Source organism: Equus przewalskii, chromosome 14, assembly GCF_037783145.1.
Source record: "Equus przewalskii isolate Varuska chromosome 14, EquPr2, whole genome shotgun sequence".
NCBI lineage: Eukaryota > Metazoa > Chordata > Mammalia > Perissodactyla > Equidae > Equus > Equus przewalskii.
This window is the reverse complement of record NC_091844.1, coordinates 15,361,271-15,432,912: the sequence shown is the minus strand read 5'-3', so window position 1 is coordinate 15,432,912 and position 71,642 is coordinate 15,361,271. Positions and strand designations below refer to the sequence as shown.

Genomic DNA, 71,642 nt, shown 5'->3' with positions numbered 1-71,642 from the left:
AAGGCAGAGCTCTTCTTATGGCGCTGGCCTCAGGGTTGCAGGGGGAGGTGTTCCTGCATCCTCTGGCGCAGTCTGGTTTCATCTGGTTTCAGTAGACAGTGCGTGTGGTTGTTGGGGAGAGTGGGAGCATCAGTGCCACCATGCCTCTCCCCATCATTGAGCACTCTCAGAGGGACCTGAGTAGTTCTTAGATTCCAACTCTTTTTAGGGTTCAACATCCTACCACTTGACCCATTGATCCCTTGGAGAAAAATCCCATGTTTCCAAGCCTTCTGCCAACCTCAGTCTTCTTCACTTGGAGTCACGAGAGCCTCTGGGATTATCTTCTACCCGCTACGTATCTCAGAATTCTGAGCCGGGGAGGGAATTTCCACCAACTGCTTCCCAAGAATGTTGCCCCACAGTCCCTTTAGGCTCTGCTGGCATGGAGAATGCTAGAGAATCCTCTGTCTTCATAAATCTCTAGAATACCCCACACTTTCCAAGCTTTGGGAACTGGGGAGAGGGCACTGGAAAAGCTGTGGGCCAGAGCTTCAGCCTTGGAGGACCTGCCTCTCTTCTGGACTCCCGACAGAGGGATTGAGTCCATCTTCAGGGACCAGGATCCCACAGTGCTGGCCTGCCCTGCGCTCAGAGGAGCTGGGGACTTGTCAGGTGGAGGTGCTTTTTACCAAAACTCCTTCATTCAGCCCTAGGAAGTGCTCTCCCTGACGCCAGGGAGTTCCCAGGTTCAGATAGACCAGGGTTCAGGCACCTGACTCAGGACAGTCCCACAAAATGTTTCTGCCATTTCATGTCTTTATTTTTGCTATTCTGGGCATTTCCCCTGCCTTCTTTCCTTGAGCATCTCTAAACGGTCTGACCTGTGCTGCCACTGTCATTTCCCCACCCAAAGCCTCACCAGGTAGCAACTTCCTAGAGAGAGGAGCCTCTGCCTGCTCCTCTGGCTAAAGGCCCAGAAGCCTGGCCTGAGCCAGTCTGAGTATAGGGGGCTGTAAGGGAGAGCACTGTTTCCACGGAGCACGGAGCCCCTGACCCACACTGGTGTCTGCACCCCTGAGCCCGGCTCGTCCTGGGAAGCAGCTGGCCCCTGATTCCAAGCTCACTGCTGTGCCTTTGGCCTGGCCCTGGCCATGGATGAGGGCCTTAGTTTGTGCTAGGATCAAAGAGACAGTGAGTTGATGGGACCATGCTCCCCACAACAAGCCTAGGGCAGGGGCAGGACAGGACACAGTGTAGGAGAGCACTGAACAAATTTGGCCCTGAACTGGCCTTGGACCCTCAGGGAGCAGACAGGGCTAGACACACTGATCTCTAGGAGGGGTCAATGCTGTTTCCCCCTAGTTGTTCCTTGCTGTCCTGGGGTGGAACAGGGAGGGTGTGCTGATCCAGAGCCAGATCATGGTAAGTTCTCAACAGGTGGACCTGCTCACCTGTGATGCTCCCCTCCTGGCCCATGACAGAATAATCCCTCTGGCTTCTGTGGCTGGGGCTCACAGGCTGAGAGCATCCGCCCTGACTGCCGATGAGGCTAGTTTCCACGAGCTGTGGCTCTCTCAGGCCTCATAGGTTTTCCTAAGCTTCATCCTTCCATTCAGGAATGAAAAGAGGCCCTGCACAAGGAAGACAGTGTGCGTAGTGAGAAAGTAAAACTCTGCCTGGGCCTTCATCAGGCTGGAATAACAAGGCATAGATAAAGCCTTAATGGGAAACCTGTCTCCTGAGGACACGCCACAGCTGTAAAGTGTCATAACATCCCACTTCTCTGAGTGACTGCTACTTTCTTACTCAATGAGACTTTGTTCTTTCAAACCACGGACTATCAGAAATTTGGCTGTTTGAATTGCATCAGCAAGAATGAAACATCCTACTTTTGCCTGAAGGATGCAAATCACTTTGACAGCAAGGAGCAGCCCAGCCCAGACACAGAGCTTCAGATAAAGGCTTTCTGAACACAACATTCTACATCTATCTTAGCTTTGTACTTTCAAAGGGTGCAGACCCTAGATTCTTCTCACACTCCTGACCTGATGTTGATCCCTTTCCCCAAAGCCCTTTTGCTTTGGGCCCATCAAAACACTGCTTCACTTAAATTTTACCTGAATGTTACCCTTGTCCCAAATTTTAAAATAGCTGTCTGCCTTCCTTCGTCGGTGAGAGGCCCACAGGTGCTGGTGGATGGTCTGCTGAATTGCAGTGAGTCCATTAACCTGACAATGTCGGACTGTAGAGCTGTTCTGGATGGCTTTAGGCTGCTGGAGCGAGGACAATGTGACAATCAAGCATGGCTCCTTCACAGTTGCACCCTCATAGCAGATCCAAATATATACGTTGTGATATTCCAGATGAGTGTTTAAAATATGTTGCTGCCTCAGTTGGTGTTCCAGCCTCCTCCTTTGCCAGTGCTGCTGTGCCACGTGTGCTTAATTGTCACTTCAGCCTGAATCCAAATACTGGGTCCATCTGGAGTGAGACGCATCCATTGATATCAATGACGTTGACACTGGGGCGAGAATTGGGTTTTTGCCATGTTAATTGTTAGAATTTGAGGAAGGGGTAATACATAGCATCCTTCTTTCCCACTTGAGTTGTGGACTAATTGAGAATTAACACAAAGTCTCTCTCTTTTTTTTTTGCTTGTTGATAAGTTGATATTGGAGAGTGTGGATTCTTTTATGCAAACAAACGAAGCACAGAGTAAGACCATGAGAATGAGAGTTACAGCCAGTCACAGGCAGTCCTGGACTGCCACAGGCCTCCTCATGTGAGGATGGGCTTCATATAAATATAAATCACAAAGGAACAGGGCAGAGTGGACGCTTTCTTCGGTTCAGTTGGCTCCCAGTGGAAAGTAGGTAAATAGCAGCGTGGCCACACAATCCCAGTTTCTAATAAGTAAGGTGACCACATAATTTATCACTTAATGTGGCACTTTTGAGAGTGGAAGGAGGTGGTATCAGCAATTACACCAGGACAATAGGTGTGCCCCAGGATGCGTGGTCTTCCATTGACTTGCGTAGAATGAATGAGGGGGCAGAAGAAGGCCAGGTGTGTAACGGAAGGAAACATCAAGAGTGGGGAAGAACTGTCCTCCCTCTTTGGTGGATTATGTCAGGAGGAGGAAAGGAGATTAAAAAGGGCCGTGAGAGCTGCCTCCAGAAAGCTGAAGGGCTTGGGTGCACGTGGGAGCTCCCTTCTTTGTGACATCAAGACTAGCAACAGGAAGGTAAGTTTTATTGTGAAGGAGGCTAGTCTTGCTAAGGAGGGTGGGCTGCCTGGGGAAGAGGTCAGCTCCTCATTCATTCATTCGCTGACCAATTATTTATTTATTTATTCAACGCATATTTGCTAAACACAGACACTGTGCCAGGGGCTGGGGATATAACGCTGAATTAGACAAACACTATTTCTCTGCAATCATGGGCTTTATTAATGTAAGGAGGGAAGTAAAGAAAGACAAAGTCAGATAAATAGTCATTACAAACTGTATGAAGGAAACAATCACAAATGGGAGGTAGAAATTTCAGGAGGTAGAGGAAACAGCTTACTTCAGACAATGGGCAGGGAAGTCCTCTTGAGGAGGGGACATATAAGGAGGTGACTTGAAGGAGCCAAAAACACAAAGAATGAGAATAAATCAATACAAGTAACAGATGTACATGAGCATAGCGTATGCAAAGGTACTAGGGCTGTCAAGAACTTGGCGTATTCAAGGAACTGAAAGATTAGCATGACTAAAGATAGGAATGGAGAGAAAGAGTGACCTGGAAGAGTGTTTGGAGGCAGGGGCCAGACCATCCAGGCAAGCCTGTAAACCATGATAGGAAATTTGCGTTTCCACCTAAGTACAAATGGATGCATCAAAGGAGTCAAAACACTGGAACGACACAGCTGAATTTTCATTTATGGAGGTAATCTTGGATGGTTTACAGAGCATGGATTTAACGAACAGATGGAGGAATAAATTGAGGTCACCAGTCAGGAGGCTGATTTACGATACTGGTGAGTTATGGTGGTCACCCAGCAAGCAGTGGCGAGTGGCAGAGAAGTTGGAGAGAGATGAGTGGATTTGAGATGTATTTTGAACTAGACTTCTTTGAAGATGGACTTGATGGTTTGGGTGTAGGGCTTCAGGGAAAGGAGGAATCAAGGATGACTCCTAGGTTTCTGTCTTGAGCAACTGAGGTGAAAAATCCTGGGTGTGGGGATGGGCATGTTGGGCAAGGATCAAGGGACATAGTCACTTTGCAAGTTCTGAGACAATTAAATTCGTAGCCACAAATGCAAATCTAGAATTCCGACAAGAGCTCTGGGTCAGGTCAAATTGTCAATATCCATCTGGAATTTAAATTCATGAGAACAAGTAATAGCCAGTGAAACAGTAGAGAGGAGAAGAAGACTCAGGGATGAGTCCTGAGGAACTTCAACCTTTAAAAGTCACATGAGGAGGAACCAGGAAAGACAAGTGAGAGGGAAAAGGCAGTGAGGTTGGGGAAAAACCAGGAGCAAAGTGTTGCAGAACCCCTAGCATGCAAGTGCTAAGATGAGGGGACAGGAGGCTGGCCTGGTAGTGTAGCGGTTAAGTCTACATGCTCCACTTTGGTGGCCCAGGGTTCGCAGGTTCGGACCCAGGGTGCAGACCTATGCATGGCTCATTGAGCCATGCTGTGGTGGCATCCCACATACAAAATAGAGGAAGATTGGCAACAGATGTTAGCTCAGGGCCAATCTTCCTGCCAAAGAAAAAAAAAGATAAGGGGACAGCAGCAGGCTGTGTCCAACACTGATTAAGATGAGGATAGCAGAGTGTCCATTGGATTTGGCAACAGAGATTTCATTGGTGCTGCTCGAAAGAAAGGTTTTGGCAGAGAAATCAGAGGGCAGACTAGAATGTGCTGAATGTACAAATTAAGATAACAATGAGATATCATTCTTTATACACCAGATAAGCAAAACTATTTTTTTGTGTGAGGAAGATTGGCCCTGAGCTAACATCTGTTACCAATCTTCCTCTTTTTGCTTGAGGCAGATTGGCCCTGAGCTAACATCTGTGCCAATCTTCCTCTATTTCGTATATGGGACACTGTCACAGCATGGCCCAGTGAGCAGTGTGTAGTCCACACCTGGGATCCCAACCTGCAAACCCCAGGCTGCCAAAGCGGAGCACGCGAACTTAACTACTACACCACTGGGCCGGCCCCAAAAGGTTTTTTTAATTTAAAAGTAAGTTTTGGACAGGGAGGAATGAACACATCATTGGGAGTTTCAATCAGAAAAGCCACACTGAAGGCCAGATTGTCAGCTGAAAATAAAGAATGCGCTCACTCTGTAGTCAAGCAGTTCACATGTCTATTCTAAAGAGTGTCTCAAACATGTGCACAGGAGATATATACTAGAATGTTTACTGACATGTTGTTTGTTAAAAAAAAAAACAAACAAGAAAAAATGGAAACAACCTAACTGTCCATCAATGAGGGAATGGCTAAACAACCTTCTGTTGAAAACTCTGCGCAATTGTAAAGAATGCAGTAGATCCATCCACACCAGCACAGAGAGCTGTTTGAACACATTGTTGAGTGAAAAAATGAGTTGGAGAAAAACATGTATTGTATCATACCACTTGGGGAAATACACACACACACAGGGGCACACACAAAACCACGCTATATGTTTCCAATAGGTACATATGAGTATGTAAATGTATAAGAAATGGATCAGAATGATGCCAACACGTAACAGTGGTTACCACTGGGATGAGGAAAGGGGGAATGAGGATTTGGGGAGAGGAATTTGGAGGTATCTGTTATGTTTTTACTTTTTTCTTTACAAAGAGAATGCATCGCTGTATTAATAACAGTTGAAAATTAATATTTTTTAAAGTGGAAAGAGTGAATGGCTTGGGAGGAAAGTAGCTTAAGCAGAGGCTGTGAGTTTCGCGTAGTCTCCCCTCATGGGAGGAGAAGTAAATCCTCTGATTAACAAGAGCCTGATATTCCCTGGACCAGCAATGGAGCAGCGGTTAAGAGGACCCAGTCGACACTGAAGCTGCCTGGAGCAGCCTGGAGTTTACCACTCTGCCTTGTTCTCCTGGTTCTGCTGGCAAATGACAGCTCATCACAGTGACTTGAGAATATGAAATCAGAGTTGATGGGCACAGCCCAGACCCCAAAGGTTAAGGGGGGACTAGACATTGTCTCTTATTTCTCTAATCCACCTGAAACAATAATAAAGGCACTGCTTTGATTTTTATTTTGCCATCAGTATATTCTCTACGTGTTTGAATGTGGATGGGGACCAAGGGTGAGGGACTGTTATCCTCAAACCTTCAAAATTTAATGACAGTTCCAGGAAGATTGATATATTTTCTTCCTGTTTGGTTTACTACGGTATCCCCAGCATTTAGAATAGTGTAGGTGCTCAAAAAATATTTGTTTAATGATTGAAATTATTGGTCTTGTTGCTCCCCTTGGGAATAAAAACAAGTTCTGGTATTTGGAATTTGAACTCGATGGTGAGTGTCGGGAAGCCATTGCTGCTGGCTTTGACCTTGGTCAGTTACAGCTTTTATGATGGCTATGCTGCTCTTATAGACATAGCTGAAGCTGCTCTTAGAGAATCAGAGCTTTAATCTGCGAAGAGCTTCTAAGTTGCACACAAGTAGGGAAGAGCAGCTTGTGAATTTTGGTCTTTTAATCATTGGTATTGGATATTGGAAGGTAGCAATCTATCAGGGGCACCATCTTTGCTAGTCTCTGTCTCATTTTTAATTGCATCCTTGGCCAAGTAGAGAACAAATTAGTAATGGCATTATGGGTTTTCATGAGGCTTGTCCACTTATTCCTGGAGTCATTACCCAACCAGATGAATTAGAGTTGACTCTGGAGTATTTTTTTCATAATCAGGACTCTTCTTGTAAGTGACTCAAGTAATATGACAGTTAATCGATCAGTTTATTTTCTGCATATTTCTCTTCCCTTCTTTTTTCTCGTTGACTACCCAAGTGGTGTTTCTTGCCTCAAGTTGACATTAGATTATAAACAAAATTAAACTTCTTGACCTAGTGGAGAGACAAAAATTCTCAGTTGCAAGCTTGCAGAGCCTTTTAAATGTTCTGTTCCAAAGAATAAAAGAACGTGGAGTTGTAGGGAGGGAAGAACAGATATGGATGCTGACATAAATTGGAAAGGAAGGATGGGTAGGAGGGAGTGGGAGGCTGAAACAGACTTGCATTTGGGGGTTCAGATTGCTGAATGGAAGGCATTCAGGGGAAAAGCTGTCTTTGAAGATCATGTGTAGAACCTCTTCTCTGCCGGTCTGTGGACAACCCACCATTTAACAGTCCTGGATCTGAGTAAGGCCTCCATGACTCTGGCTTATAGAAGCAACAACAGCACCCAAACCTTGAACATTAGAGTACCTCAAAGACTGGAGGAAAAAGTCATAGAAACCAGTGTTTCAGAGACTAGAACAGAGGAAATAACACTGTTAGGGCTCTTTCTCCATCTGTCTATGGTGTGTGTGTGTGTTGGCCTCATTCTCTCCATGCTACAGGTGGACAAGGAACTATCCTAGCCTGTCTGCTTGGTAGGCTTAGGGCACCCACACTGTTGAGAAGTGCTTTCTGATGTTGACTGAACAGAAATCTGTTTTCCTGTGCCTCCTTCTATGGTTCCTAGCTTTGATTCAAGCAAAGAACAACACATTCCTTGCTATGGTCTGAAAGTCTGTATCCTCCAAAATTCATACGTTGAAATCCAAGTGCCCAGTGTGATAGTATTAGGAGGAGGGGGCCTTTGGGAGATGATTAGGTCATGATGGGGGGGCCCTCATAAATGAGACTAATAGCCTTCTAAGAGAGGCCCAAGAGATCTCCCTTGCCCTTTCTACCATGTGAGGACACAGCAAGAAGTCTTCAGTCCCAGAGAGGGTCTGACCATGCTGGCACCCTTATATCAGACTTCCAGCTTCCAGAGCCATGGGAAATAAATAGTTGTCGTTATTAAGCCCCTAGTCTATGTTATTTTATTATAGCAGCCCATGCAGACTAAAACACCCCTCAAAACAGGAGAGCCAATAAAATAGCTGAGGACATCTCTTGGGGCTTTTTATGGTTTCTCCTCCTTCTCTCCTTCCTTCACCATCACCTCCTCTGTCAGAGGGAACAGGTGATGCAGTGTACAGTGGACTGGCCATCTATCTCCCGCTCATCTCCAGTGCTTTTGGGATTGCTAAGAAAGCTAATATTTATACATATAGCCTAGAATTACATTATGTTTTTTTTATCACCATCTATTGTTCTTTCTACACATTCTGCCATTTATAGAACTATCATTCTTTGTAGCCCTTCCCAGAAAACTTGCTTACTATATGTCCAGTTTTATTGTTAACATACATCTCTCATAGCCATCCTTGGGTCATCTTGAGCTTAATCCTGACCTTGTCAGAGAATAAAATTGCAACAGTGAATTCCCCTGGTATCTTTTTCTGCGCTCCTAAACAGTTGTGAATATGCATGAATGCATGTGGGTGAGGGTTTGGACAAAATACAAAGCTTTGGGCAGTACACAGAGTCCTCTGGGAGGGAGATGCCTTCGAGTCAGTGGACACTGGCTGCAGGCCCTCTGGAATGCTCTAAGTTGTGCTTTGTTTCTGCAGCCATCCCCTCCTAAATGGATGTCCTAGCATAGTCACGGTCCTCTAGGGTCAGATTGGCACGTGGGGAAGAGGAAGAAGAGTTGAGACAAGGAAGTTCCTAACCAGCCTTCCTGTGTTTTCCTTCTCTACCTTCTTTGAGGAGCTTTGCAGATCCTTGGACACTTCTTGCTGGTCTGGCCCCGACATCATAAAGCAAGTTCTACCCTGACACACTTCAGTATTAATGGAAAATGCTAATACCTGCAATAAGAACTCATTTATTTCAACAAAATTTTTTAAAGAAACCTTTACATAGGAGGCAAGATTTGGCTTCCAAAGGGAGTATATAGATGTAAAAGACGCAATCTCTGACCTCTATGTACCTAGAATTTGGTTGAGGAGAAGAGCGCAAAGAGGCCAAGACAAGGATTAAAAACTATAGCACAAACTCTAACAAAGGAAATGTCACACGAGAAAGCAAAAGTGCTGTAGCTCTCAATAAGATGCTGCATTTGGTTGGGAAATTGAGGAGAGGCCCCTGAGAACTTCGGACAGATGTAGGATGTTAGTAAAAGGCAGGTGAGATGCATAGTGATGAAAGTGTTTGAGATGTTTGCAAAAGCATTAGCGGAGGCATGGAGGGAAGAAATCCAATGTGTTTGGAGTAGTTAGTAAAGAACAGAAGCTCACTTTGGTTGACTCTTAGTCTGAGTTTACACCAGAAAACAGAGCCTGAGATAAGGATTTGAATGCAGGGTGATAAGAAGCATCCACAGAGAACAGGAGTAGGGACTGGGGAAATTGAAGGAGGGAAATGAGGAAAGCCAATGCAAGGGTGCATTCTTGACCTCAGCACTGTGGAGGGTGACTATGACTCAAGACTCTGAGGAACCATGTGGGTAGAATACATCTCAGAATTGTCCACCAGAATGATCAAAGAGAGTAGCCTTTCCCCACCCGCTCCCACCCCCCATCGGTCAAGGGTTCTTCATGGAGCAGCTCCCCCTTATTTCCAGGTTTGTGCATGTGTGAGTGCCAAGCAGGTTCCTGCAAGTGTCCTTCCCCGGGTGTCCTAGGAGCCCCAGAGCAGAGAGAGAGGATTGGTGTAGCAGAGATGACACACTGTCAGGTTAAAGCTTCCCAAAGCTAGTTGCACAGCAATGACTGGAGTAAAAGGAAGGCTCACAGGATATAAGGTGGGGTTCAAGGATTATCTCAAACAGAATCATGGACAGTGAAGCAACAGGAGGTAATGCCAGAAGGAGAGGTTTGGAACAGATTATGCCTGGCTGAGAAATTGGAACTTGGTTAGCAATGGGTACCCAATTGCAAAACCCAATAGCCTTGCTTGTCCTGTGCCAAGAAGAGCAAGGTCTCCTGAGAGAAGAGAGCCTGTCATGCCACATTCATGATCAGTATATTATAGTAAATTGCAATTTACATGTGATTGGCTAAGTGAAGTTGTAGATTATATTATAGGACTTAACTAAAGTAACCCTCACAAAATGGACAACTGGCTTAAAGGCATCCCAATAAACTGTTGCCTGAAGCTTCTACTAAAATTCCAAAAACATACATAACAACCAGAAAATATCGTAGCTGATGCTTCTACTTCCAGCCACTTTATAAAATAAAATAAGGACAGTACAATAAATTCTGAGAAGTTGCCTTAAAAAATTCAAACTGATACAAGTGGTTCTTTGAAATATGGATTGATTTACTTTCATTACAGTTAACAATTAATCTTAACCAAAGCATATACTGTGTGTCAAATTATTAACTAATGTTATTATGAATCCATCATGATTATCAAGACATAAAAATTTTTATTTCACATTCATCTTATCCTTTTGATTTATCTTTGAGAATATATATTACAATATTTATAATAAACATGCATAGAATTAATAAACAATGTTTTTTTATTAATAGGGTTGTATGAACAAAAATTTTTTAAATTCACATCTCTAGGCCGTAGGTTGTCAGAAGGAATGAGAAGAGACTGCTGTGTACAAGAAGCTTTTGGGATGTTGATTTAACTGGACTTGGCAACTAGGTGGACGGTGGGACAAGATCAGGAGAGAATAAAAAGTGACTCTTAGGTTTCATATTGGGATGGCGTTCAAATGGGGGACATGGGGCAGAAATGGATGTCCAGAGGAGGAGGTGGTTTTTGGGTGATGAGAATGAGGTGGGCCGTGTGTGGGCATCTGTGCATGGTGGTCTCTTAACATGACTGACTGTGTTTTCAAACAGAAGCTTCTCTGCCTGCTTGCTTCTCTGTCCTGGAATCAGCCCCCCACAGCCCAGGCTGGACTTAGTGCTCAGGCTCTAAATAGAAGTTAGTGTTTTCAGTTCCGCCCCTCTCCTTGGTGAGAGTGATGGGCTGTCTGGCCGTGGAGGAGGTGGCTATGAACCAGCCAGGGCAGGAGAATGACTGAAAGGCAGAGGTGGTGCCCTCTATAATGCGGAAAAAGAGAAAAGGTTTCTGCCCTTCGTTCATATGGTGCAGGTCCATGACATTTTTCTCCTAGGAGTAGAAAAGAGGCTTATTAAAAAAGATTACTGGAAGGAGGGAGCTAAACTGACTCAGCCCCAGAAGTGACTGCTTTCCCCAAAGGGAGGGACAGAGGCAGATGAAAGGAGGACACTAGGTGTCAACGCAGGCAACCTACTGGTTCCCAATAGCTTGGCTCCACCCCAAGATCCCATGACACAAAGTACTTCTGATTCTTTGAGACAGCACTATCTTCCCTGAGAACAGAGGGAAGTTCAACTCTCTTTCGTGGGTGCTCCTGGTATGCACCCATTTGCAGGTTCAGACCAGTCTTACATGATTCCCAACCTCCAAGTGCATTGATACATTACAGATTCCATCATAAGCAGAAGGATTAGCTTCATAACTACAAATTCTGCTTTCAGTACAAGGACCATAGGCATGTAATATGCAAGATCCAGATTAACAACCCCGGCCCCCCATCTCCTGTGCTGTGCAGTGGCCTTTGCTTAAATGGAAGCACCTCATCACCCCAGAGCATTTCTGGGAGGCAGCTAAGGAGCACTGAGGATGGAGAAACCACCATTCCTCAACCTTTCTGAAACATTCCCATGGGGGTGTTCTCTGGCTTTCAGAGAATGCTCTGACATTAAAATAAGTGTTACGCCCATTCCAAAGGTAGTATGGATTGATTCGGGGATCAGCCAGGTCAGATTTCCTTTCTTACACTGAATATAAAGCATCAAAAAAATGCTAATTTTATTCAGTAATATATTAAATGAAATAAAAAGTCCATCTCACAATACTTCTCTCATTAGCTGCACAACCACTCACCTTGATCTGCAAAGTAGGCTGGCCTTGAATTTTTGCACAAAAGAGAGAGTGATTTGTGCCCTTGATTCCCAGGTAAACCAGATTACCTTTTGCTTCATCATGCAATTTTTCGTCTGTACATGATATTATGTCAAGAGTGACTGGAAACACAAGGGAAGATAGAAACAGGTGTCAAGCTCCAAGTAGCAGAAAGGCCAGTCTTTCTGGCCTCTCAGTTATTCCTCCCAGCCAGCAGGATACCGAGCAGCCAGGACTCCGCCAGAAGTTGCCTCCAATTAGCCATGTTGCAAATAGCCTTCATCATTGTCTGAAACCCATTTCCTTTTTTCTTCTTTAACATCAGAACCCCAGTTGTCACCAGGGCACATTGCTTCCCCAAAATAAGAATAAAATTTCCCACCATATTTGCAGCTGATTTTGACCATATGCTTAAGTTGTAGCCCATGAGATATAAGTAGAAGTGTTGCGTGGGATTTCTAAGAATGTTCTATATAAGGAGTTGACTCAGCTGGGAGGAGCTCCTTTCTTATACCCTATGTCTTCTTACTGCCCCCTTTAAATACTTAGATGGTGGTTGAGGGGACATTAAGGTTGATAAAGCAGAAGGCTAGAATCCTTGGACTCTGGTGGCATCATGGAGCCACAAGATCGGCCTCAGCCTGACTGCTCAGCCTTCTTTTATATGAGAAAGAAATAACTTCCTATCTTATTTAAGTCCCAGTTATGTAGGTTTTCTGTCTCTATCAGCTGATTTAAATTTAAATTCAGCTAAATTAAATTCCCAACTAATTTAGCAGGTGATTCTCAGGAGCCTGGGCATTCTGTATCTGTCCTTCTGGGCAGGGGGCAGAGAATTCATCCACTCAACACTCCTTATTGAATGCCCACCCAGGACAAGGCACTGAAGATTTAGCTAAGAACAAGAGAGACACTGTCATTGCCCCCATGGAAAATGAGATGAAAAAATTAAGCAGAGAAATGACAAGAACTACAATAAATTGCCACACCCTCTTGAGGGAAGTGATCAAAGCCTGGGACAGTAGGAGAGAGACCAAATTGTGATAGAAATCATGACAGACCTCTCTGCAAAGGTGAAATTCAAACCAAGACCTTAAAGCTAAGAGGGAGCTAGTATCTGAAGAAATGGTAACAGGATGGTAGAAGGGGTCTGGACGGAAGGTATTAGAGGGAAAAGAAAAGAAAGACCCCTCCATGCAAAAGAGCTTGGTGAGTTCGAGGCCCTGAAATAAGACTGGTGTGCCTGAGATCTCCTCACTTCCCCCAACCCTGCACCTCCCCCCCGCAACACAAACACATGGGAATGATAGTACTCAATCAACATAGTAAGGTCACTCTTGATGCTTTGTGGAGGATGGATGGGAGGCTTCACAAATGAAGTGAGAGGGAGGGCAGTGAAGAAGTGACGGCAGTGGTCCAGGTGAATGATGATATTGTCTTAGAAATAAGGTGTATTTTGTACAGACTCATCAGCTTTTTCTGAGGGATTGGATGGAGATTGAGGAAAAGGAGGAATCAAGGATGTCTCCTGTATTTCTGGCTCCAGCTGGCAGGATGATGGTAGCTAACAGGCATGGGGAAGACTGGTTCTGTCAGCAGTTTTGAGACATCACATCCATAGACCTACTTGGGATAGATGAAGTCAGAGATGACTGAGAGGACAGCAAAAGGATGTGAGTAAACTATTCAAAGGAGACATCTGAATTGGAAGCATAAATGCCAGAGTGAAAAGGCAAATACATCAGTCCAAGAGACCAGTTTACAATCCCTTCAGAGGGGTTGTGTAATGATTGCAGACTGACATCTGAGGATCCCCAGCATTTGGAGATTTTATAGAGAAAGTAGAGTCAGAAAGGAGAATGCAAAAGCGGAGCCAGAGAACCACAGAGAATGTTCTCACAGAAGGAGAAGATGGAGAGTGTTCAGGAAAGAAAGAGTTCTCAATTATTCTGACTGCAGCTGAGGAACCAAATGTGAGGGCAGAGAAGTACATCTGTGGACGTTGGAAAGAGGAGCTTGAGGGGGTTGGTCAAATAGTTCAGAAGTCATATTGTTTGATGTAAGCATGAACAGGACGTGAAATGGAGGCGAGCTCTGCAGCCAACTCTTCCATGAAGTTTGGCTATGATTGACATATAGAACAGGATATAGATCAGTATATAGGAAAATAGAATGGTGGTAAGAACAAAACATGGGAATCACGAGAAGCTTTTTAGTATTAAGCCTGGAAATATTATATTAGAGCATGTCTGTCAGTGATAGAAAGGACCCGGTAGACAGACAAAGGTGGAATATGCAGGGAAGAGAGGAATTAAATTAATTAATTTAGTTTAATAATTAAACATTGAAGCCCTAGAGAAAGGGAAAGAAGCTGAGATGATTTGACTTTTGATGGGAGGAAGGAATATTCCCCCATTATTAGAAGAGAGGACACCAGGTTAAAAAATTGGGTAGGTTTGGTGGTGGAAAGATGATGGAGTTTGAATCTGAGGGCACAGGTAGCAATGGTTGGAATTTAAAGGAAAGAAACTCCAAGAGGAAGGTCAGCTGCTGCTTGAATGGACAGTCCCTTCTTGTCTGAAGACATTTTCTCCCAGTAAGAAAAGCTGCCAATCCCTCGCGTCTTCATTTCTAGGTATGGGATTTCCTTTGTGGGAGGGAACCATCTTGCCCTTCCTTGCCCTTCCTGTGGACATTGGGCTGGTGCTCAGAAGTAGGAGAGGCCAATGGCCAGGCTCATGCAAGCTCAGCCCCATCACTGGTGGAGCTGGTGTCCATTAAAGAGGAACCAGTGGCTTCAATTGTTACTCACCGGGTTTGACATTGTTGTTGAAAGGAACTGCCATCAAAGAATCTCCCTCCACAACCCACACCATTTGTAGAGGATCACGAACACGAAAGCAGTCAGGAATTTGCTTCGCTGCCAAGTGACAGAAAAGCACAAAAAACACATGAGGTTATTACAGACTTCAGGATTCCGCTTGCTTTCTGGTAATAATAGATTTGAACTCTGGGAGAGGCTTACTGCTCTGAGAAAGGGTGGCTACAAGGAGAAAGGGAGAGAAATTAGGCAGAAGCCAGTTTGTGGATCAAAGCACCTGAAAGGATCTACATGCATTCATGGCGCCAAGAGATTTTCAGGATTCACCTCATTTCTAGGGTTATCAGTGACTTGTCTTTTTCTGATTGATAGTCTCTGGCTAGTAACAAAACCAAAAATATTTAAATTGGTCATCAGTATGTTATTTGCTTTTTTCTTTACCCTCTTTATCAAAATAAATAAGCAATTCTAAGTACACATAATAAGAGTAAAGCTAAATGCTCTGAGATTTTCAAACGCAAGTTTCACTGTCTAAGCAATTTAGCAAGAGCAAAAACACTTGTAGCTAAGCAAATGATAGGGGCTCTTGTACCCTATTGTCTTTGGTGAGGCAAGATGGAGATATTTCCAAGCTGGTTTGCAATTCATCACTTACACTGTGGGGTGGCCATGTTGGCTTCAGGACTTCTGTGAAGAGGACAAGGTAAATCAGATGGTGGAGAGAAGGTCGTCAGGAGTTGGTCTTGTGTGGAAAGAAGAGAAGAAAAACATGTTATCTATTTCTCTTCCCTCCCCCCTGGAATTTTGTGTAAAAATCCTGCCCTGAGATCCCGTCGCAAATGCGTATTCGAGTCTAAGATAGGAAGAGCATGTTCCAAGGCCAGAAAACCCCAAAAGGAAGCTCCCATCTCTGTCATGGCTGGGTGGTCCTGGTACTCCAGGCTGCGATAGCCTTTGGATGACCTCCATCCATCACATTTGGAATTTTTAGGAGGTTCCAGACCATCACCCCAGGCACCTTCTAGAACAGAGAGTCTCTGGGTTTATGGGAAGGAAGGGAGAGTACGTATCTATGTCCATTTAGCCCTCCACATAACCATAAGTCATCAGATTATCCCAACTTGAAGCTTGAACATTAAATTACTGACAGCAAACTTCTCTCTCCGGCCCCCATCTTCCCCAAAGATTCCTCATCCAAAGAGGCATCTCTAAGGATCCTGCACATGGACATCCACAGGCCCCGTTAGCTGTTTTGACTGTCAGGGGACATCTGTCTCTGGGCTTCTGGTTAGGGCACCAGGACAGTTCCCCAAGAAGACCACAAACTTCCCATGATGAGAACCAGTTGTTCGCACCCCTCCCTGTCTCACAATCCTCAGTGCCTGATTCAATAGTTATTCCTAGAAAGAGGGTGAGCAAACCACCACCTGCACTCTTGGAAGCAGCCCCAGCTCCTCTGATACCCTGTGCCTTAGACCAAGACCCCCGGAGCCTCCTCAAGACTACACAGAGCCGTGAAAGGTTCCCCATACATGGGTTCTGAGCAGCAAAAGTTACCTTTGTCCAAAGAGATGTTCTTGTCTCTGGATCCAAAGTTGAGGCCCTACCTGCATCCAAGGGCTCTAGCGAGCTATCTAGGACTCCCAGCCCTTTTAATGAGCAAGGAAGGAGAGTCATTTCCTGGCTCTAGGTGTGCCCACTTCAACAAGAAAGCTGGATTGGCACAGAGGTCCCTTGAGGCTTCAATGGGTTACCGGGAGGCAACAGAGGTGTGGCCCATCTGGGGTCCCGGAGAAACAAGAACAGAGCAAATATCAAGAAACAACAATGAGGAAATACAGATGAGGCCAGATGCTGAGTTAAGGAAGAGAACTTCCTTCTGGATAGGCTTGGAGGCAGAGGTGTGGCTCTCTTGATTCACTAACTGCATGAACCATAGCCTCGTTCACATCTAATTTTGGACAATTCACAGTTCTTTCAGGAGTTTCACATAACCAATATTGAGAGCTTATTCTGTGTCTAATAAAGTTGTAAGAGATTTACTTGGTTAATCTTTTAATCCTCACAACAACCCTTTAGAAGCCATGAATTTTTATTTCCTGTGTAAGAAAACAGAGGCCCTAAGAGATGACAAAACTTACCCAAAGTCACATAGCTACTAAGAAATTTAGCCAAGTTAAAAGCCATATCTCTGTGTTCTTAACCACTATGTGCTTTTTCGGGGTCGTTGTCTCCTGCACTTTGTGCTGGCTGAGACACACGGGAGGCCTTGGGTTCAGTGGTAGATATTGAAACCTGCGCTGTGTCCAAGAGAGGAGACATGTCAGAGGAGGGACTTTGTAGGTCTTGTGGTCTCCTAACTCGGAATTAGGAATCAGACTCAGCCTCAACATTGGCAGTGAAAGGCAGTCACTGCCCTTGAAACCCAATATTGTTGGCCAGTCCTAAATGTTAAAAAATTCTACTCATTCTATGCCTAAATTCTATGCTTCCATTTAACTCACAACCACTGGCCATGATTCTGTTCTCTGAAATCCACCGTTAACTCTCTCCCCTGGAGTATTACACTAGTCCCTAACTGGTGTCCCTGCTTCTGTTCTTACCTCCCTTGAGTTACGTCCACCCAGCAGTAAGCAGGATCAAAGATGCAAAACATGGTCCTATCACTCCCCTGCTCAGAACTCTCTGATAGCTTCGTACCTTACCCAGAATAATAATCAAAGCTCTCACCACGGCTCACATAAGCCCACATGAGCCTTCCACATGTCTTCTATCCCTGTCCTCTGACTCTTCGTGCTCCAGCCGCACTAGGGCCCTGCTGATATTTCCACCCAGACAGCTCATCCTCACCAGGAGTCTTTCCTGTTTCTTTGCAAGAATGGGCTTCCCCAGAGCATCATGGAGTTCACTCCCTTACTTCTTCCTTGTATTTGCAAAAAGACAACCTCTAAATGAGATCTTCCCTGACCACGCTATCTACAAGAGCCCAGCCACTCATGCTCTAATCCCTCATTCTTCTCTACTATTTTTTTCATAAAATGTATGTCTCCATGGCCGTGGATATGTATGCATGTATGCAGGCATCCATGCGTGTGTTATCTTCACAACCAAAATGCCAGCTCCATGGAGCCAGGGAAATTGTCTGTCTTGTTAACTATGTCCTCAATGTCTGGAACAGCGTCTGGTCCATGATTGGAATTCATAAATATTTGTTGAATAAACAAAGGAATGAATGAAGTATTCTCATGAATAAGAGAAAGATTGGGGAGAGAGAAGGGAAATTGTCTGTCTTGTAAACTATGTCCTCAGTTCTGGAACAGTGTCTGGTCTGTGATTGGAATTCATAAATATTTGTTGAATAAACAGAGGAATGAATGAAGCATTCTCATGAATAAGAGAAGATTGGGGAGAAAGAGAGTGGGCTGCCTTGTAGGGAAGGCATGAGGTGTAGTGAGACATGGTGAGTTTCTGCCCTCCTCATGAAGAGGGTTGTGGGGAGGCTCTCCCATCCCATATGAGGGATGGAGTGCCCCAAGATAATCTCTCAGACAGGTAGGGGACACGGGGAGCTTCACCTCCAGCTGGATGATTGATGTACCTAGAGACCCACGGGCTCACCCTAGCTCCTCGGCTGGGCAGGTGTGTGGAGGAAGTTCTGAAGAGGGCCTGACATGGGTTCTAACCTTGCACCCAGGAGACTATACCTCCCGGTTGGTCCAAGAGTGTCCCGGTTTATGCCCATCACCCCAGTGTAATTATTAATAGAACCCTTTTCACTCTCCTATGTCCTGGTCACCCCACAGCTCTAGAGAAACTACCTACATATGGAAAGGCAGGAGAAGCATTTCTACCTTTTTGTAGGAACCATGAGAAATGAAAAGCTCGGGGAGCGCTGTGCTGTAGCCAGGAAGAAGTCTAATCTCTGACACGAATGTGATCACTCAAATGAGGAAAGGCAGAAGATATCGGGATGGGATGAGGAGTTTGGGGCTATGCTTGTAGGGCCTTCGAAGTTATCAATGTGTTTGGGAAAATAGTATCCCCACATATTTCTCCAAATCTTGTAGACAAGGAAAACTATGATGGAAAGTGAAAAATCACAAGACTACAGGGACTAAAGATCACCATATTACAGAGAAGTTCACTGATATTATGTGGGAAGAAACCTGATTTCATAAAAAGATAGAACAGGGGCTGGCCCCATGACCAAGTGATTAAAGTTCCCATGCTTTGCTTTGGTGGCCCAGATTTGCTTGGTGGCCCAGATTTGCTGGTTCGGATCCCAGGCATGGACCTACTGCACTCATCAGCCTTGCTGTGGAGGCAACCCACATACAAAATAGAGGAAGAATGGCACAGATGTTAGCTCAGGGACAATCTCCCTTAAGCAGAGAAAAAAGAAGAAGATGGGCAATGGATGTTAGCTCAGGGTGAATCTTCCTCACCAAAAAAAAAAAGAACAGATAAGCCTTTATAATAAATATGTTCTAGATGCATGGGAGCCATGTCAGGTTACATTTTGCGAGCATGGGAGAAATCCATGAAAGACTCAGAAACCCTTGCTGGGGTAGGATGGGTAAATATTTCAGTTAGCTGTGCACCAGCATTATGCATTGAAATATGGAGCATGATTTCTATTAATGACGCCTTATTTCTACTACCCACCCCAGTTGTGAGTCCTGGGGAAACCTGAGTTTAGGAAGAGACCATATTCCCCAACAATCCTACTGAGTTCTTCTTAGAAATGAGAGACTTCATGAGAATCTGCTTTACAAACTATAAAACTCCTTATAAATGCGAGGAATCAGTATTATAACCATGATATTTCATAAAGTCATTCCACTCATAACAGAGCAACTGAAAGGAAAAAACTTTTATTTCACAAATTTAACTCTTTCTGAGATCCAGTGGTAACCCTTTAGGTGAAAGTTTCATAAACAACACTAGTTCTTATTCAAACCAGCAGAATAAATAACTTCACGGAGACATAAACCAAGCCTAGGAGGGGCTCGGCTTTCTCTTTTGAGTCTCTTCTTTTTGATGGAACGTCTATGTCTGCCTCTTCCCGTGCAGATCCAGAAGGTCTTGATCCAACACCGCAGAACAACACATCTGAAAATCCGGAGACCTGGACTACAAATGGAAGAATCCCCCTCATTTCTTATTTGAAGTCGTATTAGCAAGTGTGTGAAGCAGAGTTTTCTTTATTATTTTTGTAATTGTGCCTTATTTTTGCTATGTGGCCTTGGCAAAGACCCTCAGTATCCCTGGACTATTTTCCACGTGGCCTCTGGGAGAGGGCATATAGCCTCGCCCAACGCTTAGGTGACTGCATGAATATTTTGGGGTACAGCAAGATACCCTTGTGTGAAAAGCCCAACCACAGATGCTTCCTTCTTAGTCTAGCCTATAATTTGACTGCTTACTCTCCATTTAACCTGATTTCTACTTCTGAAAATTGGACATAATTGTGACAATTCTGCTCCCCCTTGTTGAATGGGTCAGTATGATAACATTCATCTCAGAAGCACCTTAAAAGCTAAAATGGAGGAAACCAAGGCAAGATTCTCTGCATGGAGAGCCATCTGCAACCCCAAACTGACCTTAAGCCAGTGTAGTGAACTCAAAGTCAGTGATATAGGCTTTCCCCAGTTCTTGGGTAAGAATGAGAGGACAGTCTCCTGTGGCACAGGCGGCGATGAACCAGCCAGGGAAGGCCACGGACTCGAAGGTGGAGGTCCTGCCAGTCTGGTTGTGGTAGAAGAGGAAGGGCTTCACGGGCTCCGGTCGGTTGTACAGCTCCATTATGTTCTGCTTCTGAAGGGTGAGAAGGCGGCCCCAGGGCGAAACGTGACTGCTTGAATTGCTCCACATTCTCCACACCCTGACAGTTTCTATCCAAGACAGCCTTGCCCATTCATTAAAGCAGCCCCGGAGACCACTGCTTCATACCCTGGGACTGAAAACTGTAGGTGAATGCAATGCTGTCTACGCAGAAGTCAAAATAGAATGATGTACGCCTGAAATTTATATAATGGTGTAAACCAATGTGACCTCAACAAAAAAGAATCATAGGCCTCAAATACTTTATTTCTGTTGAGATTGTGGTTGAAACCTTAGGCCACAAATTTCAATGGTTTTTAATGTGAGGCTTTGAAAGAAGACAATGTTGACACAAAAGTTTTTGAGAATGCAAAGCACTGGTTTAGCCACTACCTCTTGCTTAGAAATGGAGAAATCCAAAGAATATTGACATCACAGTTGCCATGAATTTTGAATTAAAACATAACTGTTTTAGGTCAAGTCTCTCCAATCTCAGCACTACTGACCTTCTGGGTGGGATAATCCTTTGTCATCAGGGCTGTCCTGTGTATGATGGGAGGTTTAACAGAATCCTTGGCCTCCACTCACCAGATGCCAGTAACATATCCCCAGCACCCAGCTGTGACAACCAAAAGTATCTCCAGACATTGACAATGGCCCAGGGGGCCAAAATTGCCCCTGGTTGAAAGCCACTGTTTTATAACTTGTCATTAAATTGAGCGTCTGCCTGTGCTTGTTTGCTCAAAAGGGTCAAGAGATTTCCTTTAACACAGAGCCCTGATTTGTGATCTTCCTATGACTTAAGTATTCTTTTAATAATGGAGAATAGCAATTATTAAAATGTTTGCTCAGAGAATTATGTTCAGTAACTTAAAATTGCAAACTAGTTGTTATAAAAAAAGATGTTTTAATATGCTTATCCACCTTGTGATAATTAACTTCTAAAAATGTCCTTGCTGGTTTTACCTGCACATGACATATGTGTATATAAATGTGTATGTGTATGTATATATGTGTATGTATATATATGTGTATGTATATATATGTGTGTGTATATATACTATTACATGTGTATTATATATTACATGTAATATATAATACATACATAATACATATGTAATATATTACACATGTAATAGTATATACACACACATATATATATACTATTATATCTTCTCTATGTATATTCTATTGGAGTTAAGAATAACTCTAAAAACCTTTCTTCTTGCCAAATTATTTTTATAAATAAAATAATACGTGATTTTAGCAGATGAGTTTCAAAACATCCCTGTAATTTTTTCTTATTCTTTCATGACACATACAACCCAAAAAGAACCAAAAATAAATATACATAAGGATAATAAATTGGCCTTTAAAAGACTACCAAATCTAGGGGCCAGCCTGGTGGCATAGTGGTTAAGCTCCTGCACTCCATTTCAATAGCCCAGGGTTCACAGGTTTGGATCCTGGGTGCAAACCTAGCACCGCGAGTCAAGCCACACTGTGACGGCATCCCACACAAAATAGAGGAAGACTGGCACAGATGTTAGCTCAGCAACAATCTTCCTCAAGCAAAAAGAAAGATTGGTAACAGATGTTGGCTCAGGGCCAATCTTCCTCACCCAAAAAATGATTACAAAATCTAGAGTTTCCATCAAATGAGCACTTTGTAAAATAAATGGGCTCTCCTCTCCTAGTAACTCCTTGACAAGACCGTTGTTTGCCACACTCACCTTGAGCTCCAGTGTGGGCTGATCCCCGACCTTTGTGCAGAACAGGCAGAACTCGGGCTCCTTCACTCCCAGGTAGATGGGATTCCCTCTGTCTTTCTCAAGAGTCTCCAGACATTTGCATGGGACTATGGCGACAGTGGCTGTGAACACAACCCGAAGAGTGGCATTCAGGTGTCGTTTCCAAGGCGGCATCCCTGACCCAGGGCTATAAGGGCAATAGAGGCTGGAATCTGCTAACTGATACCCACCGAGTGGTCACCCTGTCGCCCACCACCTACCCCAGACATACCTCCATCTCCATCCCGAGGGAACTCCATCCATTAGAAAAGTCAGCCTTTCATGGATTCAAAACTGGTCTGCCCTTAGATCCCTCTCTTTTGTCCTAGTCCTACTCCTTGGAGTTTCACAGAGTCTTCTGCCATTTTCCACAGGCCAACCATTCAGTCTCCCTTGATTCTTCTCTCTCCTCTGACTTCCTGACCATAGTCACAGAATAACCCTCTGATCACCCTCTGGCTCATTACTGCCTGTGAGATGCTCTTCTCTCCGGATAGGCCCAGTCAACAAGCCTCTTTAATAGTGAAATGAAAAGCTGAGCACAAGACCCACCACAGTTCTAGCCCAAAGGGGCTGCCTTCGACAGACCGTGTCCACTTACCTGGAACCTTATCGTGCTTCCCTGGGACTGATAGGAGGGTCTGGCCTTGAAGGAACCACACCAGATGATTGTTATCCTGAATATTCCCCACAATAGGTACTGCTACAGAAAGCCCTGTATAGAAAGTCAAATGCAAAAGTAAGGATAAGGGCACAGAATATCCCCTTTCCCGCTTTTTGCCCTTTCATGTGGATCTTTACCTCTACTCATTATGCTGGTGGTGTGTCAGAACTGCCGAAGAGCGGAGATATTTACGTGCAGACAGACTCCACGAGGGCACCTGAGTCAGTCCGGAGCCACAGCTTGACCCCAAGTCAGAACAGCTAGTGACCAGCCCAACGATGATGCCTGTCAGAATCTACACTCCCGGAACTCACCTCATTCCCTCACCTGCTCACCTTCTTGGACCCAGCCTACCTTCAAGCAGAAGCAGCTGTACCTATGAATCCCATTCAGGCCTAGACCCAGACTTCTAAGAAGACAGTGAGTGCCAAGACCAGAGGTCCAGAAGCAAGAGCAGATCAAAGGTAGCAGACTTCACGGCTCCAGGCTGCACCTGTAACCTATTTACAGAGGACCCCCTGTCCCTATTATGGACTGTGGCTTTCTCTGCACTCAGGTGCCCTGACTCCAACGAGGCCCAAAGCTTTTATCCACATGGGCAAGGAAGGGGGTTCCGCCTCACTGGGGCTGGGACTGCCTGGCACCCTGGGTATTCACTGGTTCCTGGTGTCAGAGGATTCAGTAAGGCTTTATGTAAATAAATGCAAATCGCAGCATGGTTGTGACATGTCTGTGCACCCTGAAAAAGGAGGGCATGCCAAGCCTTTAAGTGCAAGAACAAGGAAATATAGTCATCAACACTGAGTTTGAAGAAAGAAAAATTACAGGACTGCCCCAGTGCCGATGACTGGACTCTGGGGCTGCAAAACGACACACAGAAATGTTATTTGTAAGAGTGGAAGCTCCCTGTAGTTGCAAGTTAGACTGAGGGAGGGAGTCCCTTCAGACCTGTGTCGTTTCTAGTCATTCCTACTCCACAGTCACCATATTCTCTGCCAATCCCAGACCAGGGAAAAACAACCCAGCATACGCTCCTCCAGCTTCTCAGAGCCACTGTGCATGCTGCCTCTCCACTCAAGGGAGCCTCACCTGGGCAAGACCAGCTCCTGGACACCCTGCCCTGCATGGACTACTTGGATCACTACACTGGACTAGCGAAGAAGGGAGCCTGGCTCCCAGGTGCTGCAGTGCCCTGAGCTAGCACACATGCATTAGGTCTCCCACGAAGGAAAGCTGAGGCAATGCTGTTGATGCTCTGTCCCATCCTTCAGCCAACCTGAGTTCCCTGCCACTACGGCTGTTCCCATCACCTGTCAGCTTCATACCTCCAGGGCTTGCCTCTCAGGGGCAACCTGAACCTATGGGGGAAAGGACTGGTGGATAAATGTCTCAGCCCCCCCAGCCTCTGGTGAGCCAAGGGTAGGGTTTCTCAGAAGGTTCCCAGTGGGACCTGGCCCAGTTGCCCACAATAGTAACCAGCTCACTAATGTTCCCTTTGTTGGCTTTCCTGGGATCATCTTCTAAATGAATTCCCTGAGTCTATCATGGAGAGAACCCAAACTAAGATGATAGTTTAGTGTCAAAAACAAGAGACTTGTATTCAAAAGATGCACATTCAGAATTAGGCTTTGCAACTTTCAGACTTGTGTCCTTGGCAAAGTCCTTTCACATCTCTGATCCTCAGAGGACTCTTGTATGAAATGCATTGCACCTTGCCGGACTGTAGTGTGGGTTAAAGATAAGTATGCAAAACTCCCAGTACATGACAGCTTCCTGGAGCAAGTGGCCCAGTGATTCCCCTATGTCTGTCACCAGACCCCAGATCAGCCTCTTTATCTCCATCAGCCTTTGTGCAGTGACCAACAATAGATCATCTTAGCTGTTGACCTTTGTGCTACCTCATCAGCCTACCTGACCACATAAAGACACCCTCAGGTTCACACTTATACCATTCCCAGGGATTCTCACTGCATAGGGGCATATAAAGGCCATTACAATCTCATCCTGAGAAGCCTCTAGCCATACCCTCAGGAGTGTGGAATCGTGAAGTACCCACATTTAAATATGCAGCAGGGGCCCTGGGGCAAAACTAGAATTCAGAATCAAGCTGAGTTTATGAAGAGAAGCTGCCCCCAGGTGTCCATTAGCATGAAGTGATTTCCATGCTCTAAGAAGAAAGTCCAGAGCCTTTGACATCACCCCATGCCCCCTACACAGGACTGGACCCACTTGGATATCTTGAGGGGAGGGGCTAAATGTCCTGCCATAATGTACAAAGAAGTGAACACCAAGGACACATTGGTATGAATGCTGCATAAACTAATGCAAACTCATTCACAACCACACCTGAGATGTGGGTCCTTTCATATTCCTCATTTCATCCGATAGATACGTGAAGCTCTGTGCAGCCTGGGCACTTAGTCCACAGTGCCATTATTGGAGGTGATGGGGGCTTTGGTAATACCTAACAGCCCTAGATCTATACTTATTTTCGCCAGTATGCGGGTGACATCCTTTACAGCCAAAGAGTTAGATACTTCGGAGAAGGGACATTGTGTCAAATATGAAGAAGGAAACACCTTTTTCTGCAAGAGAAGAATTCCATAGAGATAAAGTCTACAGATACAGCCTCCCCTCTCTCTTCAGCTAGCCAGAGCTAGATCTGCCTTGGGATTTCATCCCTTTGTCCATCCCTATCTATCCTTAGCTACTTAGGTCAAGATCTGATATAGTCAACTCAGCCCCACAAATCCTTCCCAACTCCCATAGCACAATTCCTACCATTCGATTTGGCTATTGTTCACATATTGCCAAATCATTAGATGGAATTGTCCTTGTTGTGTACATTCTTGACATTTAAAGTGTGGCTCATGGACAAGCAGCATTGGCATCATCTGGCAGCTTGTCAGAAATGCAGAATCTCAGGCCCTACCCCAGACATATAGAATCAGGTTCTGGAATAAAGGAACATTGAAACCACTCTATGCTCTGTGCTGATAGAGCACATACCATGCCAGTAGTCTAGTCAAAGCAGCACAAAAAAAAGAGGTCAAGGCTCAGGGTCTGCCTGGGGCTGGGGAGGGGACAAGTAAACCAGATCTAGACCCGCCCTCATCTTTCCCCAATCTCTGGGACCCAGGAAGTAGGCTGTCTTGGTACCAAACAAAGGGGAAGAGGGAAAGATGTCAAGAAAAGTAGTCATTCCTGGAAGACCGCGCCCATGGACAAGCCCTCACAAAGATTTCCACTTTGCTTACTCACAGCTTGCTTGAGCCAAGAACTCTCAAACGGTATTTGGTTTAATGTAGGCTAGACACGTTCCACCAGAAGCAACGAGAAAGCCTCTTTAGAGAAGGGCAGAGCCTCTCAAATAATTTTACAAAGGCAACAAGCCAAAAGTAGTTGAAGATTACCAGACAAACAAGCAAAGATCACAAGAATGAAAAAAAGAAACAAAACAAATAAAGCAAGATAGCAGAGACATACCCACACAGACTTCAGATTTTGTAATTATTATACACCAAGCTTAAAACAATCATCCTACCTGTTTAAGAAGCAAATGACAAACATGAATGTATTTTTCTAGAACAGCAAATTACAAAAGGTGACAGATTTGAAAGAGTCAAACAGCACCTCTAGAACTATATAACACAATAAATAAAACAAAATAAGCCATGCCTGTATTTGGCAACAGACAGCACACAGCAGAAGAGAGTCACATCAGCGAGATGTCAGCAGAGGAATTTTTAGCACTCGTCCCTTCCCAGAAACATCAATTTGAACAACTATCCATTGACAAGAGACTTTCACATATTGAGTTATATGGGGTAACTATTTGAGTTCAAACTCGATTCAGCTTGAACTAGAAAGCCTGACTTGTGGCCTATCAAACATACATTGTACATCTGCTTATCCATTAAACTAAGGAATCTCTCTTAATATAAAGAATGCATCCTTCCCCTCCTACGCCCTATTGGTAACACCCTATTGGTAACACCTGGATTAGTCCTTTTCCTGGCATCATGGTCAGGTTGACCTGCTAATTTGCAACTGAATACCCCTTTGAAAATGTATCCTGGGTGTGTTTAATCTATCTACTTTGTTTTAAAAAGATATAAGACTGTACTGAAACTCATGCTTCTCTGGAACGCCTTCTAAGGCCTTCCTGGGTTATAATCCTCACTTTGGCTCATAATAAACTCACCCCAATTTTGATTTATAGGTTGGTTATGGATTATTTGCGTCAACATTTCTCGTTGTAGTTAGCAGGATTTCAGAGAAACCCACGGGAGACCACCTAGAATCTACTCTGAACAGGCATCCGGCACCAATAGGGGCCCATTGAGCCGACCCGGATCACTGCATTCTTCAGCTGACCTTGGTGAGTTTTCCTGAAACCCAGACCTCCTTATTTTAAGCTGACGGTCCAGAGTTTACATGAGCTGTTTCAAACCTTAAGACCAGGTGTCTTAGGGGGTACCGGTACACACTCTAGTTAAGAGGAACCTGGGGGAATTTCCTAGGCCAGGGGAGCCTGGGGGGAACTTTGGAGTGAATGGGGAAGGCTGACCTTTTTAATTTGGCTTTAAATTGTGAAGAATTTCATTTCTATAAATTCTGAACAAACTGCTTGATAGAGAAATGAGAGACTGATGTATTCAGCTCCAAAGAAAAGGGACATTGCTCCTCCTGGCTGAAAGGCATTCTCAGGTGACTGAGGACCTAAGCAGGAGTCTTGGAGGGTCAAACCCTCATGATGCGTAGCGGTCCCATAGGGAACTCCACTATCATTCACGTTAATTAATTAAAGGCTCGCCCGGGGAAGCTCGTATGAGGGTTGGTCACCTGAGCTCCGAGACCCCCCAGCGGTTTTAGGCTGCCAGCGGGAGAAACCAAGGCACGTAAGAGCATGTTTAAGACCTTTCTTTAGGGAGTAACACTCACAAGGAGCACACTTCTGACCCACCACACTGTCCCTAGGAATTGTTCAGACTTCATAGCAAAACAAAACTAAAAGAAAAACAAGAAATCGAACTTCTAAAAGCCTATGAGTTCCCAAGTGGGCAGCCTCACCTCGGAACTCCGGCCAGCTCTTCGTGCTGTGGCTTGGAAGTGCTTAATGAAATAAGGATAACTGTTAATGGCTGGCAAAATAATCCAGGATAATTTGAAATTACAGTGGCCACTGTGGGGCTCCTTTTTAAGAGCCAGGTAACAAAGACATTTTTAAAAAGTCGAGCTCGCCAACTTCCAGCACAATTGCTCAAAAACTAAAGGTTCTAGGAGCTCTAAATATTTGCAAAGAACAGCAAAAAAATATTTACCAAGCTTGTTTCATGTCCTGAGGGTTTGGCTTAATAATCGTCAAGTTAGAGGTCCTGAAATATGGTCAGACAAAATGCACTGAACCCCATTTTGCAGTCAGAGATAGTCAGAGAGAAATGTGGGTTGCACTCTGTTCATGGCTAAGGATCCTCCCAAGCTGCTGCCAGCCTCAGGGGAATTACATTGGCCATTAGATAATTAGATAAGATCATTTAAAAAGTGTACTTAAAAAGCAAAAACTTCAGCATTCTGAAATAATCTTATTGAAAGTTTTGTTGCAAAAAGCTAATAGAAAATTAAGTTATAAATAGTAATTAAAGGAATACGTTAGGCCATGACTTTACAGACACCTCCATAATCTACAAATTAATGAGACTCTGAGAGATTTTCCGGGAAACTGCTACGCTAAAGATTACTGGAGCTGTTCTATACCGCCAGGTAGTTACTGTTTGTCCTGGCTGAAACTGACAAGGTATTCGAAAGGATTTAAGCAATTTAGGATTAGAAATTTGGCCAAACTGAAATCTGATATTCAGAGTCTGATAAGAATTTTCTTTCCAGGCCTTCTTCCCTAAATTAAATTAAAACTAAGCACTCAGAGGAAAAAAAAAAAAGAGCAGTTCTAGGGGCAATTCAGATTCCACCCAGTTCTTTTATCTTAAAAAGGATTATGGCTTCACCTCTCTGGGAACTGTCATCTAGCTTATCACCAACTCCTAAAACTGAAGGGGAAAAAAGGAAAAAGACCAGAAAAATGGCCATAAGAGCAACCTCGCCCAAAATCTAGCATTTTTAGGGTCTTTTCCACAAATATTAGTAAAAAAGCTTAAAACAAAAATTTGGATTCATAACTAGGGAGCCTTGTATCTGATTCATGGCAGTAATTTTAAAACAATAGCTGTGCAGTCTCTGTGTATGTGTGTCTATATGTATGCTATATGTGTGTGATATTTTTACCTCCAGATGATATGGCCAAAATTAAGAGCTCTGTTTAATCGGCTTAAAGCAAGTGCTTACATAACTTCTAAATGTGATAGAAATTACTCCAATGTCTTTTAAGTTAACATGATATTGATTAATCTTTGATTAATGAAAAGTTTAAGTTTGTTGGTTTGATTGAAAAAGCATGTCCTCAGAGTTGTCGGTATTTGAATATGATGTAGACATGCAGCCTGGGTTTACTAGTCAAATAAGCTCACGTTACCTTTTAGAAATTTGTCGTCAAAATAATAGCTTTAAATGGTAGCTAATTTTGTCTAATGTCTCATAAAGTTTGTGTGGTAATCTAAACATCATTATTGGGAATAAATGATTTAGAGATAAATGAAATAAGAGTTTATAGATAATCTTTTAGTAATAATTACAGTTTATGGCATGTGTATTTAAAATAACTCTTTTAATTTCATCTTTGACCCATTGGTTGTTTAGGAGTGTGTTGTTTAATTTCCACATATTTGTGAGTTTTTCAGTTTTCCTCCTGTTATTGATTTCATACCATTGTGGTCAGAAAGGTACATGGCATGATTTCAATCTTCCTGCATTTGCTATGGCTTATTTTGTGACCAAACATATGATCTGTTCTGGAGAATTTTCCATATGTACTTGAGAAGAATGCGTAAACTGCTGCTTTTGGAAAGAATGTTCTATATATGTCTGCTGAGTCCATCTGGTCTAAATATAGTTTGAGTCCAAAGTTTCCTTATTGATTTTCTGTCTGGATGGTTTATTCATTGTTGAAAGTGGGGAATTGAAGTCCCCTAATATTTTTATATTGTTGTCTATTTCTCCCTTGAGATCTTTTAATATTTTCTTGATATATTTAGGCAACTCCAAGATGGGTGCATACATATTTACAATTGTTATATCTTCTTGGTGAATTGATGCCTTTATCATTATGTAATTACTTTCTTTGTCTCTTGTGTCGTTTTTGACTTAAAATCTATTTTCTTTGATATAAATATAGTTACCCCTACTTTATCTTGGTTTTTATTTGCATGGATATCTTTTTTCATATCTTCACTTTTAACGTATGTGTATCCTTAAATATGAAGTGAGTCTCTTATAGGCAGCATATAGTTGTATCTTGTTTTTATCCATTCAGTCATTCTATGTCTTTTGATTGGATAATTTAATCCATTTACAAGTAAAGTAATTGTTGATAGGTAAGTACTTACAAATGCCATCTTATTAATTATTTTCTGACTTTTTTAGTTTCCTTGTTCCTTTCGTTCTCTTATTCTGTCTTCCTTTGTGAATTGATGATTTTTTCTTAGTGGTATACTGTAATTTTCTTCTCTTTATCTGTTGTGTTTCTATTGTAGATTTTTGCTTTAAGGTTATCATGAGGCTTACATAAAGCATCTTAAGATACAACTGTCTATTTGAAGCTGATAACTTAAATTTGATCACATACATAAACTCTACCCTTTTACTCATTTTCTGTTATTTTATATTTTTGTTATCACAATTTATCTCTTCTTATATTGTGTATCTATTACCAAATGATTACATATATAGTTACTTTTAATATTTTTGTCCTTTAAGCTTTATACTAGAGTCAAAGGATTAGCACACCACCATATTACAATATTAGAGTATTCTGAATTTACTATATACTTACTGTATACTATCTTTACCACTCTGTTGTATATTTTCATGGTACTAATTAGCATCCTTTCATTTCAGCTTGAAGAAATTTTTTCAGCATTTCTTGTAAGGGAGGAGTGATGGGGGTAATGTGAAACTGTCTCCTTCCTATCCTCTTCAACGTCTCTTTTCTTATTTCTGTGTTCCACTAAGGTGCTGTAACCCCTCACCTGAAATCTTCAGCTCTTGTGAAGGAATTTTAAGCATGGTGTCGATGAAAATAATCCATAACCAATCTATAAATCAAAATTGGGGTGAGTTTATTATGAGCCAAAGTGAGGATTATAACCTGAGCAGGACTTAGAAGGTGTTCCAGTCTTATATCTTTTCAGAACAAAGAAGATACATTAAACACACCTAGGATACATTTTCACAGAGGTATTCAGTTGCAAATTAGCAGGTCAACATGACCATGATGCCAGGAAAGGGACTAATCCAGGCGTTACCAATAGGGTATAGGAGGGGAAGTGTGCATTCCTTATCTCAAGAGAGATTCCATACTTTAATGGATAAGTAGATGTACAATGTACGTTTGATAGGCCACAAGTCGGGCTTTCTAGTTCAAGCCGAATCGGTTTTGAACTCAAATAGTTACCCCATATACCTCAATCTGTGAAAATCTCTCATCATTTTCTCCTTTTGATCAATAATCTTTCAATAGAAAGCATTGCTGGTCCAAGTATTGTCCCTCAGTGCCAGAGTGGTTGCTGCCTGCCCTGGGTCCATCATGTCGCTCCGTGCTAGGCTTTTATTTCATTGGGGGAGAGAGGTGGGAAAATGTTGGTCAAAGAATACAAACTTCCAGTTATAAGATGAATAAGTTCTTGAGATCTAATGTACAGCATTCTGACTATAGTTAACAATATTGTATCATACCCCTGAAAGTTGCTAAGAGTAAATCTTAAATGTTTTCACCACACACAAAAAAGTGATATTTATGTGATGTGATAAAGGTGTAAACTAAGCTCATTATGGTAATCATTACATAACGTATATATGTATCAAGTCATCAGATTGTACACCTTAAATTTACACAATATTATATGTCAATTATATCTCAACAAAGCTGAAAAAATAGAAGAGAGAATTAGCAAATTGGAAATAAATGAGAAGAAAAATAGATTGCAGCAGACACAGGAAAGATGGAAAATACAGAAGAAGGTGGACAAGATGTGGGGAAGGAAGTGAGAAGATTTATCACATTTATTGGAGTCCCCAAAAGGAAAGATAAACTGGGGCAAAGACATTATTTGAAGAAAGAATTGCTGGGAACTTTCTTCAAACTGATAAAGACACCAGTTCACAGATTCAAGAAACACAACAAATTCCAAGTAAGATAAAATAAAATAAATCCACATCAGACTAGAATTGCATAATACTAAAGACAAAGGTAAAATAGTAAAAACAACAGATAATAGACAGACATCGCCTTCAAGGGAGCAAAATATTTACCATTAACTTCTCAATAACAACAATGGAAGTCAGGAGACAATAGAAAGATATCTCAAAATGCTGAAAGAAGAAACTTCTGATAGAATTCCACACTCTGCAAATTTTCTTTCCAGACTAAATGCAGATCAAGAACATTCTCAGATGAAAACTTAAAGCTCATCATGAGAAAAGGCTCACTTAATGGAATAATAAAGGAGGAACTTTGAGCAGAGAATTCTCTGTAGCAGAGAATTGAATGTTTTTTGAGAAACAGTTCTTGACGTGCTACTGAGCCCTAGTGGAGACACAATGCTTCAATATGAGGCACCAAGTGACCATTCATCCAAGTACCATCTAAGCAGCAAAACACTGGGAGGATAGGATTCCATTCTTCAGGATGCAGCACATGTAGGAGGAGGCAGAGTTACTTTCACATGTGAAGGCAGGGAGGAACGCACATGCACTGCTTGTGGAACCCAGGCGATCCACTCAGGCACCTCTGGATATTTCTTTGCCTAACTGTAACTGTGAATGGACACACACAGCAACCTCAGCCTAGAAAGGGCATGATTACCAAATGGTCAGAATCCTCAAGAATGAGGATTTAGGTCACGTCACCAGGAAAGCCACTAGAACCTGCCAAGGCAATGGCTGAGGATAAAGGGAATTTGGAATAGATAGTGGAGAAGGGAGATGATGAGAACCAGTCACTGCCCTATAGCCAGTAGTAGAAATGGGTGCTGTAGTCCACTCACTAATGTGTTGCTTCTAAGTTCCCCTCAGGAAAAAGACTTGTGGGAACCATGTGGGATCTGCTCCCAAATATGTGTAGAGGAGAGGATGAATGCCACGCAAGAGTGGAGTGTGGTGGCCAGAGGTGTGCCTCTCAGATCTCCCTTTAGGAGAATCTGTTACCGCGAGAACAGTTGGCAGACAGCCTCAGGCTCCCACACCTTTCCATCCACTGCAGGGTTCCAGCCAAGGCTACTATCTCCACGGGCTGCTCCCAGCCAAAGACTGAGATCATCGGGGTACTATAGCCAGGCCTTTCCTGGTGACAGGGAAGCCTCTACAGGTAAGCTTTGCTCAGGGGTTCCCCATCAGTCTGGTCAAGACTTTCTCAGAGTTTTCACAGCAGCACTGCAGTCTGAGGCTCTTCCCACCCACATCTTTCTTCCCTCTATCCTATCATTGGTGTCAGTCCATCATTGTGCTCTGAAGGCTGCCAACTCCTGAGCCCTCTGCCCTCTGTCTTTCATGCATATCTCTCAATACATTTACTGCCTCTCTAATTTAACCTTGGTGTCTCTCTTCAGAGTACCCAGACTGTGACATAACCATGAATGAACCCCAGGAACAGGAGGTAAGCTATTGAAGAATACCAACAGTATGATTTCACTTATATTAAGTTTAAAAACATGCAAAACTAAATAACATCTATTTTAGGGACATGTACATATGTGGTAAAACTATACGAAAATGCAAGGGAATAACATCCATCAAATTTAGGGTGATAGTTACATTGAGGGAAGGAGGGAGGGGGGTGGGATGGAAGATGATCATGCAGGGGTGCCAAAGGTCCCTGTTTTCTTTCTTCAGCTAGTGATGAGTTCATGTGGGTTCCTTTTATTTATATCTTGGATATATTTGTTATAAATATTTCCTCATACCTACTCAATATTTATTTTAAAACATAGACAGTGGTCCAGAAGAGATTTCCTGAATTTTCTGGAAACAATAAGAATAACACAACAATAGCTATCATTTATTGAATGTTTATCAATCATAATTTCATTCTTTTGTTAAATGCTTATAACAATTTTTTAAAAGCCATATGTAACAATTATTTTTAGAGCCATATTTAAAACAAAACAAAATAAGCTAAAATATTAATTACTTAAAAGGTAGAAATAAATCAGACATCAGTTTAAAAAAAAAAGAAATTCAGCCATATGGAAAAGCCAGAAATTCTTTTATCTAAATTTTACAAAGAGAAAAAATAAAATCATTTATGAAAGTTTTAGGTATAAATATCCAGATATTACAATCCAAGACATGGATTTGTGAAGAATGAAAAGACTTGGTCCCTCTCCATAGACTTGGGGCTCAATCTAAGCGACCTTAGGGTGAGGTCCTGCAGGCACAGGGATGGTACATCCTTCCAGTGTGGAAAAGAAGGACCACTTCCCCAGTCTGTGGCCTCCAGCCCATGGGCAAAATTAACAATCAAAATTTGCTTAAAACAAAAAGAGCATATTGGCCAAGGAAAATTATTTCAAGCTCAAATATTAAGAGTTAGACAACTGATGATGTACTTTAAAACATCATTTTTGAAAGACAGACCATGAACACAGCCTGAGTTTTCCATATAGAAAAATAAAGTTTTCCCACCAGTCCTCTTTGCTCTCATCTTTTCATTTCCAAGAACAAATTTCACCTAAATGCAGCCCGTGATTTTCTGGGCCTCACCAGCCCTAGGAAGAACTCACACCAAAAGTGATGACTCATTTCTATAAGCTGACTCACACAAAGGTTTAGATAGGGGTGGTTCCCACTGTGATGCTCAGGAGAGCTATATATTTTTTTGTCCTCCCCACCCCCAACCCACTCCGGCCTCATGGGTTATATGTGCCTGTTCCCTTGCAGTCTGGGAACCAGATTTGGTTACCAACCCACAGGATAGAGGGAGATTTCAGGGTGGTAAGGAAAACCTGTACATGGAATCTTGCCTCCTGGTATCTCATGTGCTCGGCTAAATATTTTACTTTGCCTCTTCAAGACACAGCCCAGCCAATACAGTTGCTGTCAAGTGGATTCTGACTCTAGCAACACTGTGTATGGCATAGCTGAACCCTGCCTGGTTTTTTTGTGCCATACTCTCACCTTCCAGTGCTGTATCAGGCAATGCTCCACTGCTATTCACAGGGTTTTCGGCCAATTTTTTGGAAGTGAGTAGCCAGGTCCTTCTTTCTAGTCTGTCTTAGTCTGGAAGATCTGCTGAAACCTGTCCACCATGAGTGACCCTGCTGGTATTTGAAATACCAGTGGCATAGCTTTCAGCATCACAGCAACATGCAGCTGCCATAGTATGACAACGGACAGAAGGGTGGTATAGTTCTCTGACCAGGATATGAACCTGGGCTACGGCGGTAGACCACCAGGGCTGGCTAGCCTATATGGAACAAAAGATTTTTTTTAAGTTTTATCAGAATTGTACTTGTGCATAATTTAAAAAGTCAATAAATAATACGTCTTATTATAAAACAGAACAGTTACTATTTCCTGCTACTCTGAGACAACTGCTTTTAACTCTGTTAGTTGATTCTCTTTTATATTTACCTCCATATCTCTAAATACCATTAATATGTTGCTACTTCTTGACTTTTCAGTTTTGATCATTATGTATGACATCCTTCTATGAATGATAAAGTTTTAACACTTTCCTATAGAACTCACCTAACCCCCCTGCTACCACACACACACACACACAAACACACATACACAAACCCATGCATCCGCCCCAAATATTTACATCATACTTTTGAATATATCACCATACAGACTTTATATTTTTATTACAACATAAACACTATTAACAGTTGAGTCATATAGTAACTTATGATTATATTTCCTCCCCTAGATAACTTAATGTTTTCCCTGGAATTAAGACTTGTCTTATTTTTGCTGATTTTTGTTTATTTTTCTATGCAATTTATCAACCCAAAACTTTTCCCCACTGCTGAAATCTCTTCCCAATTCAATCAAACATGTCAGGCATGTTATCAGCTTGACTTTCTTGATGCCCCTGAGCCATGAACAGCTTCACACTGCCTGCCTGTCTCCTGGGATCTCCCTTTACAACCATCTAGCAGGCTCATATTACTTTTCTCTGGTTGGGATCCCCTGCTTCCAGAAACCCGTAGCTTTGTCCTTCTTAGCTCAATCCTTTGTTCAGGCAGAGCACATTCTCTAGGAGCTTCTCAAGTGCAACTACACAAAAGATAAATCTTGCTTGTTTGAAAATAGATTTATTCTGAGGGATCAGGTCAAAATGGCTGCATAGGTGGACTCTGAACTCACCTCCTCCCATAGACACAATCAATTTACAAATATTCTTGGAATAGTTAGCCCTGAGAGAGAACTGAAACTGGATAAAAGGAACCCCTGCAAGAAGGGGCAGTACTGACTGAGGTGGAAGAGGCAAAAACTCCTTCTGGAGAGAAAAAAGGCCACCTTGGTGAGCCACAGAGCTTCACAGCCAGCCAGGAGCTATCCTAAATTATGCAGCCTTCCCTGGAGGAGTGGGGGACCTGAGCAGGGGAGTGTTACCACTATAGGCATCCTTCAGATTCAGCACAACTGAGACAAGTCTCATATTATCTGGGTTTGCTGGCTATTAACTACAATGGGGAATAACCCTAGAAAAGCTATCAGACGCAAGCAGAAAAAAGCTGGCTCTTAAAGGGCCCATGCACAAAATCACCCATTTCAGAAAGCAACCTAAAATCATCAGAAAGAAAGGTGCATAGTCCTTTCTTGAAAAGAGACTCACCTGATAGGTTCTGGGTGCATCTTGGCGATAGGTGAGACCTCTCCAGAGACTGAGACATTGGCAGAAGCCATTATTGTGAGCTAGTACAGGCATGCTGACACAGACACTAGCAGAAGCTATTGGAGTTCTTCCCTTGGCCTGGCCTGTTAGCCCAGGGCTGGCCCCACCCACTAGAGAGACATTTTAATCCAGCTCAGCCAGGGCAGGCAGCCCGCAGTAGTGACTGGCCCTACCCAATAGCAAGCCCTCAGGCAACTTGTGGGCTTGCATAGGTGGGGTGCCTGGATCTTCTGCAGGCAGGCAAGAGGGTCTGCCTATGCTGGGCAAGGCATGCATGAGAAGCAGGTCGAATGTGTGGAGTGTTGGTGGAGTGTGTAGCAGTGGGGTGACTGTGTCCACTTCCAGGGGGTCAGGATGTGTGGACAGGCCAGAATTGTGTTGACAGTGTGTGTGGACCTGTGGGCCATGGGGTTTGTCAACTGCAGAAGACTTGTGCTTCTCAAATAGCCACATAAGGGATCAGTCCCATCTTCCAAAACCTCAAACAATTGGATGCTCCCATGCCTGGGGCCAGCCCTACTCAACTTCAATCCTGAGAGAGCTGACAACAGGCTTGCAGCCTGGAAGCCTACAGCAATTGTAAGCACCTGGGCCTAGCAACCAGCAATACTGGGGGCCTACTCAAGGCAAAAATTGCAACAGGATTGTGCTATCAGACCTTGCGGCCAACTGTGCTGGGACTCCCCAAACTGATAAAGTGACCAAAGGGCCCATAGCAGCCACAAACATCTGAGAATTACAACTAGCGAGCCAGGGGGACAGCCTATCCTTCCTGGGCACCTGCAGCAAGAGCAACCCTGCCACAACAGAAGGACACATGTAGCCCACACAGGGTCACTCCTGAAACATTTGGAACTGGTGATGAGAGGGAGGCACGCTGCTGGACCTCATAAGGCATCCCCTACATAAGGCCACTTCTCCAAGACCAGGAGATGTAGCTGACCCACCTAATACATAGATACAGCATAGAGAAAAAGCAAAGTAAGGAGGCAAAGGAATATGTTCCAAGCAAGAGAACAGGACAAAACCCCAGAGAAAGATCTAAATGAAACAGAGATAAACAATCTATCTGACAAAGAGTACAAACAAAAAGTCATAAGGATGCTCACTGATCTTGGGAGAAGAATGGATGACCTCAGTGAGAACATCAACAAAGAAGTGGAAAACATAAAAAAGAACCAATCAGAAATGAAGACAATAATACTGGAAATGAAAAATTCACTAGAGAGACTCAATAGCAGAATAGATGATACAGAAGAACAGATCAGCAAGGTGGATAAAAGACTAGAGGAAATCACCAAACTCAACAGATAAAAGAAAAAAGAATTAAAAAGAATGACAACAGCCTAAGAGAACTCTGGGACAACCTCAAGCACACTAACATTTGTATTATAGGTGTCCCAGAAGGAGAAGAGAGAGACAAAGGGGCAGAGAATCTATTTGAAGAAATAACAGCTGAAAACTTTCCTAATCTAAGGAAGGAAACAGATATCCAAGTACAGGAAACACAGAGAGCATCAAACAAGATAAAGCCAAAGAGCCCCACGCCAAGACACATTATATTAAAATGTCCAAAATTTGAAGATAAAGCAAGAATCCTAAAAGCCACAAGAGAAAAGCAACAAGTAACATACAAAGGAAACCACACAAGGCTATCAGCTGACTTCTAAGTGGAAACTTTACAGGCTAGAAGGGAGTGGCACTATATGTTTTAAATGCTGAAAGGAAAAAACCTACAGCCAAGAATACTCTACCTGGTAAGGTTCTCATTCAGAATGGAAGGAGAGATAAAGAGATTCTCAGGCAAGCAAAAATTAAAGGAGTTTATCAACAAGAAACTAGTTATATAAGAAATGCTAAAGGGACTTCTTTAAGTGGGAAAGAGAAGACCACAAATAAGAATACGAAAGTTATCCAAAAAAAAGGCTGGTAAAGGCAAAAATACAGTAAAGGTAGCAGATCAACCACCTATGAAGATAATATGAAAGTCAACAGATAAAAGTACTAAAATCACATACTTCAATGATAAGCGGGTAATAGATACACACACACACAAAGAGTTTAGATATGATATCAAAAACATAAAATGTGGGAGGAGGTGAGTAAAAGAGTAGGGCTTTTAGAAAGAGGTCAAACTAAAGAGACCATCAACTCAATATAGATTGCTTTAAATTTAGGTTATTATATATAAACCTCATGGTAATCACAAACCAGAAACCTATAATAAATACACAAGTAATTAAAAGAAAGGAACCCAAACATAATACTAAAGAAAGTCATCAAACCACAAGGGAAGAGAGCAAGAGAAGAAGAAAAGAACAGACAAGAACTACTAAAACACCCAGAAAAAAAGTAACAAAATGGCAATAAGTATATACTTATCATTAGCTACTTTAAACGTCAATGGACTAAATGCTCCAATCAAAAGGCATTGGGTGGCTGATTGGATAAAAAAACAAGACCCATATATATGCTGCATACAATAGACACACTTCAGACCTAAAGACACGCACAAACTGAAAGTGAAGAGATGGAAAAAGATACTCTATGCAAATGACAAATAAACGAAAGCTGAGATAGCAATACTTGTATCAGACAAAATAGACTTTAAAACAAAAACTGTAACAAGAGACAAAGAAGGGCACTACATAATGATAAAGGAAACAATCCAACAAGAGGATATAACACTTGCAAATATCTGTGTGCCCAAGATAGGCACACCTAAATATATAAAGCAATTATTAACAGACATAAAAGGAGAAATTGAAAGTGACATAATAATAGTAGGGGACTTTAACAGTTCACTTACCCCAATGGATAGATCATCCAAACAGAAGATCAATAAGGAAACACTGGTCTTAAATGACATATTAGACCGGGTGGACTTAGTAGATATATACAGAACATTTCGTTCAAGAACCACAGAATACACATTCTTTTCGAATGCACATGGAACATTCTCCAGGATAGATCACATATTAGGCCACAAAACAAATCTCAATAAAGTTAAGAAGATTGAAATAATACCAACCATCTTTTCTGACCCAAAGTTATGAAACTAGAAATCAACTACAGGAAGAAAATCAGAAAAGCCACAAATATGTGGAGATTAAAAAAAATGCTACTGAACAACGATTGGGTCAATGAAGAAATCAAAAGAGAAATCAAAAAATACCTGGAGACAAATGAAAATGAAAATACAGCATGCCAAAATCTATGGGATACAGCAAAAGTGCTTCTAAGAGGGAAGTTTATAGCAATACAGGCCTACCTCAACAAACAGAAAAATCTCAAATAGACAATCTAACAGTGCACCTAAAGGAACTGGAAAAAGAAGGACAAACCAGGCCCAAAATCAGTAGAAGGAAGGAAATAATAAAAATCAGAGCAAAAATAAATGAAATACAGACTGAAAAAAAAATAGAAAAAATCAATGAAACCAAGAGCTGGTTCTTTAAAAAGATAAACAAAATTGACAAACATTTAGCTAGACTCACCAAGAAAAAAAGAGAGAAGTCCCAAATAATTAAAATCAAAAATGAAAGAGGAGAACTTACAATGGACACCTCAGAAATGCAAAAGATTATAAGAGAATACTATGAAAAGCTATATGCCAACAAATTGGATAATCTAGAAGAAATGGACAAATTCTTAGAATCATACAATCTTCAAAAACTGAATCAAGAAGAAATAGAGAATTTGAATAGACCAATCGCCAGTAAGGAGATTGAAATTAAAATCAAAAACCTCCCAAGAAATAAAAGTCCAGGACTAGATGGCTTCCCTGGTGAATTCTACCAAACATCCAAAGAAGACTTAATATCTATCCTCAAACTTTCCAGAACATTGAAGAAGATGGGAAGCTTCCTAACTCCTTCTACGAAGCCAACATTACCCTGATACCAAAACCAGACAAGGACAACACAAAAAAAGAAAATTACAGCCAATATCACTGATGAACATCAATGCAAAAATCCTCAACAAAATACTAGTAAATTGAATACAGCAATACATTAAAAAGATCATACATCATGATAAAGTAGGATTTATTCCAGGGATGCAGGGATGGTTCAACATCCCCAAATCAATCAATGTGATACACCACATTAACAAAATGAAGAATAAAAATCACATGATCATCTCAATAGATGCAGAGAAAGCATCTTGACAAGATAAAGGATCCATTTATGATAAAAACTTTGAAGAAAATGGGTATAGAAGGAAATTATGTTGAGGTATACTTCAATATAATAAAGGTTATATATGACAAACCCACAGCTAATATCATTCTCAGTGGTGAAAAACTGAAAGCTATCCCTTTAAGAACAGAAACCAGACAAGGTTGCCCACTGTTACCACTCTTATTTAACATAACATTGGAAGTCTAGCCAGAGCAATCAGGCAAAAAAAAGAAACAAAAGGAATCCAAATTGTAAAGGAAGAAGTGAGACTGTCACTATTTGCAGATGACATGATTTTATATATAGAAAACCCTAAAGAATCCACTTTTAGAAATAATAAATGAATACAGCAAGGTTGTGGGATACAAAAGCAACATACAAAAATCAGTTGTGTTTCTATACACTAAGAACAAAGTAGCAGAAAGAGAAATTAAGAATACAATCCCATTTGCAATTGCAGCAAAAAGAATAAAATACCTAGGAACAAACTTAACCAAAGAGGTGACAGATCTGTACACTGAACACTACAAAATCTTGTTGAAAGAAATGGAAGAAGACACAAAGAAACTGAAAGATATCCCATGCTCTTGGATTGGAAGAATTAGCATAGGTAAAATGTCCATACTTCCTAAAGCAATCTACAGATTCAATGCAATCACTATCAAAGTTCCAACAACATTTTTCACAGAAATAGAACAAGAAATCCTAAAATGTATATGGAACAACAAAAGACCCCAAACAGCCAAAAGAATCCAGAGAAAAAAGAATAAAGCTGGAGGTATCACACTCCCAGATTTCAAAACGTACTACAAAGCTATAGCAACCAAAACAGCATGGTACTGGCACAAAAACAGACACAGAGATCAATGGGACAGAATCAAGAGCCCAGAAATAAACCCACACATCTATGGACACCTAATTTTCAACAAAGGAGCCAAGAACATACAATCAGAAAAGGAAAGTCTCTTCAATAAATGGTGTTGGGAAAACTGGACAGCCACATGCAAAAGAACGAAAGTAGACCATTATCTTACACCACACACAAAAATTAACTCCAAATCATTTAAATACTTGAATGTAAGATCTGAAGCCATTAAACTTCTAGAAGAAAACATAGGCAGTATGTTTTTTGACATTAGTCTTAGCATATTTTCAAGCACCATCTCTGATGGGGCAAGGGAAACAGTAGAAAGAATAAACAAATGGGACTACATCAAACTAAAAAGCTTCTGCACAGCAAAGGAAACCATCAACTAAATGAAAAGACACATAAAAATTGGAAGAAGATATTTGCAAACCATACATCTGATAAGGGGTTAATATCCAAAATATACAAAGAACTAATACATCTCAACCATGAAAAATCTAACAAGCCAATTAAAAAATGAGCCAAAGATCTGAACAGACATTTCTCCAAAGAGGATATACAGATGGCCACCAGGCACATGAAAAGATGTTCAACATCATTAACTATCAGAGAAATGCAAATCAAAACTACAATGAGAGGGGGCTGGCCCCATGGCCGAGTGGTTGAGTTTGCGCGCTCCGCTGCAGGCGGCCCAGTGTTTCATTGGTTCGAATCCTGGGCGCGGACATGGCACTGCTCATCAAACCACGCTGAGGCAGCATCCCACATACCACAACTAGAAGGACCCACAACGAAGAATATACAACTATGTACCGGGGGGCTTTGGGGAGAAAAAGGAAAAAATAAAATCTTTAAAAAACAAAAACAACAACAAAAAACTACAATGAGATATCAGTTCACTCTCATCAGAATGGCTATAATTAACAAGACAGGAAACAATAAATGTTGGAGAGGAGGTGGAGAAAAGGGAACTCTCATACACTGCTGGTGGGAGTGCAAACTGGTGCAGCCACTATGGAAAACAGTATGGAGATTCCTCAAGAAATTAAGAATAGAACTACCATATGATCCAGCTATTCCACTGCTGGGTATTTATCCAAAGAACATGAAAACATGAATGCATAAAGATACATGCACCCCTTTGTTCATTGCAGGATTATTCACAATAGCCAAGACTCGGAAGCAACCTAGTTGCCCATCAAGGGACGAATGTATAAAGAAGATGTGGTATATATACGCAATGGAATACTACTCAGCCATAAAAATGATGAAATCCAGCCATCTGTGACAACATGGATAGACCTTGAGGGTATTATGCTAAGTGAAAGAAGTCAGAGGGAAAAAGTCAAATACTGTATGATCTCACTCAAAAGAAGAAGATAAAACCACCACAAATAAACACATAGAAACAGAGATTAGATTGGCGGTTACCAGATGGGAAGGGGGGAAGGGAGGAGGGCAAAAGGAGTGATTAAGCACACGTGTGTGGTGATGGATTGTAATTAGTCTTCGGGTGGTGCACATGAAGTAATCTACACAGAAATCAAAATATAATGATGTACACCTGAAATATATATAATGCTATTAAACCAATGTTACTGCAAGAAAAAAAAAGAAAATAGGTCTATTCTACTCTTGTACTTAATTGATAGATTGACTGGGTATGGAATTCTATGATGGAAATCATTTTCCTTCAGAATGTAGAAAGCATCCTTCCATTGACTTCTGGCTTACTATGTTGCTGCAGAGAAAAGCAAAGCCATTGTGGTGGTTTTTGATTCTATGGGTGTGATGTTTTAGCTCTACGGCAGCTTTTAGAATCTTCTATCTCTCATTACCCCCACCAAAGTAACTGCTTTTCTGATTTCTATCATCATAGATTAGTTTTACCTATTCTTGAACTGCTTGTAAACAAAATCACACAATACGAACCCTTTTGTGTCTGGCATCCTCAATGTTTTCGGCATTAATCCAGTTGAATGTCTATTGGTAGTTCGTTTCTTTTTATTGCTGAGTAGTATTCCTTTGTATGAATATAACACATCTTGTTTATCCATTCACTGGCCAATGGAAATTTGGGTTCTTTCCAGCTATGGAACATTATGAAATTTTATTTGAGAGTTTGGATATTTTTATACAAGTCATTTTGTTCAATTCACTTTTTTTTTCTTTTTGAGGAAGGTTAGCCCTGAGCTAACATCTGCCACCAATCCTCCTCTTTTTACTGAGGAAGACCGGCCCTGAGCTAACATCTGTGCCCATCTTCTTCTACTTTATATGTGGGATGCCGGCCACATCATGGCTTGACAAGTGATGCACAGGTGTGCACCCAGGATCCGAAACAGCAAACCCCAGGACACCAAAGCAGAACGTGCAAACGGAATCTCTGCACCAGGCTGGCCCCTGTTCAATTCACTTTTGAATCACTCAAGTGAGAACAACCTTACAGAAGTAAATGTCAACAAAATCAACAAGTATAAATCTCTATATATCTCTTTATTTCTGTAGAAGCACATAAATCATCCCAAGCATGACTAATCTGAATCTTTTTACATGTGAAACTCCACTGGGATGGACCAGAGGAGTATTTCCCAGGCTTGGTTAATCAGCATTCCTTAGGGTCCTTAGTAAAATATTGATTCTGAGGTCCTGCTCTAAACCTAGTAACTTGGAATTTCGAGGGGAATGGGTTTTAATTTACTAGGTTTGGAGTCTAAATACCTGGGTTTTTAGTGCCCACCCCAGGTGATTTTGATGTTGTTTCAAGTTTGAGAAATACAGGTACACAATACATTTCAGCATTTATATCATTACATAACACACATATGTTTAGATGGCCAAGGGTGATCCGCCCTGGGTGGGTCATCTGCTGACACCCTGCTAGATAAGGACAGCGCTAATGACGGGAGGGGGTGGCTCACACTTTGCTCTGCTGTCTTGCTCTGCGTAATTGCTGCTGATTTCTCACACAGTGTCTCATAACATTCCAGGTCCAGGAGACAGAAATTGAAAGACCAAAATCAAGAGTATCATTATTTCCAGTTCTATTACTAAATGTCAGTGCCACTCTCATCAAGTTGTGTCCACTCCGTGTACCTCCCTTTTCTCACTCACAAAATGAAAAGGCTAAAGGAGATGATGTCATTAAGAAAATTATCCAAATCTAAAAAAAAATGCAAAAAGATCATTGTATGCCTTTTCAATGTCATACTAGAGCATTGTCTAGCAGGGCCACCCAAGTTTCATCTTACTCACTATAAAAACAACTTTATGTGACTTACCACTTACTATTAACTTGTAGAAAACATAAAAAGCATATGATTTTTGTCCAGTAGAGATGCAAATGACATCAGTCTGGTAGAAAAGATAATGTCTAAAGTTGGTACTTCAAGAAATAGAAGTACAAACTGTTAAAAAAGAAATAACAGGCCCAAAATGGAGTCATTTCGCGCCATGACAGCAAATCAAGATTTCATTATGGTTTCAACCTATGGCAGGAATGTGACCTTGTTAACAGTCACTCTGAAATTTCCTGATTAGCACTGGTGAGATAATTACATGATAAAACCCCTGCCTTTCCCTTTCCCCTAAGAGAAGATGCCCTGGCCTGAAACTATGCTTTCTTCTCTTTCACTAACAACTTCCTTACCGCACCCTCCTTCTGCCTATAAAACCTTCCATCTGTACAGTTCTCAGAGTATCTCTCTGCTTGCTACATGGATGCTGCCCCATTCACGAACCAGTGAGTGAAGCCAATTAGATCTTCAAATTTACTCGGTTGAAATTTTGTTTTTAACAAAGGATATACCCAGACACACGAAGGAAAAATGGGAAAAGAACTGAAAAGAGTTAGCAGGTGCTTCACGGAAATAGTACTGGGACAGGAGAATATTGCTTTTACCCCAGACATGTATTACTTTGGTAAGAATATTCTTTTAAACAACTTTTTAAAGTCTAAGAAATAAAAATTAATGTTTTATTGACATGAAGAATTATTAAGTACAAACATTGTTCTCAAGGTCCTGGAGGCAGCATCTTCAGTCCTCATGCCCAGTTGTTCATGAGTTAAGAGACAGTGTCTTCAGGTCCAGCTTCAGGAAGCAGCCTTTGCCCTTCGGGGATCCTGGTGCCAGAAGATATCAGCCCCAAAGCAGCTTGACAGAGAAACACCCCACTCAACTGTTTTCTCTGCAATTGTGATTTTGGTAGCAAGTTTCTCGATTCCTTCCCTGGAATCCAAAAGCCCCTCGCCCAGTGCATCAGGCCCTTGACAGTACCTATGTGCTAAAGAGCCAAAGGAACAAAATCCTTCAGTGAATGTTGGCCCGGAGCTCCTGGTACTCAAACTCAAGAGCATTTGATACAGCAAATATGTGAAAATAGGTGTGCACCAGGCAATTGCCTGAAAATGAGGGTGTTGCTACTCACAGGGGCCTTCTGTGATTTCATATGCTGTGGCAGATCTCAAATGTGATGCGTAAGGCAGGTGTCCATGGAAGTCTGTTCTCCAGGCTCCAGAAGCTATGAGATTATTGTGTTTTCATTTTAATTACACTCTAAATAGTTATCAAAACCTCTTTTGGATCAACAGGATGACCACTTTACCTTTGAATCCAGCTACATGACACCAGGACTCATATTTGAGGTTTTGTTTGAGCTCTTCTGTGCCAAGTGTCAATCCAAGGAGTCACAGAGCCAGCACGAATAAAGTTTTCACAGTAGAGAAAGGAGATGGGGAAACTGAATCATCACACAGCCTGTGGTAGGATGGCAATGCTGTAGCACTCAGAACTATAATCATGTCACAAGCAAATGTGTCATAAGATCCCAGTTGTCAGATGTAACAACTGACAATGTAACAATGTAAATTGGCAGATGTAACAAGCTGCCACCATTTATTAGCAGTGAGTACAGCAGTAAATATCCAGTGACTAATTATTCTATTTGATATTCTAAAACTAATTAGCATAGTGCCATTTTAATGTTGATTTTTATAAAACTGCAGTGCTAAAATTATATTTAGTTGAAGAAGAACACTTTAAAGAATCAAGAGACATTGTAATAAATCAGTGCTTACTGATTGCTCACTGGCATGCCTAGCAGAGTATGTGGTCTGATTGTCCAAAAGCAGAAAAAAAAAACCCTTAAGTTACTGGTGCTATTTTGGAGACAGTACTTAAGCAAACAGAATATTCTGCGTTTGTAGTATCAGGGTCAAAAGAAGAAATCTATCATATACAGGACCAGATCTGAGCTACGTCTTTCTCCAGTTATACCCACAATCAGTTATTAAATTTCATCAGAATACATCACCAGAAGCATGGCTGGGGAGTGACCCAGGCTATCTGTTCCACAAAAAGTACCTTTACTACAGTTTTTAAAGGGCATATGTGGATGCTGAGTTTGCCTGAAAGGAAAAGACTGGAGGAAGCAGGGAGAAAGCAAAGCTGTGAGACTGTAGAGAAAGTATACAGCTAGTGGTGCTTTCACATGCTTAACCTCCCACGCACCCAGTCACCATGGATCACTGTCCCTTCTCCCCCAGTCCTGGGCTCACCCACTGTGACGTCCTCATTCAATTCCTCTTTTGCTAATTTCAGGTTACTCTTTGTTTTCTGTTTCATTCTATATCTGTTTTAGTCTTTTTATGGTATGAACATATGAAGTTTATATTTGGCTTTCTGTTTACACGTTAGAATTAGGACAAAAATATTTTATTACTGTTAAACATTATTTTTCTTTAAAAGGGCCTAACCCTTAACAGGATGTATCACACACTTGGAGGTGTACTGGCAAACTATAGAGAATACAGAAAATGTAATCCAAGTAGGAAAGAAAACAAAGCAAAAGAAAAACAAAGATCATTTGCATGGTAGCCACGCGATCTTGGGTAAGATTCATGAGCTCTGGGCTTTTTCATGTCCACCCTCAGGAGAAGGCTCTACCATCTTTGGGTCCTGATGTGCTCATGCAAATGGCTTGTGGGCAGGACAGCTTCAGCTTGGGAGAAGAGCCTTACACCACCCCTCCCTCCTGCTCTGAGCCCATATTCTATTCCTCGGTTGTCATGAAGTCACCGCTTCTGCTCCATTCACAAATGAGATGAGAACAGGGCCCAGCTCACCTCTCAGCACTGATGTGAAATGACACTGCAATAATATAGATGAAAACACACTAGGAACTAGAAAATTTAAGACAAAACCTCTGACTAAGCTGCCACCTCCAGGCTGAGTTCAAGCACTGAAATCGATGTTGAAGGCAGTATTGTGCACTGCCCCCTGGTCAGAAGTGAGGAAGATCGGCTGGCCTCTCTCGGAGGAGGCGATGAACCAGCCAGGGAAGGCCACGGACTCGAAGGTGGAGGTCCTGCCAGTCTTGACGTGGTAGAAGAGGAAGGGCTTCACGGGCTCAGCTTGGTTGTACAGCTCCAATATCTTCTGCTCCTGAAACGTGACAGAGAATGCCCAGGAGGAGAAGCTGAGGCTGTTTGAGTAGTTCAAGGTTACCTGTACACAACTACTAAGTGTTCCAAAGATCGAGAGGGCCTTATCCCTCTTTTAGAGCGGGCCTGGATGCACACGTTTCAAAGGAGCAGCAGAGTAAGCATGCAGGAAAGCTCACCTGCCCAGGTCCCAGCCTCTAATCCAGAGATGGCGTCAGACAGACGCAAGGGACAGGTTAATGAACAAGTGGCCACACTGGAACAATAAATTGGAATTCTCCTTACAAAAGAGGCTGGGAGGGCCCTCTAGAAAAGGGAAGGAGATGCAAATTTGCAGCAGTAAGCCAAGGACCGCCCTCACCAAAGCCGCACCAGGGAGAGCCACCAGCCTGCAAGAACCACTGCTCTGACAAAGGATGGCCAGGCTGGGGGTGTGGGTCTCTGACCAACTGCCCACATGTGAGAAAGGTCAATGCCGGGAAAAAGACACAAGAAGGTCTGACAAAACAAAGGATTTGCATGCAAAGGAACAAGGCAAATAGAGCAATCAGAAAATGCCTTCTTTTATAAAGAAGTAGATTTTGCATATGTATATATTTGTATATGCATAAATTGTATATTTAGCTAAAATAAGTATTTCTAAGTAAAATTACATATGTGTAAGATCTCCAGAGAGACATAAGAATCCTCCGTAATGCAGGCCATTCTCCCCTGACGGGGGAGTTCTTCCATAAGATTCCTTTACTCCGCTAATGACTTCCAGTGAATCTCTCCAATTCTTTGGGTGGCCAAAAACCTAGGAGTCACTTTGATACCGCTTTCTTCAATCCCAGCAGCAAGGCCTGTGAACTCTATTTCCAAAATATTTCCTGAACAGGCCACTTCTCATACCCCTCACACACTCCCAAAGCCCCAATCTATCACCTGCTCCCTTCCTTACCATCCGTTCTCCACAAAGCAGATGAATGACCTTTCAACTGAAACCACTGAATAAATAGGATTGTGTTATCTTCTGGCTTAAATGTTTTATATGATTTTCAATTGTATTACAATAAAATCCAAACTTTTTCACAAAGCCTGCAGGGTCTATGCCGTTCAGCTCTTGCCCACCTCACTGCCCTTACCTCCTATCACTTCTCTGCATGCTCACTCTGCTCTGGCCACACCCATCTTTTTCCTTCCCCTCAGACATGGAGGTATTCCTGCCCCAGGGCCCTGGCACTTACTCTCACTCCCCCGGATGCTCTGCCCCCCATCTTCCCATGGCCAACTCCTTCCCATTACTCACCTCCCAGCTCAAATGCCACCTCATTGGGGAGAAACTCCATGAATTTCCTAGCCAAAGGAGGTCTCAAACCCCCTCCTCCTACCCACCACTATCTCATTACTGGGTTATTTTCTTCATTAGTTCCAATCCCTCTCTGAACTTAGCACATTTATTCACCAGTCATTTAATTATTGCCAGACTTGTTCATCTTAAGAAGAACAGACTATATTCCTTAACATGTAGAAACTCAGTGGAAATATGTTGACTGTTTAATAAATAAAAGGACACTTTCCCATTTCAAACTCTAATGCCTCCTTCTCCATCCTTACTTTCAGCTTCCTGCCTGGGAAGGACTGGGTGACAGGCTTCATCTGCACTCACCAACTTAAGGGTATTCCTCTAGCCATTCTCCCTGCTTTCTCATACTCCATCAGTCTTGCTTTCTCTGCTCAATCATTCCTATCAGCATATTCGCTGTCATTTCACCATCTTCAAATTAACTATTTTGATTGCCCACCACCACTCCCAATTCCCCTTTGCAGAAAACTCCTTGTAACAGTTGTCTGTATTTGCTGGCTCTAATTTCTCTCCCCCAATTCCTCTCTTAACCTCAACTCCACCCAAACTTTGGCCTCTGCCACTGCACCAACACTGCTCTCATGAAGGTCCCTAATGACCTGTACATTGCTGAATGCGACAGTCAATTCTCAGTCTGTCTGAGGACAAAATCACAATCAAAGGGCAGCTTAGCAGACAGGACATAGCTGAAAATGTAATTCTCAGTCACTGTCTTCTTTTTTCTTTTGTCAGTCCTTGTCTTGATCACATTCCACATTCACTCTGTCAGGAAATCCTGTTGCCTCAATTTTTAAAATTTCCAGAATCTGACCAGCTTCTCCCTATCTCCCTTGCTGTCCCCTTGCCCACCAAATCACACCTAGATCACCCCAAAGCCTGCCACAGGACTTTCATTCTTGTCCCCCACAATCTATTCTCAATGCAGCCAAAATAATCCTTTTCAAACCTATGTCTATTCATGTCACTCTTCTATTCAAAACATTCTAATAATTTCCCATTTCACTCAGATTGAAAGTTAAAATCCTTACAAAGACCGTCAAGGCCCTTCATGATCTATCTTTCTCTCTCTGAACTTCTCCTTCCTCAATTCACTCCTGCCACACTGGTTTCTTCACTAGTCCTGAACTTGTTCTTGCTGGACACCCTGCTGGCTAACTCCACTGCCTCCGTCTACTCTCTGCTAAAATCTTACCTTCCCAATGATGCCTCTTGCACTATTTAGCAGGAAAACCTGACTCCACCTGTCCCTGGCACTTCCAGTCTTTTTATCCTGCTCTAATTGTTCTTTTCCAGGGGACGTAACACCCTGTGACATATCACCAAATTACCTGTTATTATACTTATTGTTTACCATTTTTCTCCTCCCACTAGAATCCAGGCCCCATGAGGGCAGGGCTCTTGGCCATTCTGTACACTGATGTATTTCAAATGCCCATGACAGTGCTGGAGACCAATAAGAATCCACACATTTGCTGAATTGAATTAAATTGAATTGAGCTGAATTGAATTAAACTGAAGTTTATGAAACTGAAGTCTAAGGAATAAGTCTTTTTTATAACAAGTAGTTATAAAAATTTAAAAAAAGAACCAACTAGAAAGCTTGAGAATTGACATGGTAAAGATTGACATTTCAGAAAACACAGTAGAAAGATGATTTTGCAGATGGGACAAGACTTAAAATGTAATCATGACCTGGAAGATTGAACAAAGAAATTCTCCTAGAATGCAACACCAAAAAGGAAAAGAAAAGTAAAGTAAAGAAAAACAATGAATGGATAGAAAGTATGGAAAGTTAGAGGAGATATTGAAGTGAGATCTAGAAATTCTAACGACTGACGGATAGGAATTCCAAAAGAAGAGAGAAGGCAGAATGAAAAAAAGAATATACTTGAAGAATCCATGGCTCAGAACATCTCAATATTCAAGAAAGACAAGAGTCCTCAACTAGTGAGGGGCAGGATAAATCAAAGAAAAGTCTATTTCATGCACGTAACTCAAAAGGAGTTAGGAAAATATGCTTAGGAACAGGAGAATATTTCTTGTTTAATTGTAGAATTAGATTTTTCTACCACTTGTAAAAGAAATTGCCTTTTTTTTTAAATAAATTTTTCTTAGTCACTCACCTTCAGTTGCAGTGTGGGTTGCCCTTCAACGTCCTCACAAGACAGACACATTTCTGGATCCTGGATCCCCAGATAAATGGGAATCCCTTTGCCTTGTTCAAGAGACTCTGGATACTTACATGGGACAACAGTGACCGTGACTATAAAGATAAGAGGGGAGATGGTGTCAGTGTCCTTTAGAAGTCAGGAAAAAACCAGTATTTTCCAGGTGCATATGGAAGAGACCTTAAGAGTGCAATCCCTGCTACGCTAGACCTTCCAAATGGCCAACCACTATATTCATTCATTCATTCACACCATGTGCCAATCACTGCCCTAGGAAATGGACCAAACACAAAGAGTTAAACAGACGGCAGACCCTGCCCATGAGATTTTCACATCTCTGCTTACACATCTGGAGGTGGAAAGCTCCAACCCCAAGCAGCCTCTCTGATCCTTGGAGATCTCTGTCCATTAGCAAGTTTTGCTAATGTGATGTTGAAATCTGCCTTCCTGTGGTATCCACCCATTTCAGGACACTTTCAGGACACTTTGAAGTCGGGCAGAACAAGCTGCTCCTCTTCCATAGGACAAGCCTTTCTCTCACTAAATGGAGCTCTCCTGCTCCTCAGGAAGCTGCTCTAGCCTCTCTGTTATCTTTATCCTGGCCCAAGACAACAATGCTGGGAAAAGTAGAAAGCAGCAGGAAAAGAGGAAGACCAAGTATGAGGTGGATTGACTCCATAAAGGAAGCCATAGGCACGAGTCTACAGAAGCTGAAGAGGTCTGTTGAGGACAAGATATTGTGGACAGCACTCATTCTTAGGGTCACCAGAAGTGGGAGCTGACTTGACCACAAGTAAGAACAACAAGGCATGCCTTCCCAGGCAGGTATGAAATTCTCCTCCCTCCAGGCAAGCCCTACTGTAAAGTCACACTTCAACAAAAGGCTGGCGCCAGCATGCTGGCTGCACAAAGGGGAGGAGGCTGCCTCCTAGGAGCAGCAGCTGCTGGATGACCACTCACCTGCAGCCACTCTGTCACTCCGTGGAACTGTCACGAGGGTCTGACCCTGAAGGATCCACACCTGCTGACTCAAGTCAGAGACCTTGCCAGTCTGAGGTTTATTCACTGAGGTTTAAATGGAAAAGAATAATGAAGAAACGTTATGATTAGGCTGCTTTTCTAGGTGCGAGGAGAAAGATTATCTAATCCAGGCCCTTTAGGAAGGAAAGTCCAGGGTTTACACATGAAAACTGGCAGCACTCAGTGACCTATCAGCCTGGCCTTCTTTTCCAGTAGAGCTGTGGGCTGTGGTGAGGAGGGAAAGGGCTGTAACTGGTCTAAGAGGGTAAACCATCGGTCCCATAGCACATGTGTGTCAAGACCCAGCCATGCTTTTTGATGCCTATTCTGTGTTTGGCCCAATGTTGGGTCTGGAGCTAGAGCAGTGAATAAGCACTGGTCCCCACTCTTGGGAAGCCCACGGTCCACCGGGAGATAGACAGCACTGGGTGGTAAGGGCCATATACAGGGAGGGGCTAAGAATGCTGAGGTGCTCAGAAAAGACAGGTATGAGTGCCTATGTCCCAGGCCTCCAGGCCCCCACCCAACATCACCTGCTTCATGGGTTCTTTCGGGGATAGGGGATCCTCGAACGTCTGACATAGTGGGGTTGTCTCAACACCTGTGGGGACAGCAATAAGAGATATGAGCCTCAGGAGATGTTTCCAAAACCTTCCCAGGACACTGGTTCCTGAGGTCCTTGTTCTGGACAGGGAGCTGGGACGCCTGGCCTGACACAAAGCCCTAATCAGAAAATCTGAGCCACTTCCTGAGAAAAACCCTCAAGGCAGCCTCAGGGGTGGGAGGTCAGGCAGAATTTCCTCCACCCAGAGATCCAGCCAATGATAGTCTCTCCCTAGAAGTTCCAAAGCCAGGCATGACTTTTGTCCTTAAATACCCCCAGCCCTCTATGCCTGTGCGTCCTCCTCCCAGGAGCCCTCCCACCTCTCATTGGCATCTGGTTCTGCCTGGGAGCAGGGGAGGCACTCGTGCCAGGGCAGCTCCTTCAGGATCCTAGCAGCTCCCCATCAGAAGCACCTACCCCTGCACAGGACAAGATACGGAGCCAGCCTGGCATGGCCCCATCCCTTCACTGAGCCCTAAAGCACAGAAAAGAGGGAAAGCTCCAGAGTCAAAAGACTTTCCTGCTATCGGCTGGCAAGGAAAGACCTTTATCGAAAGTACAGGGGACTGAATCACAGCTCCAGCAGCTCCCAAGAGCAGTGACGGGCCCTGACAGAACCTGGGTCATTTATCTGGTGAGCATAGGGAGGCTGCAGCTTCCTTGGTGGGGTGTGACTATTGTATGACGTGAAAGAAAGCCAGTTCCTCCTGCCAGAAGATCCCCTGAGGCCCAGATGAAGAAATCACAGCATCAGCATGAGTATGACCTATCGACACAAATAATCCAAGGTCAATCTATAAATCAAAATTGGGGTGAGTTTAGTATGACCCAGGTTTGAGGACTATTGCCCAGGGACTTCCTTCCCCAAGGAAAGAAGGGCATCAAAGAAGTAGGGTGTACTGAGTGTTTATATACCATCTTGGAACAAAGAGCATATAGCACATATTATAGGAATGTCCCTTTTACTACTGTCTCGAGATGCTTAGCTGGCACAGTAGGTCGGTGGTCAGCAGGTCAGTGGTCACAAGGTGAGCACAGCAGGTCAGTAATTAATCCTTAGTCTCCAAGAAGAGATGCTTATCCTTAAAGAAATGCTGATATGGGGGGAAGTTACATCCCTATCTTTAACGGCATCATTCTTTGTTTTTGTTTTTGTTTTGCTTTGTTTTTGCTGAAGAAGATTAGCCCTGAGCTAACATCTGTTGCCAATCTTCCTCTTTTTTTGTTTGAGGAAGATTAGCCCTAAACTAATATCTGTGCCAATCTTCCTCCACTGTATATGTTGGTCACTGCCACGGAGTGGCATGGCTGAGGAGTGGTGTACGTCCCTACCTGGGATCCAAACCCGCAAACCCCAGGCCACCAAAGCAGAGTGTGCTAACTTAGCCACCATGCCACCAGGCCAGCCCATAAGGGCGTCATTCTTACCTCTGGGACATAGCGAATGTTTAAACAGTTGTACAATACATGCTCAAGAGACCACATCAGGCCCTTTCGGCAAAACAAGGCCAGGCCAAATTCGTTTTAAACCAAATGGCTCCCTCCAACCTATATATACCCCAATATATATTATTGCTTTTCATTTATTTATCAGACCTGTCTGAGCTTCCTGAGCAGTAAGCACCCAGTCAAGCCCTACAAGTAATAGAGGACAGACCCTGGGCTTCTCAGAAAGGGGAGACTGAGGGATTTCCCCAGAGCTCAGTTCTCCTGCTGTGTCACTCCTGGGCTAGGACTGGAAATGCCAGGCCCTTCGTGGAGGGAGACCTTCTCCTGGGGCTGGGAAGTTGCCCTTTACAGTCCCACTAAGCGAATCCTGTGATTGCAAAATTAGCTGGGTGCTTCAGGCAGGATCCATATGGCAATCCTGGTCACAACTGCTCCATCTCAGGCCACCCCTGAAAGGATAGTTAGGCTGCAAGCTCCCTACCTCTGCTCTTTCAGTCCCTCAGAGACGCACCTCCATTCCCTGGGGGAGCCACAGGCCCTGAGCAGCACACCCTTAACTGAGGCAAGCCTGGTCCCTGGTGGCCCCAAAATACAGTGGACTTCAGAACTGCCTAAGGACTAGAGAGGGAGGCAGTGATTTCTCCAGAAACGGAGCCCCAGGTCCCAACTTATCCGCCACCCTCTGCTCTTGTGGTTCAGGACATTTGTAGGTTCTCAATAAATGGTAACGGTTACTTTTCTGTGGATCAAGTTTTTACACACACCCCCATCCCGTCCGCTGAAGTCAAGCATAAAAACTTTCTGAGGCACAAGTTAAATTGACTGAAGTGAATTTCAGGAGACAGACTAGAAGCACCTACAACTTCATATTCACCTGTCTAGCTGGGGGGAAAAAAGTGTAAAGAAGAAGACAGAATCTTCTAGGCAACCCTCTGTGAGCCCCTCTTTCCCATCCTGAAAAGAGTCTCTTTGCTCACCCTCTCATACTTTCCACCCCTATCTGGTTTTTGGCCTTGGAGGAACCTAGTCCTTTCCTGCAGAGGTCTCAATCCCATCACTTTTGGCTTCCAGTTTATCTGTCACCCTAGGAGAGAGCACAGTAACAAATTCAGACACACTTCTGCTCAAAGCCAGGCTCAGCCAGTCACCTCTTGAGTCCCCTCTGCCCAGTTGAAGAGCCTCTCCATTATGCATCAGTCAACATATCCCCTTCTTGGGATTCTCACCACAAAATAGCATCTAAAAGACACCATCATCTGGCCTCCAAATTCCTTAGGTCTCTGTTTCAATCAGGAGCCAGTCTGGAAAGCAGAACCCACACAAGGAATTTCAAACATAGGAAATTGAAAACGAAGAACTGGTTACACATGTGTTAGAAGGCTACAGAGTAAAAAGGAGTTCCCGAGGTATTCCAGATTGTAACAACTGTGGGAAGGAAAGAAGAGGGAACAAAAGAACACAGGTGCTCAAAGGAGGGACCTTGTAGGACTGATGCCAGAGCTCAGAGGGGTCCTCTGCCAAACTGAGGCTCAGACCTCTGAAAAGAGAGTATGGTCTGGTGAGTGCACGAACCACAAAGGTGGAGAGGAGGAGGCAGCCCAGGAGATGCTCAGAGGACCCAAGCGACACAACCTAGAGAACTGTATTTCTATTGATTCAAAAGCCTTTGGGTATGGCTTGAATTTTTCATGCCCAGAAGAAGGTTGCAAAAATCTGTGTATTATGGTCACAAGTGTCCTCTTTTGCCTTAGCCTCTTATTCCACTTGATGCTGACCTTTCCCTAACTTCCTAACATTCAGAGGATACAGCACTTCCCACAATTCTCAGCAATCAGCATCCATTCTGAAGTCTCCAGTTTAAACTTTACTGTGATCTGGTATCAGAGAAATTAGAGGGAATAAGAGGGATAGTGAAAAGAGGAAAGAACTGAACCATTGGGGTGGATAATTGAAGAGCAGAGAGCCAATCTACAAGAAATGGACCAGCACTTTTGTCTTAGAATAGAAGGGATGAATAATGTGATTATACGATATCTGAGAAGACTATCAATATTTATGTTGGTTATAAAAAGTAAAGAATGTGGTTCTGCTATATAAACATAATTCAGTTTGCCAGATTCTTTCTATTAATGTTTTACTGTCACATAGAACAATGAAAATTATGCACACCATTAAGTGTGGCTTGAATTGAATTCAAATGGGTATTCATAAAGTCAAAGAACTTAGACATGGAAATAATTTTAAGAGATCACAAATAAGTTCAGATTCCAATTTTCAAGCTCTAAGACATTATCATCCAGGCTTGTTCAATAACAACAAGTCCTGCTAGTTTGCTCACATAACATGTCCATGATCTTGATAAGTCATGGAAACCAGGTAGGGCGAGAAAGCTTGAGTATTCACCACCACTAGAATCTCTAGAATCTGCTCATAGATGCACAATCTCCATAACAACTTATTCATGTACCCAAGCTGCCAATCACAACTAATAAAGCAGAAGGGACTGTGAAGTAGTAGAGGTTATGTGGCCCCTGCAGGTGACAAATACACAGAATCAAATTAATAGTAGAATTAGGGATAGAATCTACAACTTCCAACTCCCCAGTCCGGGGCTCTCTGCTATGGTGCCCACCAGCTCCCCTGGGGCTTCTGAGACTACCAAAACCACTGTAGCTTAGGTCCTATCAAGGGCTACCTACCAGCAGGGCTGGCAGTCTGGCCCAGGCATTGCTACTGGAAAAGAACTAGCACTTACCTCAGTTGAACTGATGGAGCAACATGATGTGGACCATGAACCACGGAGGATTGTGTGGGGCTATTTATACTCTAGTAGATCTGGGGAAATGCCCAGGAAATTCCCAGGGCAGCCTCTGCAGGTCAGCCTTTACTCAGCGTGGGTGGGATGATGTAGTTGAACATGCCTGAACCTCTGCTCTCCAAACAGCCCAAGCCCACTGTCCAAGACGTTCTTCCCTGTGGGTTGCCTGATCGTGTCTCCTTGAAACTGCTTTCTTCACGAAACTCCAGACTTTAGGATCTGGGCCAACATGCTATTTAACAGTTTACTCTCCCTCATGTGAAAATGAAGGACAAATCAACAAAAATAACCCCAAACTACTCACCAAAATGGCAGAAATAAATAGCAGAATTAAAAGCACTAAGACAAAAGAACCTATCTGTATAGCTCCAAGAAATGTACGTTTCTCTAAATTTAAAACAACTATGGACTAAATTGTACACTTACGTGCAACTGAAAAATTAAAAATAAACAGCTTAAGCCTTAATTGGACAGCTCATGGTATTTAAGGAAAAGTTGTAGGTTAAATGCCTAAAGTTTGAAATTCCTGGACAAAGAGCCAAATGACAGAGAACTTCTAGCCTTTGCCCAATGATCCACATTACAGAAAAGGCAAAAGCCATGAAGGAAAAGATGATAAATTGAACATCATCAAAATTTTAGAATTTTGGACAAAACACACCATGGAAGAAAGTTAAAGGATAAGGTACCTGGGAGAAAATATTTGCAACCCATCTAACAAGCTAATAGGCTAATAGTTAATACTCAAACTTGTTAAATAGCTCCTGCTAATCAATAAGAAAAATACAGATAATTCTACGTGAGCAATAAATGCAAAAAACATTTCACTGAGAAAAAATATAAATATCCAATAAATAGAAGTAATTATACTGAACCATACTAGTAATTAGCAAATGCAAATCAAAGCAATAACGAGATTCCGTTTCCACCCATCAGAAAGGTACAAATTAAAAAGATGATAATAGGCAATGGTGTAAGGAAATAGACTCACTCACTGTACGAGCGGTGTATGAGTCAGCACAGCCTTTTTAGAAAGGAATTTCACAGGAGCTATTAAAAATCCAAATGTTCATGCCCTTTGAGCCCTCAATTCTACTTCAAAGAATCTAGCAGTTAAGTTACTTGCAGCTTCAAAAGCAGGAAAAACCTGATTCAAAGTGGCTAAACCAATAAAAATGTCGACTCTAGATCACACAATTGGAAGTCCAGAAGTAGTATAGGATCAGGGTTGCTGTTCTGAAAATTCTTTGATGTCAGCAAGAATCAGCATTTTTAATTCTTTCTGAACCAACATTCATAACTTAAGGGCAAGTTCCTTCTAGTCTGTAAGATAAGTGTCTATGATGATCAGAACTGCATGCTCCATCATTTATATCTTATGGTAAAGAGAATGTCTTTCTCACACCAAAGTCTTTCAAGTCTATTTGGGCCAACGTGGGAGCCACGCTGTGTCAATCAAGTCCTAACAAGAAACATATGACACATTCAAATCTGGCAATTTGAGATAAATGTAATAAAGGAGTTATTTACAAAGATGTGGGCAGAGTACACGGAAATCCCAAAGCTAGTTTCAGTAGGATACAGCCCTTACCACCCATAAGCCTGAAGAGACAAGAGAAGAAAGTGGTTACCAGAACTCAGAGAGAGAGAGATTTGTGGAGAGAGATATTTAGCAGGAGCTGTGACCTTTGTCAAGAAAAGCAGTCAGCCTATAAATAGCCTGACCTCACTCTCTTCCCATCTGCCAATTTCCTTCCAGTGGATGTTGAAGGGTCAGTGGAAGTCATCCAGCACAGTCCAAGCCTTTTGCCCCTCACGTCCATGTTCTTCCTCCATGAGTGAGAGATCTGTGTTCCCTATCTCAATCGAAATATAAAAAGACATCAGCTTCTGAGTCATTGTAATTTAGGTCAATGTGGTCATACTCTCAACTGAAACTTTTTTAAAGCCATTCCCAGTATTATTCATATAAGGTGGTTAGAGGAAAAGGCAGGAGTGGCGGGAAACAGTTAAGCAGTCAACTGATACACTCCTTGATTCTATAGCTACTCACAAGGTCTAGTTTGGTAATCCTAGCTGCCTTCTTCCACCCATTCCATGTTCCCCTTACCCTCTACCAGTACCTCAGCTGTATGCTCTTCTTCACCTTGAGGGTGAATCAAGCCTTCTTTTCTGTGGAACCTGAGTCTTTGGTACTCTTCTTTATTGGTGCTGCAGTTTTCTGTTGACAAAAACTACTGGACAAGGGAGTAATAAGACATGCTTGAGGGAATCCCTTGGGTTCCAGACATAGTCCTGTTTACCCCTATTGAGTAGCAGCTTCCCAGTTTTCCCTGATTTCCTGAGTAATCAGGATCAATCACCCCAACCAGTAAGGTGACTCCTTTCTGCTTATTCAGCGACAGGAGGGGCCAAAATGGCCAGGGGGCAATCTCAGCTTCCAGTCTCTCAGATCCTTCACTGTATTCCCTGGAGAAAGCATGTCATTCCTGGGCACAAGAACCTTCAATCTACGGAGGCTAAGGGCACAGAACAAGAAGAAAAAATTCCTACGGTAGGTTATTTGGTTTAAGAGTAAGAGGAGGTACTCCCCCCTACCCCTGCCCGACTTCAAAACCCTTTGGTTCTTGAACCTGTGCATTCCAGTCATGAGGAAGATAGCAACATATATCAGCCAGTGGTTTAAGGAATATACTGCTTCCCGTAAGACAGCACCCTCTCGGACTGTTATGTTCCAGCTGGCACTACATGTGAGTCTTCAACAGACCATTCCACTGTGCTGTCAAGACAGCTGCACGTGGTAAAGCCAATGAATTACATGAGTTGAGCTTGTTGCCACAGTTCCTTTACTGAAAAATGTCTCCCTTGGTCAGAAGGGATGCTATGTGGGACACCTTAGATAAAGTCATGCCGTAAGTCCACAATGGTGTTACTGACAGAAATACCATGAGTTGAGAAGGCAAGTCAGTACACAGAACGTATATCAATCCCTACAGGAAGAAAGCATTGACCTCTTCATGATGGAATAGTCCAATATAATCAGTCTGCCACCAGATAGCTGGCTGATTTTGTCAGGGAATGGTGCCATATCAAGGGTTTTCTGCTGATCTCTGCTGGTGGTGGTTCGGGCACTCATCAGTGGCAATAATCAAATTGAATTTGTTGAGGGGAAGTCAAGCAGCTGAATTCATGCATAACCTCCATATCTGCCACCATGGTCACTTTGGACATGGACCCACTGAGCAGGCAAGTGACTTGGGAAGACTGACATCCACAGGTTGGGTTATCTCGACCTCTAATTTTTTAGAGCCTCCTCTGCAGTAGCTTCTCTTTGGTAAGCATTTGTTTGGAACACAAATATCTTCACACTTCACATCTGTGCCCTCTGAGAGGTTCATGCACATGCCATACTCTACACCTTCTTGTAGCCAATTTTTAAATCTTTGTCTTTCTAAATCCCTGCACAGATAGCCAACCCATTAGCCAGTGCCCACAAATGAGTGTGGATCTATATCTCAGATCTCCTCTAACGTGAAACGAACAAACAAATATGGTGCCTCAAATTCTGCCCAATGGGAGGATTTCCCTTCACTATTGTTTTTCAGGGCCACTTGAGTGGGCTACAGTGAAATGGCAGTAGCCATCTATTTCCGGCTGGGGCCAGCATACCATGCAGATTCATGCATAAATCAGGCCTATGCTTTTTCTCCTCTGCTCTAGACCTCCCTATGAGACTATCTATAAATACGGACTAAGAAATGGGTGGAAAAGCTGTTGGAGCAGATATTATAGGAGTCTGTGTTACTTGCTTACGAAGTTTACTTTTACCTTTCAGGTGTGCTTGGGTTTGGTCTCCCATATACCAATATTTTTTTAATAGAATGTTCCTGTGCATGTCCATTATGATTTGGTAGATCAGGTCATTCCAAGCTCATGGTGGGCAGTTTAATTTAAATAGTCATTTCGTGTTTCAGGGTTAGGAGTTCAGTCTCTGTAATGGACCAATAGCAATCTAGGAGCTGATTTTCAGCAAGGCAGAAGAGGACATGGCCTTACTTCAAAACCCTAGAGATATACCCTGTGATTCTTCAACTGGGGCTTGCAAGAACTCCATGCAGCACTTCTATCTGCCAAAAACATTTCTAAAACTGTTGAGTCTGTTAAATCATAAGACTTAAGGGACAAATAAACTTATGTCCCAGCCTGGATCCTCTGCATAAACTTTTCTGGCTCTAGGACCCACCAAAACTAGCAGCTTTGTGGGATACTAGGTATATGGACCAAAACAGCCTGCGCAAACGAGAAATGTGTTAACTGTAAAATCCAAAGAAGCCTCCCAAGCATTTTGCCTCTTTTTTCATGCTGGGAAATATGAGGTATAAGAATTTGTCCATCACTTTTTAGGGGATATTTTGAGATGTCCTAGACTACTGGATCCCTGGAAATCCCACAAACAGAGCAGACTCCTGAATGCATTTCTCTAGCATGCATTTATCTTTCTAAGGCATCTAGTGTGTTTGCTATTTCTTGCTTACCAGATTCAGTTACATACGTTAATTTCATCAACATCATGGACCAGCACCAGGTCCCAAGGACTTATTACGACAGGGAATTGGAGAGTTGACATGGACATGAAGACTTCATGTGAAGGCAAATTGCTTCTGGTCGTCTTTGATCATATATATAGTGTTTAAATAACATTTTCTAGGCTAATAGCTGTATTCTAGCTCCCAGGGGCTGTGTTTATTTGCCCCAGTCAAGACACCACATGCAGAACTGCAGCTGGAATTGGCTTTACAAGCTAGTTAAGTTTGTGATGATCTACTTGCATTCTCTGCAACCCATGGAGCCTTTGCATCAGCCAAAAAGGCAAATTAAGTGGGGATGTGAAATTAATACCCTAGCATCTTTCAAGTCTTTGATAATGACGTGAATTCTAGTAATTTCCCCAGGGATGTAGTATTGCTTTAGGAATTTGGTTTATTATCTTGGCAGGGGATGAGGAAGAAATCTATGGGCTTCTCCTCTGTACTCTTTCAATAGTAGCCCTCACTTTATCAGAAGGAACCCAATATTGGCACCCTGCCAATCACTAAATTTATCTATTTAAATTAGATAAATTTTAAGCCTGGGGAAATAGTCTCAGGCTGGGTCTCCAGACAGACTCAGATCCAGAGTCCTTCTGTCTCCTGACCTTTATAATCTTCTACCTGATTGATGGACCACAGTGGCATTTTGCATCTCTGGGAATTAGCATCAGTATGGAGCCAGTATTGAACCCCCCAGAAGGTCTGGCTCTTTCTCTCTCCCAATGCACAGTCCTCTGGTAAATGGCCACAAGTATCTCTGGGGAAGGCTTGGGGGAAGAGTCCTGTCACCAAGTATAGTCTGCTTGGGCTGCCATAACAAAATACCACAGACTGGGTGGTTTAAAGAACAGAAGTTTGTTTCTCACAGTTCTGGAGGCTGGAAGTCCAAGATCAAGGTGCTAGCAGGTTTGGTTTCTCCTGAGGCATCTCTCCTTCTTGCTATGTCCTCAACTGGCCTTTCTTTTGTGAATACACTTCCTTGATATCTCTTCCTCTTCTTATAAGGACAGCAATCATATTATGTTAGGGCCCCATCCTTTAGCCTCAATTACCTCTTTAAAGGCCCTGTCTCCAAATACAGTTACATTGGGAGTTAAGGATTCAGCATGCAAATTTGGGGAGTGGGGCATGGCAATTCACCCCATAATTGCATACACCACCATGCAAAGTTCTTCCTCAGAGGGACCTGGCCTTCACCTCAGTCTAAGGGCTTCAGGTCTGTGATCTTTAGATCTGGAAAGTGGGTAGGAAGCCACGAATCTTCACTACAGCAGTTCAGGTTAGGTTTTCTGACTACTAGACCTAGAAATTTTCTTCCCCTATGTGTTAAATAGCACCTTAGATGCTTCTCCAACTATTTCATTCTAGAAATCCTACACTGAATTAGTCATTGCTACAGAGTTCTGATCCTCAAAATACTCTGGCTAACATCCTGTCCCTGTGGATTATTATGGTAATTGCACCCACCTTGTCTCTGATGATAGGCACCATCATCTGGCCTCTTCTGCTCTGAGATCTCATTAATTCCCTTTCAGAGCTGGGAACCCAATTCCACTGCAGCACCCTCACTGTCGTCTCCAGCCTAAAGACAGCAACTGTCTTTAGTTGAGTTCCCCGGGAAACTGGTGGGCCCCCCACCAACATATTTGCTATCGGTCTCTTGGGTCATCCTGAGGTGTATGATCAATGGGCAGCTGAGTAGGTTGCACATAATAGACGTATCCCAAGATTCTCACCATGTCCCTGAGCCTCCTGTACAGCAACAACTCAACCTTGGCCACATATGAAAATAAGCTGAGGAGACTTTTTAAAAACCCCTGTCCATACAACCACACGCACAGTTAAATCAGTTAAACTGGTTTAACGAACCAGTTAAATCAGAATCTCTATGGGTGGGATCCAGGCATCAGTATTGTTCAAAGTGCCAAGTTTGAAAATCACCACCCTACATTATTCCAGGGAAATTACAGTATTTCAGCTTCACTAACCGTAGTTTACTACTAAATCTAGGCTTCAGTTAGTCAACCTAGCAGATGATTAACATCTCCCCAAGTACTCAAGTCAATGCATTACTTCCATAATCCTAGTAAATCTGTCTCTATCAACAAATTCAGCCCAATCTTGATCAACACACTTAGTATTTACTCCCATGAATACTATTCATGCTTGTACTGACTCCGATGGCAAGATCCTTTAAGTCTTTTGGAGTTTAGGCCATTTCTTTTCAGAGTAGGCCTTGTACTTCCTTATCAGTGCTCTATGGAAGTCCTGAGGAGCTCTGGCCTGTGAGGCAAAGGGCTCAGGTGCAACCACTGAAATGCTTCCTTCACATTTGGTGGGGAGCAGAGGGGACTATGTACCTCAGCTATCAACAGAGGTTCGGGGGCTGATGAAGGTTAGAAGTTCTCAACAGGTATGTGTCTGTTCAAGTGTCCCCACTCATGTCTCAGAGCACAATTCCCGACCTCAGCATAAGAGACCTCTTAGCAGGTTAAGTAATTAACTGGTTCTGCAAAACTGCAGCACTTACCAGCAGGCACTGGATTTAGTTTTCAGTTATTTCTGCCCTGCAGGAAATGAGGGACTCTTTCTGCCATTAAATCTTGCTGATTGTCCACTTTGTTCTTCTCAGTGGGACATTCACGGTTTTCAATTTCTTCTTTTCTCCATGCATGCTCTTTAAAATCTTCTGAAGAAACCAGCTGGCTCCATCACCTGTGAAATTGCTGTTGTCACCAGACATTTGATTTCCTGATGCTTGCTATCCACCTTTATCCCATGCCACCATGATAATTTGAATAATTGTAATGCCACTGCATTTTACGTTCAGGTATAAGAAATGTCATATTCATTTACTAACCTAAATCAAACTAAATCTGTTCACTGAGTCCCCCACAGCGACTGATTTATGGTAAGGGAGGTAAATCTCAGCCCTTACTGGGGCTCTCTCCACCACTAAAAAACTGGGAGGGGGCTGGAATCTACAGTGGTTAACATCATTGCCTCTGTTCTTTCTACTACTCCAAGCTGCTGTCCAGTGTACTCACAAATTCGTGCAGAGCGCTGAGTTTCCAGATCTGAAGGTCAATGAAACCTAACTTCTTTCATTGTTTCAACACAGAGGTAAACTGGAGAGGATTCAGAGACATCTACGTAAGTTTTGTGGAAAATTGCACTATACTACTTGTTTATATTATACAATAGTATGAAACTAAAATACAAAATATTATGGGAATCACTAAATATTGAATTTGAATAAATTTTCCAAATAAAATTTTTTGAATTTTTAGTGAGAAGCTTGAGCTTGCTTCTGTGAGCATACTTATTTCAAAACAGATTTAAAGCTCAAAATGGCTACAGATAATTCCTGATCAAGCCTTTCTTTAACAATAATCTATATCTTCAAATCTTGACTGCTGCCATCAATAAGAAACTGTGATCACACAAGTAGGTGTTAACAAATGGAAAAGAGTATTTATTCCTTTTTTCTTGCTTGGCAGAAATTTTCTTACAACTACTCTGGATGTTTCGATATATTTAATTTATACTTCAAGGGTGCAATCATTCTTTAAATCTTCATCTTTTTCTTTTCTTTTATTGACAAATATAATGTTACCCTTTTCTGTCACTGCAGCCACACCACTGTTACACAAACTTCCAGAGAGCTTCATATCCTATTAGTTTCAAAGTGTTAACTTACCACTTTGTATATTCAGTACCTAGGAATTTAATTTCGTACTCTTTTGCAGAACAAATAATGTACTTTCCAGTGTTTCTCATCAATAATCTAATCAGTGTTATTAACTGAGTACAATACTAATATCTGTTGATTCATAAATTTACAGTGAACACTTTTTATTTAGTCTTTGGGATTGTGAATTTCTATAACATCTGACATCACAGCATTGTGTCTACAAATAGCACTATTGCAAAATGGCACCTTCCTCTCTTTCTTTTACTTCATTGGTCCCAAACATGGTGCCAACAACTCCTGTACAGGCTGGTAAATGAGTAATTCTGCCATTGTGCCTTTAGTTATTAATTATGGCACTCTCTAACCAGTATCTTGAGTTTAATCTCTCAGAAGAAATGTGTTTCTTATTTGGCACTTGTAGTCATTTTTTAAAATTATAATCTTTTATTTATACTTTAAAAATTAAAATGGAGGGGCTGGCCTGGTGGCATAGTGGTTAAGTTCGTGTGCTCTGCTTCAGCCACCCAGGGTTCACATGTTTGGATCCCAGGCACAGACCTAGCACTGCTCATCAAGCCACACTATGGTGGCATCTCACACAAAAAATAGAGGAAGACTGGCACAGATGTTAGCTCAGTGATCATCTTTCTCAAGCAAAAATAGGAAGATTGGCAACAGATGTTAGCTCAGGGCCAATCTTCTTCACACAGAAAAAATTAAAATGGAGTGTCATAAACCATAGAATGAAGCAAATATTCATGATAACAATGACACCTTCAAATGGACCAATATATATGCATTATAGAGGTCCCAGAAAAAGAGAGGGAGAAAGGGGCAGAAAGCTTATTCAAAGAAATAATAGCATAAAATTTTCCTAACCTGGGGAAAGAATCAGACATCCAGATCCAGGAAGTCCAGAGAATATCAAATAAGATTAACCGACAGAGGGGCCGGCCCCATGGCCGAGTGGTTAAGTTCGTGCACTCCACTTCGGGGGTCCAGGGTTTCACCGGTTCGAATCCTGGGCCCGGACATGGCACGGCTCATCAGGCCATGTTGAGGTGGCATCCCACATGCCACAACTAGAAGGACCCACAACTAAAAATATACAACTATGTACCGGGGGGCTTTGGGGAGAAAAAGGAAAAATAAAATCTTTAAAAAAAAGTATGTTGCTAAAAGATTAACCCAAAGAAACCCACGCTGAGACATATTATAATTAAACTGTCAAAAGTTAAAGCAAGGAGAAATGGAATACTACTCAGCCATAAAAAAGACAAAATTGGCCCATTCGCAGCAACGTGGATGGACCTCGAGGGTATTATGTTAAGCGAAATAAGCCAGTCAGAGAAAGACGAACTCTATATGACTCCACTCATAGGTGGAAGTTAGTATATTGATAAGGAGATCTGATCGGTGGTTACCAGGGAAAAGGGGGGGGTGGGGGGAGGGCACAAAGGGGGAAGTGGTGTACCCACAACATGACTAACAAAAATGTACAACTGAAATCTCACAAAGTTGTAATCTATCATAACATTAATGAAAAAAAAAAAAGTTAAAGCAAGGAGAGAATGTTACAAGCAGGAAAAGAAACACAACTTGTTACATACAAGGGAATCCCAATGAGACTATCAGCAGATTTTTCAGCAGAAGCCTTGCTGGTCAGAATGGAATGGGATGATATATTCAAAGTGCTGAAAGAAAAAAACTACTGACCAAGAATATTCTACCTGGCAAAGTTGTCCCTCAGAATTGAAGGAGAGATAGAAAGCTTTCCAGACAAACAAAAGCTGAAGGAGTTTATCACCACCGGACTGGCCCTACAAGAAATGTTAAAGGGAGTTCTTCAAGCTGAAACAAATGGATACTAATTAATAACAGGAAAACACGTAAAAGTATAAAACTCACTGATAAGGAGAGGAGAATACAGCCTTTTGTATATGAATACACTTGAAATGAATCAATTTATAAGAATGTTGTATTTAACAAATTTGGAATGAAAATACATACAAATTTTTAAAAACCATACAGGTACAAATAATCAAATAAATAAATGAGAGAGAAATAACAGCTCTTCTTTATAGAAGAATTCCAATTAATAAATGTGGAAGGAATGAGGGAAATGCAAATTTACCATTAAGCAAATACCACAGTAATAATCATTGCAGGCAAGATCCACTAAAAGATGCTAAAATCAGCAGGCAAAATTTGGGGAGATATAGTATATTAACATAGTCTCAAAGTATCTCTTATGATATTTGTCAATTATGGAAGGAAATATAATAATTTTACAATGAGGAAACTCAACAGACACCACCTTAACCAAGCCATCAAGGTTAATGTCAGTAGTAACAGGACACATCAACTCATGTACCCCTGATATGATGCACTGATAAGGACACGTTACTTCTGTGGTGTTTTGGCCAAAAATTTATAACCTTAATGTAATTAAGAGAAAATATCAGACAAACCTAATTTGAGAGACATTGTATGCAACAACTAACCAATACTCATCAAAAGAGTCAAGGTCATAAAAGAAAAGGACAACCTGAGGAACTATCACATTTGGAGGAGCCTACGGAGATACAACAACTAAATATAATGTGGGGTCCTGGATTGGATCCTGGAACAGAGAAAGGACATTAGGAGGAAAAACTGGTGAAATTCAAGTAAAGTCAGTAGCTTAATTATTAGTACTTTACCAATGCTAATTTCCTAGATTTGATTATTATACTATGGTATATGGGGTTTTAATGTTAGAGGAAGCTAGGTGAAAGATATACGTAAACTCTCTGTCCTGTTTTCAACTTTCTCTGTAAAGCCTATTATTATTTCAAATAAAGTTTTTTTTAAAAAGTAAAGTGAATGTGTTATGGTAAACTTCTAGAGTAGTTGGTTTGCTGCTGTTGATTCTCTTGACAATTTTTACATGCAAATAAGATGTTTAGGCTAATGAAGAGGAGAATTATTGGGGTAGGCAAATCCAAACTGAAATACACTTTAATATATTGTCTAATTGGTGATTTAAATTTTCAGTTTCTTTTTTGTTTGTTTTTCCCCAAACAAAACAACGTTTATCTTGTAGATTTGAGACTCCTCAGCTTTAATCAAAATTTACCTATTTGCTGGACAGAAAATAAATATCTAAGAAGCAGTGAATCTATTTACATAAAATACAAAAAGGCCTTATGACTTTAGAGAATTAATTCTTAAAAATTTAGGTTATCTTTATTCTTAAGGATGTTTCAAAACAAATCAATGAAATATTTGATAAATTAAAATTTGGATAACAAATTTATTTTATTCACCCATTGAATTTCCAAAATATTCAAAAGATACAAATACTAAAACACTTCAGATGCTATTTTGGAAAAATATTTTGGAAAAAAATAATATTCTGAAGCCCTAAAGCTAATAGTGCCTGTTAAAAAATTAATTTAATTAAATAGTCTACTCACTCCTCCTTTTCAACGTAGACTTAGCTATCCGTAGACCTTGAAAATAATTTCTAATGATTTTCTTTAAAAAAAAAATACAACTGGAATTTTGTTGTATAAAATTGAATTTATAAATTAATCTGGGATAAATTTAACCACTTGATAATATTGTCATCCCATTGAAAAGAATGCAACATCTCTCAATTATTCAGATACTCTTCTATATAATTTGTTAGATTTTTAAATCTTCTCCAAATAAATCTTGCATATTTTTGTTTCATATATTTGACTTTAATTTGCAGTATTTTGCTATTATGAGTCATATTTTTTGATAATATATTCTAGTTGGTTATTGCTGACAGAGAGAAATGGTTTTCCTAAGTTATCTTGTATCTAACAATCTTGCTGAACTCGTTCTAATAGCTTTTTATTGATTTTTCTTTATGATAATATCACCTACAAATAATGGCAATTTTTTATCTTTGTTTCTGATGCTTACATTTCTCAATTCTTTTTATTCCAAAGTGTTGTCCAGGAACTCCACTATTACATTAAAGAGTAGTGAGCACTTTTGTCTTGTTACTGATCTTAAAGAGAATGAATTTAAAGTTTTTCTATTAGGTTGTAAATTTGATTAGATTTGGGATATATAGCTTTTCACAAGTTAAAGAAATACTCTCCTACTGTTCCTAATTTTAGATTAAAATTAAGAAATTTTTAAAATCAGAAATAGATGTTGAATATTATCAAATGCTTTTCCTGTATCTATCGAGACAACTATGTAATTTTTACTATTTATTATTATAGTGAATTAGCCAGATTTTCTAATATTGAACCTTCCTTACATTCCTGGGATAAATTCTATATGATCATAAAATATATTCTAATATATTGTTAGATTTGAAGAGCTAATATCTTATTTAGAATTTTTCATTGACATTTATAAATGAAATAGGACGATTATTTCTACTATTATTATTATTACCATTATTATTATCCTTATCTGCTTCTGAAACAAAAATTGTATTTTCATCATAGAGTGAGTTGAGCAACTTTAGTTTGGGGTTTTTTCTGGAACAATTTGTGTACAACAGGAATTAAGAGTTCCTTGAAAATTTGGTAGGATAAACCCTCAAATTCTCCCAGGCTAGTAATTTTGGGAAAAGGCGATTCTATAGTGTCATTTCACTTTCTTTGATGCTTATTTGCCTATTCAAATTTTCTGCTTCCTCTTATGTTGTTTTAGAACTATATTTTCTATGAACTTATCCATTTCATCTAGGCTTTCAAATTTTTGAGAGTAGTTTTTCAGTACAATTTTTGTTTTTAAACCTCTGTTGTTTCTGTAGTTTTGACAATGTCCTAATGCCAAATAGAACATTTAGATAAATGGTTCTTTTCCTAATAACACTCATCTTTTCTTTGTTGAATGAGTCTAACTCAAGTCCAAAAAGAGTTGGCTCAGAGACAAAGCTAAGTGAGCAAATTTTAGCATGTTCAAAATCACCCCTCTGCTTCAAAACTTTGCTATTGCTACATAACCTCCCCAAGCCACGTTTCTTCTTCTCTTTGACTGACTGCTGTCCTGAAAATAGGGTTCTAATGAAACCATCCTACAACTTGATCGTATATGTCCAGAAATTCCTGAATCTCAGAGTAGATTCAAATTAGGAACCCCAATGACACCCACATTTTACAGTTGAATAAAGAGCAGTGCAGCGAGTTTCAGTGCCTTGGCCAAGTGCTTCGAGAGTGTCTCCAGATGAAATCTTAGCTTCCACACCACTGTGCCTTTGGTAGGGGGTCAGCAGGGAGAAAAGGCCGCCTGTGTGCAACATATCAAGTGAACAATAAAATAAGTTACCCAGAAAACAAAATAAGCTAGATTATAGATAACATGCACTGATCACAATGTAATAAAATCAGACACTA

The 71,642-nt window shown here is 41.9% G+C and overlaps 3 protein-coding genes across 11 annotated transcripts; all 3 read right to left on the bottom strand.

Moving 5' to 3' along the window:
- Nucleotides 1-10,330: 10,330 nt before the first annotated feature.
- On the bottom strand, nt 10,331-16,584 carry IL36B (interleukin 36 beta). Its single transcript, XM_008528434.2, has 5 exons — nt 16,362-16,584; nt 15,460-15,546; nt 14,796-14,903; nt 11,966-12,105; nt 10,331-11,164 (listed from the first exon to the last, which is right to left on the bottom strand). Exons 2-5 carry the CDS (start codon nt 15,473-15,475, stop codon nt 10,952-10,954), a joined length of 477 nt encoding a protein of 158 aa, XP_008526656.1. The 5' UTR covers nt 15,476-15,546; nt 16,362-16,584; the 3' UTR covers nt 10,331-10,951.
- Nucleotides 16,585-19,662: 3,078 nt separating this feature from the next.
- On the bottom strand, nt 19,663-37,163 carry LOC103556364 (interleukin-36 alpha-like). Of its 4 annotated transcripts, none has more exons than XM_070573636.1 (5): nt 37,036-37,163; nt 23,019-23,132; nt 22,361-22,500; nt 20,408-20,621; nt 19,663-19,937 (listed from the first exon to the last, which is right to left on the bottom strand). In XM_070573636.1, exons 1-4 carry the CDS (start codon nt 37,091-37,093, stop codon nt 20,409-20,411), a joined length of 525 nt encoding a protein of 174 aa, XP_070429737.1. In that variant the 5' UTR covers nt 37,094-37,163; the 3' UTR covers nt 19,663-19,937; nt 20,408. The 4 variants fall into 4 exon arrangements, with proteins under 4 accessions (XP_070429737.1, XP_070429738.1, XP_070429736.1 ...); XM_070573637.1 differs by lacking the exon at nt 37,036-37,163 and adding an exon at nt 23,219-23,669; XM_070573635.1 differs by having other exon boundaries at nt 19,663-20,621.
- Nucleotides 37,164-46,088: 8,925 nt separating this feature from the next.
- IL36G (interleukin 36 gamma) lies at nt 46,089-60,596 on the bottom strand. Of its 6 annotated transcripts, XM_008528433.2 has the most exons (7): nt 57,928-57,964; nt 56,399-56,473; nt 56,150-56,256; nt 53,653-53,720; nt 53,060-53,164; nt 52,055-52,194; nt 46,089-48,587 (listed from the first exon to the last, which is right to left on the bottom strand). In XM_008528433.2, the coding sequence occupies exons 4-7, from the start codon at nt 53,699-53,701 to the stop codon at nt 48,378-48,380; spliced, it is 504 nt and encodes a 167-aa protein (XP_008526655.2). In that variant the 5' UTR covers nt 53,702-53,720; nt 56,150-56,256; nt 56,399-56,473; nt 57,928-57,964; the 3' UTR covers nt 46,089-48,377. The 6 variants fall into 6 exon arrangements, with proteins under 6 accessions (XP_008526655.2, XP_070429731.1, XP_070429730.1 ...); XM_070573630.1 differs by lacking the exons at nt 56,399-56,473; nt 57,928-57,964 and adding an exon at nt 59,716-60,596; XM_070573629.1 differs by lacking the exon at nt 56,399-56,473 and having other exon boundaries at nt 57,928-58,023.
- Nucleotides 60,597-71,642: the final 11,046 nt, after the last annotated feature.

Coding starts and splice junctions, on each gene's coding strand:
- IL36B (XM_008528434.2), bottom strand. Junction 12,106..14,795: donor CAACAACAATGTCAAACCCG/GTGAGTAACAAT, acceptor TTGTGTTTCCAG/TCACTCTTGACATAATATCA. Junction 11,165..11,965: donor AGCCTACTTTGCAGATCAAG/GTGAGTGGTTGT, acceptor TTCTACTCCTAG/GAGAAAAATGTCATGGACCT.
- LOC103556364 (XM_070573635.1), bottom strand. CDS start 37,093: ATGTCTCAGTCTCTGGAGAGGTCTCACCTATCGCCAAGATGCACCCAG. Junction 23,133..37,035: donor ATGCACCCAGAACCTATCAG/GTGAGTCTCTTT, acceptor CTTTCTATACAG/GGCTTTCTGTAGCAGTACCT. Junction 20,622..22,360: donor AGCCCACACTGGAGCTCAAG/GTGAGTGTGGCA, acceptor CTCACCCTTCAG/AAGCAGAACATAATGGAGCT.
- IL36G (XM_070573630.1), bottom strand. CDS start 53,701: ATGTCAGACGTTCGAGGATCCCCTATCCCCGAAAGAACCCATGAAGCA. Junction 53,165..53,652: donor CGAAAGAACCCATGAAGCAG/GTGATGTTGGGT, acceptor TTTAAACCTCAG/TGAATAAACCTCAGACTGGC. Junction 52,195..53,059: donor GAGTGACAGAGTGGCTGCAG/GTGAGTGGTCAT, acceptor TTATCTTTATAG/TCACGGTCACTGTTGTCCCA.